This window comes from Triticum urartu, chromosome 6, assembly GCF_003073215.2.
Source record: "Triticum urartu cultivar G1812 chromosome 6, Tu2.1, whole genome shotgun sequence".
NCBI lineage: Eukaryota > Viridiplantae > Streptophyta > Magnoliopsida > Poales > Poaceae > Triticum > Triticum urartu.
The window spans coordinates 240,044,935-240,117,023 of NC_053027.1; the positions used below are offsets into that span (position 1 = coordinate 240,044,935).

At 45.9% G+C, this 72,089-nt stretch overlaps 1 protein-coding gene across 1 annotated transcript; it reads right to left on the reverse strand.

Moving 5' to 3' along the window:
• Positions 1-23,186: 23,186 nt before the first annotated feature.
• LOC125512406 (dynein light chain LC6, flagellar outer arm-like) lies at positions 23,187-23,654 on the reverse strand. The gene is made up of 2 exons (XM_048677502.1): positions 23,517-23,654; positions 23,187-23,345 (listed from the first exon to the last, which is right to left on the reverse strand). Exons 1-2 carry the CDS (start codon positions 23,652-23,654, stop codon positions 23,187-23,189), a joined length of 297 nt encoding a protein of 98 aa, XP_048533459.1.
• Positions 23,655-72,089: the final 48,435 nt, after the last annotated feature.

Below are 72,089 nucleotides of genomic sequence, written 5' to 3' on the forward strand. Positions count from 1 at the left end.
TCCACAAGCATGTTTTGGTGGCGGCATCTCATATGGAACTTTCACTTGGTTCAACATAAGACCAGTGAACGGAACAGTCACTAGAAGATGCCTCTGAGGATCTCCTCTTCGAAGACCTCCTTCTAAAGAGGTTCATCATATTCGTGTGTAATTTTCTGAAAAATTTTGGGTGACAAAAATTTGTCAACAAAACTTTACAAGATTGATAGAAACTAGTCATAGGGATACATAGAGGCCATATCAAGCATTCAAACTACTTAGAACTCTAAGAATTGAACATGCAAGCTCATCTACAGCAGCACCAAGAGTAGCTAATTATTCAAAATATAAACCACCTAAACAAAAACTAATTGGACAAACGGAGGAGTCACATACCAAGCAACAATCCCCCGAAATAGTTTCGGGAATGGAGCTTCGAGAGAAGAGATCGAAATCTGCGGGTTTGAGAGCAACAACACGAGAGAGAGGGAGAGAGAGAGCAAAGATGAATTTTTCTGGAGGTAGGTGATGATGTGGTGTGAATAGATAAGTGAGGGGGCCCACGTGGGGAACACAACCAACTAGGGCACGCCTGGGGTCCTGGCGCGCCCAGGTGGATTGTGCCCACCTGGTGCACCTCCCTCTGATGTTATTTGCACCAAAAATTCTTAAATATTTCGAAAAAATCGTATTAAATTTTCAGAGCATTCTGAGAACTTTTATTTTTGGGTCATTTTTTATTGCATGGGAAATTCAGAAAATAGATAAAACATTGCATTTTATTTTATTTAAGTAATAAAAACAGAAAATAAAAGCTAGGGATAGAAGGTAGTGCTTACTAATTTCATCAACTTCATACCTCTCAAAAATGATCCATTAATAAGGTTGATCAAGTCTTATTAACAACCACTTCTGATTAGCATGAAACCGAAGAACTTTCGTAAATCACTAAGTTACCCTAATGGGGATATGAATGTCCCCAACAATAAGCATTTCATATTTCTTTTGAACAACACGTAGAGGTTGTTGAAAAGTGCACCATATGCTCATTACCATTGATGTGAAAAGTGACCTTGCTTGTCGGAGATATCTCAGTAACATTAATACCATTCACTTAGAATTGTTTCTTCAGAAAGTGCACTGTATGCTCATTACCATTGATATGAAAAGTGACCTTGCTTTTATTGCAATCAATAACAGCCCCTGCAGTATTCAAGAAGGGTCTACCAAGGATAATCAACATGTTCTCGTCCTTGGGCATCTCAAGTATAACAAAGTCAGTCAAAATAGTAACATTACCAACAACAATGGGCACATCCTCACAAATACCGATAGGTATGGCAGTCGACTTGTCGGCCATTTGGAAAGATACTTTAGTAGGTGTGAGTTTATTCAAATCAAGTCTTTTATATAAAGAGAAATGTATAACACTAACACTAGCTCCCATATCACATAAAGCAGTTTTTACATAATTTCTTTTGATTGAGCAAGGTACAGTTGGTATTCCCGGATCTCCAACTTTTTTAGGTACTCCATCTTTAAAAGTATAATTAGCAAGCATGGTGGAGATTTTAGCTTCTGGGATTTTTCTCTTATTGGTGATGATGTCTTTCATATATTTTGCATAAGGAGGCATTTTTAAGATATCAGTCAAGTGAGTAGGCAAAAAGACTGCCTCAGCATTCCAGAAAAGTGTTCAAATTCTTCATCATCTTTATTTTTAGTTGACTTGGGTGGAAAGGGCATTGGTTTTTTAACCTACGGTTCTCTTTCTTTACCGTGTTTTCTAGCAACAAAGTCATTTTTATCAGACCTTTTATTCTTAGATTGTGGGTTATCAAGATCAAAAGGTGGTTCTATCTCAGCATCATTGTCTTGTTCTTTTTCATTATTAGGTTGAGAGTCTTCATGAACATCAACATTATCTTTTTCATTATCACTAGGTTAATGTTCATTACCAGTCTGAGTTTCAACACCAGAGATAGAAGTTTCATTATCATTATCAGGAGGTTTTTCTATTTAGCATGCAAAGTCCTATGAATTTGCTTATTCTTTTTAGAAGAACTAGGTGTATTGGCGTTGTTCCTTTGTGAATCATGTTCAATTCTTTTTGGGTGTCCCTCAGGATAAAGTGGTTCCTGAGTCATTTTACCTCGTGTAGTTGCTAATCTATAGCAAAGTCATGTATGTTGCTATTTATTTCATCAAGCAATTCTCTTTGTGATTTAGCAACTTATTTGAACTGGGTTTGAACCATAGAAGCATGTTTTCCAACACCTCTAACATCATTTGAGATTCTAAATAACAAGTCACTCAAGCAAGCAAATCATATCAGAATTGTATTTCAATTGTTTCATAACATTTGCATTGAAGTGATCTTGTTTTGTAATGTAGTTTTCAAACTCATAAATGCATTGGCTAGGGTGTATATTGTGAGGATTATCATTATCATTAAATTCCTTTAGAGAATTTACCTCTACCACATTAGGTGGTGGTGGTGTACCAAGCCCATGTATTTCTTCAATAGGAGGTAAATTTTTGACATCCTCAGCTTTAATACCCTTTTCCTTCATAGATTTCTTTGCCTCTTGCATATCTTTAGGACTAGGATATAATATACACCTCTTGTTCGGAGTGGGTTTAGGCAGTGTTTCAGTAAGAGACCAATCATCATAATTTTTTAATATGTTATTCAATAATTCTTCAGCTTTCCCTATAGTTCGTTCCCTGAAAATACAACCAACACGACTATCTAGGAAATCCCTAGAAACATCAGTTAGTCCATTATAGAAGATATCAAGTATTTCATTTTTCTTAAGAGGATGATCACAAGTAACTTGCAAAGCCTTCCCCAAGCTTGTGGGAGACTCTCTTCTTCAATTTGCACAAAGTTAAATATTTCTTGTAAGGCAGCTTGTTTCTTATGAGAAGGAAAATATTTTTCAGAGAAGTAATAAATCATATCCTGGGGACTAGGCACACAACCAGGAGCAAGAATATTGTACCAAGCTTTAGCATCACCCTTTAATGAGAACAGAAATAATTTGAGAATATAGTAATAGCGAGTCTTCTCATCATGAGTAAAAAGGGTGGCTATGTCATTCAACTTAGTAAGATCTGCCACATCAGTTTCAGTTTCATAACCATGAAAAGGATCGGATTCAACCAAAGTAATTAACACTGGTTTGGCTAAGAATTCATAATCCTTATCATCAATAAGGATAGGTGAAGTAGCAAACTTAGCATCATATTGCATTCTAGCATTCAAGGATTTTTCTTTATACTTGAATAATAATTTCTCTGGATCATCTCTATCCGTACAAGCAAGAATGTCTCTAGTTGTTTTCTCATTCATAACATAGCCTTCCGGTACCTTAGGAAATTCATATCTAGGAGGGCTAGTTCTACTATGTGTTTCAAGGTTTTTAGTTTCAAGCTCAGCATCAGTTTCAACAACATCATGTTGTCTTGCTCTAGCAATTTGTTCATCAAGAAAATCACCAAGTAGCACATCATCATCATCAAGCAAGGTACTAGCATCATCATAAGTATCATTCATACAAGAAGTAGCATCATCAATAACTTGCGACATATCAGGATTAATAGCATGTGGTGGTGTTGCAAGTTTACTTATAACAAAAGGTGAATCTAAAGCAGAGCTAGATGGAAGTTCCTTACCTCTCCTCGTCTTAAAGGGATAAATCTTAGTCCTAGAATCCTTCAGATTCTTCATAGTGATAAATTGATAATAATCCCAAATTACTCAACAAATATAGCTATGCTCCCCGGCAACGACACCAGAAAAAGGTCTTGATAACACACAACTATAGGGGATCGCAATAGTTTTCGAGGGTAGAGTATTCAACCCAAATTTATAGATTCGACACAAGGGGAGCCCAAGAATATTTGCACGTATTAGCAGTTGAGTTGTCAATTCAACCACACCTGGAGATTAATTATCTGCAGCAAAGTGATCAGTAGGAAAGTAGTTCGACAGTTTTGATAATAGTAGCAACAGTAGTAGTAATGGTAACAGTGATAGCAGTGATTTTGTAGCAAGTGCAACAGTAACAGAAGTAGTAGTAACTTAGCAAGAACAATATAAGATAAATTCTTAGGCATTTGATCGGTAATTTGTTGGATGATATTCATCATGTGATATTCATAACCTAGGGTGATACAGAACTAGCTCCAGTTCACCAATATAATGTAGACATGTATTCCGTAAATAGTCATACATGCTTATGGAAAGAACTTGCATGACATCTTTTGTCCTGCCCTTGAGGGATGTGCCCACCTAGGTGCCCCCCTCATGTGTCTCTTGGCTCCAGAAATTCACTTTTATTGTATAAAAAACCTCGCAAAGTTTCGTTCCATTCCGAGAACTTTTATTTCTGCACAAAAACAACACCATGGTAGTTGTGCTGAAAACAGCGTCAGTCCGCGGTTAGTTTCATTCAAATCATGCAAATTAGAGTCGAAAATAAGAGGAAAAGCATTAGGACAGGTAGATACGTTGGAGATGTGTCACTCCTATCGGAATTTGTCGACACATCGGGCAGTCTTGCTAGTTTACTTTTTACCTTTCTTTGAGAGGCAGGTCCACTGGAATTCCTTATCGTAAGCATCGTGTTCTTCATGGTGTGATGATATTCCATCGGATGTGTGTGGAATTTATAATGGACCACTTGGAGCACCCGTGAGGGTTTTAATCTTTTCGGAAGCCGTGCCCGTGGTTATGTGGCAGATTGGAAATTTATAATATCTGGTTGTAGAGAACTTGATACTAAACCTGAAATAAAATACACCAACCACGTGCATAACCGTGACCGTCTCTTTTCAAGGGAGTTCGGGATGAGAACATGATGGGGTTATGATTGATTCGTAAGTAGTTCAGGATCACTTATTGATCATTACTAGTCGCGACCGTTATGCGTAGTTACTCTTCTTACTCTTGTATTCATAAGTTAGCCAACATACAATGCTTAGTGCCGCCACAATCTCACCACTTATCCATTCCATACACATTAAGCTTTGTTAGTCTTGATACCCATGGTAATGGGATTGCTGAGTCCTTGTGGCTCACAGATTACTACAACAACAGATGCAGGTACTGGTAAGGCGATTATATAACGTGAGATCGATGCTTGCTTGTTTTGGAGTTCTTCTTCTCCTTCTTCTTCTTTAATCAAGGGATAGGTTCCTGGTCGGCAGCCTGGGCTAGCAGGGTCGATGTTGTTTGAGTTTTCGTTTGTGTTTGATACGTAGTCGGATGTTTCTCTTCTGTATGATGATTGATGTATTAATGTGGTGTTTGTATGCCTTTGTATGTATCCCCAGTTGTGTTGCATATGGTACGATGTAATGATATCCACCTTGCAAAGCGTCTTTAATATGCGGTTCTATCCTTGGTGGGATCTGCGAGTTCCTCTCAGATAGGATCGCATATTGGGCATGACAAGTTGGTATCAGAGCCTCGACCGACCATAGGATCCCCCTTGATTGATCTTAGTTTGGCCGCTGTCGAGTCTAGTATGAAAACCTATTTTCGGAGTCTTGTTACATCAAAGAGTAGGAATTCTTTTTTACTCCTTATCCCCTTCGTCGCTCTGGTGAGGAATCGTGAGGTAGGTGTTTGATGCTACTCCTCTTCCCCTTCAAATTTTCTTTAGGATCTGATAACCCACAAGTATATATAGGAGATCGCAACAGTTTTTGAGGGTCGAGTATTCAACCCAAATTTATTGATTCGACACAAGGGGAGCCAAAGAATATTCTCAAGTATTAGCAGCTGAGTTGTGAATTCAACCACACGTGAAAGACTTAATATCTGCAGCAACGTCTTTAGTAGCAAAGTAATATAGAAGTAACAATAACGGTGGCAAAAGTAATAATAGCAGTTTTAGAGTTATTGTAACAGCACTAGCAACGAAAGTAACTTAGCAAAGATCAATATGTGAAATGCTCGTATGCAATAGATCGGTAATGATAATTGTGTATCATGTAGCAGTTATAACCTAGAGTGACATAGAACTAGCTCCAATTCATGAATATAATATAGGCATGTATTCCGTATATAGTCATATGTGCTTATGGAAAAGAACTTGCATGACATCTTTTGCCCTACCCTCCCATGGAAGCGGGGACCTAATGGAAACTAAGGGATATTAAGGCCTCCTCTTAATAGAGAACCGGACCAAAGCATTAGCGCTTAGTGAATACATGAACTCGTCAAACTATGGTAATCACCGGAAAGAATCCCAATTATTGTCACATTGGGGTATTCGGATCATAACTCGTAATAGGTGTCTACAACTTGCAAAGTAGGATCAAGAACACAAATATATTCATGAAAACATAATAGGTTCGGATCTGAAATCATGGCGCTCGGGCCCTAGTGACAAGCATTAAGCATAGCAAAGTCATAGCAACATCAATCTTAGTACACAGTGCACACTAGGGATCAAACCCTAACAAAACTAACTCGATTACATGATAAATCTCATCCAACCCGTCACCATCCAGCATGCCTACAATGGAATTACTCACGCACGACGGTGAACATCATGAAATTGGTGATGGAGGAAGGTTGGTGATGATGATGGCGACGAATCCCCCTTTGCGGAGCCCCGAACAAACTCCAGGTCAGTCCTCCTGATGAAGAATGGGAGGCGGCGACTCCGTATCATAAAACATGATGAATCCTTCTCTCCGATTTTTTCTCCGTGAATAGGTACTTATGGAGTTGGAATTAGGGTCGAAGGGCTCCAGGGAGCCCACAAGCCTGCAGGGCACCTCCCCGGGGCTTATGGCCTCGGAGATCGGCCTCGCCGCCCCGCTCAGCTCCAGCCTTCCCCGAGCCCGCTTCGACGCCCGCCACAACCGCCGTGAGCTGCTGCTCCTTCTCCCCTCTCCGTTTTCTCATTTGCATACCGTAGCCGCTACCCCGCAGATGACCGTAACCGCCGCCGCCTGAGCTCGTCGCCGACGCAGCTCCGGTGACCAAATGGTCGCCCCGGCAAGTTCAAACCTCTCCCCGCACCCCATAGCACCTCGCTAGCGCATCCGCTCGCCCGCTAGCATGCTGCAGCAGCAACACCACCGACGCCCGAGCTCCGGTCACCGCCCAACTTGTCGTCGCCACCGCTGCACGCCGTCCCAGCACACACCGCGGCCACTATTAGATGTGCTGCATCGCAGGTTTTCGAACGCGCCCAGCCGCGCATCCAGCCGACGCCGGAGTTGGCCGGACGGGCATCGCCACCGCGCTTCGGTTATCGCCGGAGTTAATCCGGTGACATGGCGGACTAGACTAGTCTAATTACTATGTTTAGGCTAAGCTTAGATGCTGATAGCCGGGCCCCACCGCCTAACTAAACGGCTAACTAAAATAGATTAAGGTTAATCTAATTGCAGTGGCCCCACATGCAGTTTTGAATATGGTGACGTGTCCGTTGACCGGGCCCCACCTGTCTATGACCCTAGGGAGCACTAGGTCACTGACTAGTGGGTCCCACTGGTCAGGTTTGACCTGGACTGCGTTTGTTGACCAAATGACGTCAGCATCATGCAAGGCTAACGCAGTAAATGCTTTTCTATATTTTTAAATAAATCTAAATGATTTATTTATTTTCAGAAAATCCCCTAAACTTCCAAAAATCATGGAAATTCAACCGTAACTCCAAATGAAATAATTTATATATGAAAAATTATCAGAAAAATATGAAGAATCTGTTTATGGCATTCTCATGCATGTTTCAAAAACTTACAACCACTGTATATGACAATTTGAATCAATGGTATTTGAAATGCCTCATGTGGAGTTCAAATTTGAATCTAGTGTTCAAACCAACTCCATTTAAATCGTTGCTAGCTGCATTAGCTCAAATCACAACATATTGCCATGTCACATTCATGCATCATATTGTTACATTGCATTGATTGTGTTTCCTCTCTGTTGCCGGTAATTGTCCCCTCTTAGTGGACGTTGCTTCAATGATGTGCTCGATGACACCGATGGAGAACTATACTATCTTTGGAAGTGTCAGGCAAGCAAAACCCCCTTGTTCATTCCGCTACAATCCCACTCTCTCGCTCATGCTCTCTTTTACTGCATTAGGACAACAATGATTCATCTGTTACTTGCTGCGATAGTTGAACCCCTTATCCTCTGCATGACCTGTCATTGCCATAGTAAATAGATGAAACCCACTAGCATGAGTAGGAGTTGTTTGAGCCCTGATGTGCCTACTCATTCATGCTTGTTTGTCATGCCTGCTATTGCTTAGAGTTGTGTCAGGTCTGATTCATCGGGGATGAATTGGAAAGTTGTGAACATGTCCTACTGTGTGTGAGCTAAGTGTGTGAACACGATTTGGTAAAGGTGGCGGTAAGAGGCCATGTTGGAGTACATGGTGGGTTGTCTCATTGAAACCATCCTCAGGAACTGAGTTATGTGTTTGTGATCCATGAATAGCTACTACCACTCATTGGGATCCTTAATTGACCCTCTCGACTTATTAACTGCCCTAGTCCTCTGTCCAGGAGTTGCAACTAGTTTCTGGTGTTTATAGGATATGTGTTTGCGGCCGTGCGTAGCGCTGACCCTAGGGGTGGGCTATGATGTGGTAGATACACCGTGTCACGGTGTACCGGGCGCCCGTTTGGTGTCTCGAGAACCCTGCGCACATCGTTTGGGGCTGCGAGCGAAACTCCGGCCGGATCTCCTCGTGGATGGAACCCGAATAGGCGATAAACCTGGACTAGAGACTTGTGTCGTTAGTCGTGTCATGGCCGACACCCTCGCCAGGCTTCCGCTTGAAGGTTGCCAAGATACATGACGTGTATATGATGATAAGTGGTGGGAGCGTGTGTGAAGAAGTACACCCCTGCGGGGTTATCATTATCTATTCGAATAGCCGGATTCCTCGGATATGGAAACTTGGACCCCTTGCATAGTTCATAGACAAGTGAAAGTGGATACTCTAAAATGTGCATGATAAGCGTGAGTGCTATGGATGGCCTTCTCGTAGGGTGACGGGAGCAGATCCATAGTGGTGTATTGATATGGTGAATATGTGGACTCGTGTGCGCCACCTCAAAGAGTTGCTTGTTGTCGTAGTTCAGGTTAGCCACTGAGTCAAAGCTGGCTTGCTGCAGTTAAACTCCACTACCCCTTTGTTGATACCGATGCATATGTAGATAGTTCTGATGTAAGTCTTGCTGGGTACATTTGTACTCACGTTTGCTTAATTTATGTTTTGCAGAGAGACGTCAGTCTCGCTAGTAGTTTCGTGTGGGCTTCGACGTTTAGCTTGCTACCTCAGCTACGATCTTGTGCCCTCGGCAGGATCTGGTAGATAGTCAGGCTTCTCAGCCTTTTTCATTTGTAGATGTATGTACTCAGACATGTTAAGCTTCCGCATGTGCTTTGATTTATATGCTATGATTGTTGGGTCATGAGACCCATGTTTGTAATATCTCGCTCCTCGGAGCCTAATGAATAAATACTTTGAGTCATAGAGTCTTGTTGTGATGCCATGTTGTATTTACACATATCAAGCATATTGTGTGTATGATTGAAATGCTTGGTATGTGTGGGATCCGACAACCTAGTTGTTTATCCTTGGTAGCCTCTCTTATGGGGAAATGTAGTCTAGTGCTTCCATGAGCCATAGTAGTCCGCTACAGCCCGGTTCAAGGGAGTCCTGCTAGCCAGCACTACTGCTCAGGACACTTGACTGGTCGGCATGTGTTTCACTTCGTTCTTGTGTCTGTCCCTCCGGGGAAATGTCATGCGGTGACATCCGGAGTCCTACCTAGCCTGCTACACCCCGGGTTCCCGAAGTCCTGTTAGCCCAGTGCTACAGCCCGGATTCACACACTGCTGACCGACATGCTCGATGTTGATTCATGTATGTCTGCCTCGTAAGTTATTGCCACTTTGGGTTCACGACTAGTCATGTCGGCCCGGGTTCTCTGTCATATGGATGCTAGCGACACTATCATATACATGAGCCAAAAGGCGCAAACGGTCCCGGGCCATGGTAAGGCGACACCATGGGAATACCGTGCGTGAGGCCGCAAAGTGATATGAGGTGTTCCTGACAGCTTTGGTATCAGAGCCAGACTGCATGTAGGATTACCAAGCCAAACTGGTCGAAGTTGTGTCTAGAAATGCTTTAGTTATGTAAGGGAATTGATTGGGAAGGGAATGTAAGGCCCTTCTGATCTGAGCCATCCTCTTCTTTTCTATCAGGATGACGTGTTACTAATCCATAGACTTATAGAGTTGTTAGTTTCAAGACTCAGTTCAGTTTCTACTACTTCCGTGTGTTCATAGTTGGCCTCAGAACCTTGATATTGTGATGATTGAGTGGTCATGCCACTATTCTGCAGGATGTCTCAAATATTTTTGAGCATTTACAGCCGTTATGATGTCCGATTCGTCCCAGGTTTCTAAACAATTTGATGCATTTGCAAAATCTTTTCCCTCTGATTTCGATGTTCCTTTAGGCCAGGTTAATCACACTAATTGCTGACTTGAGGTACTCTATTGCCTCATCATATATGTTGGAGTTATTTTTATGACCCTAGGTGTTTTAGGGAGTCACCTAGTAATCTAGCCATGTTTTGTGTTCCCGGTGTGATGATTCTGGCCACCATTCTCGAAAGCATCTCGTGATGCCATTTAGTAGTAGGTATTCTACTTCTGTGTTCTTGACCCAAGAATCACTCTATTCACTTCCTGTTTATAGTGTTGCTAGTTCCTTTAGGATATTAGTAACCCTTGCGATAGTCCTCGAGGTCCGTGGTATTTCCTTCTTCCAAATACCATGAACCATTCTTGGCAGAAGTTCTTTTAACCAAAAGATCATAGCCAGAGTGCTCTTGATGAGTTCCCCATTCATAATTGTGATTCTACCAGTTCTATCTTTCTGCATGGGCTATCCGGAAGAAACCTGTTGAACTTAGTTCGACATACTAATCTATGCATCCACAACTCAAAATGTTATATGTTCCTTGAGTTGACCCTCTTCAGTTATATTTCCGACCTTCATCTATCAATTAGTAGTCAAGAATAGTTGTGCATTCCCGTTCATCGATGCCTATTATTCTTGTGGTCCGTCAAGCCATTCTATTCCAGAATGACTAGGAGAAACAAACTCCAGTACCTCATCCATATCCAGGATTGGGTCAAAATAGTTGTGCTCTACAGATCAAAATGCCAATACAGCTTTTGATTCTGTTCTACCCTAAAGTATTACCGTCTTATGTCAAGAATGTCATGAGAATTGCACAACCTCTCATGAATTCTTGATATAGTGATACTCTTCACCATCGTTGTTCATTCCTCAGTTCCTGTGTTATCGTAACCGGAATGCCGACAAGTGAATTGTGATGCGTGAAATCAATACTCCTAGCAACTTCGTTGCTTGGTAGTTAAAGGACAATATTCTCATCCTTAGCGTGTTGGTTACTGAACCATCGTTCTGAGATTGATCGTGCTACCTAGTCCTTATTTCCGGTGCACTTTTCGATCAATGAGTTAGGATAGTGTCAATCCTTTCTTATTTGATCATATCGTCTTGCCGTGAAAAGCAAGATTGTTCTCGAGCTTAGCGACATATCGGTTGTTTGTGATTTTCCGTATATCTTCTCGGAAGTATAACCAGGTTGTCACCTGACTGCTATGTTGAGTTCGTGATCAAGTTGGTTTCTTATAAACCACCCCTTTCTCCAAGAATCTGTGTTGGATACCCGTGAGCTCGTTGGTTAAGCTAAACAACAACTTGGAGAGTTGGAAGATAAAAGCTTGTCCGACTTAGTTCATTTTAAGGGATATCTTGTATGTGTGTTAAAGAAAGATGGTATTTTCATCGATTGACCATCGTGATCAGTTAATGGCCCTATCATCTTATCCAATCTTTGATTCGAGTATGGGCTATCCTCAAATCAAATCAGAACCAACGATATTTGTAATGTTGTCTTACTCGTGGTTGTTTCTTCGAGCATACACCATTATATATTTTGGGTCAGACCAATGCTATCACCTTGTTCACATAATTGTGGAATTCCACTTATATGGAAACCTGGATGAATTGTTGTTGAGCCCATCAGCAACATTTTTATCTCCTCCATGATTCGTGTTGAAGATCCCGCTAGTGTTGGAAACTTCTAAAAGCATTATCTTCATGTCCCATTCATTGAGCATATAGATGAAAGAAGCGGCTTTCTCTGATTCATGTGCATTTGGTTCAAGTTGCCGCCGTGATTTCGAGAAAGATTGTTTTTGTTTCCTCTGGTACCATCCCAAGTTAGTCATGCATGTGCGAAGTATGCTATGGTTTGACAGGCTCGCTACCTCCATTCTATATGTGTTCCCTAGCACACCAAGCCACTGAATGACTTGTTCAAGGAGAAGAAGTTCCTTCTTAAGAGCATGCCTTATGCAAGGACTTTGATATCCTCGATGATGGCTCCCCACCTAAACTCGGTAGTGTTTTATTATAAGACTACTACGTGGTCATGCTTGTCTGGGACAGCGTGTTTACATGTGTGTAGTAGAACCCGCTCATGTTTTGGAGCTTTCTATCGTAGGTCATTTCCTGAGAATCTTGCAACGTCATCTCGTCAAATTGTGTTGCAACTCTTCTTTTCAGACACGTGAGTCTAAAGTATCCTGTTTCTAACCAGATCTAAATCTCAGGCAGATATGATGGTTGGAACACTCCCAACCTTTGCATTTTGTTCCCAGCTTGCACTGCCATTGTGCCAATTCCCATGAGCTGCCCTCTCAGTAATTGTTGTTTAGGATCATTTTCAAAAGTGTTCCTATCATGGGTCCCATCCATTTCCGATAATAAGCAAAAATCATCCATTGCGTTGTCTTCAACAAGGTAGTCCACATCATCCATTCTAGTCAGGGTCCTTCAAACAATTGCTCGAGATTTTCCCTAGGCTGACGTAGAGAATTTTATTGATGTCTGGATCAAAAGTAATTCTTTTTGCCACTTAAGGGATAATTCTGCGAGTCATCCTTCTCTAGGGTGTCTTGTTATGGTATCTTGGCAACTCAAATCCTTGCTACGTTGACAACCGCTCACCACCCTCTTAGGTGTGGAATTCTTGTCTACCTAGTAAACCCTCATCATCTGTTCCACTCCACCCCTCTAGATGTGTACTTCGTGTCTCAGCTCAAGAGATGTTTCAATGTCTCACTCCGTGAGTTGATCCTGAGCTGTTTGATCTTCGATATGATCGATCCTTCTAGAGTTTTCTCTTTCCTCTCATTATCATGTTAGTTGGAGTTCTCGGGGCAAGACATCGAGACAATGATGGTGATCGAATCAATGTTCTTATGAAGTGCCACCTGGATCATGAAGATCGTGTTAGTTTGCGTTCCCCCTTCTTTTTTCCCTATGCTTGAATCTCGGGACGAGATTCATGTTCAGTGGTGGTGAGTTGTCACAGCCCTAGAATTGTTTGCAGATAGTTGGATCAGTGAGCATCATGCATCCTGTTATTTTCAAGAAACTTGAAATGAGGAAATTGAAATCCTCAGAAATCATTTTAAAAGAAGGGCAAGAACCCTTTAAATTGCATTCATTGTTTCCAAAATGACTTCATAAATGTTTGATAATTTTGGCAAGGCTTTGAGACCATACCAAAAATAGTGAACATTTTTGAAGGAATTATTTTGGGACTTTGAAATTAAATCAATAAGTATTTGAGTTTTGTATTATATTCATTTTTATAGAATATAATTCAAAACGCCATGGAATTATTTATGTGCCTCTGGAAAAGTCCATAATGGCAACATAAAAATATTGAGAAGGTTTTGCCTTGTTTTGAATTTATTCGAATTTTGAATCAGTGGCAAAATGAATAAATAAAAATGAAACATAACAGAAATAAAACATAACAGAAACGTACCTGGCGGCCTGCTACTATAGTCGGCCCAGCTTCTGAGCAGCCCACCTGAGCCCACCTTCCAGTCATCTTCCTCGGCGCGCCAGAAGGACGAGCGCATGCTCGCCGTGCGCTGGCCACGCGCCTCGCCAGCTCCTGCTTGCCGCTGAGGGCCTGGACGCCTTTGGGAGACGCCACGCACCCCTGGACCTCCCTCACTCTCCCCCGTTTCCCTCCTCTGTCTCGTTCTCCTCCCCACAGCCGAGCGCTGCCGTCGCCACCGACGCCGTTTTCCACGGCCACCATGCTCCCCTCGCCTCGCCGACGCGCCCAGAAGCTCCGCCACTTCTTCCTCGACCCCCTCACCGAGCCATGTGACTGGAAGAGCCCCGAAGCGCCGCCCCTGACATTTTCCCCCTCCTCGGCCTCACCACCCCGCTCAGCTCCGGCCTTCCCCGAGCCCGCTTCGACGCCCTCCACAACCGCCATGAGCAGCTGCTCCTTCTCCCCCACTCCGTTTTCTTATTTGCATGCCGTAGCCGCTGCCCCACCGATGACCGTAATCGCCGCCGCCTGAGCTCGTCACCGACGCAGCTCTGGTGACCAAATGGTCGCCCCAGCAAGTCCAAACCTCTCCCCGCACCCCATAGCACCTCGCTAGTGCATCCGCTCGCCCACTAGCACGCTGCAGCAGCAACACCACCGACGCCCGAGCTCCGGTCACCGCCCAGCTCGTCGTCGACGCGCTGCACGCCATCCCAGCACACATCGCGGCCACCATTAGATGCGCTACATCGCAGGCTTTCGAACGTGCCCAGCCGCGCGTCCAGCCGACGCCGGAGTTGGCCGGATGGGCATCGCCGCCTCGCTTCGGTTATCGCCGGAGTTAATCCGGTGACATGGGCGGATTAGACTAGTCTAATTACTATGTTTAGGCCAAGCTTAGATGCTGACAGCTAGGCCCCACCGCCTAACTAAACGGCTAACTAAAATAGATTAAGGTTAATCTAATTGCAGTGGCCCCATGTGCAGTTTTGACTATGCTGACGTGTCCGTTGACCGGGACCCACCTGTCTGTGACCCTAGGCACCACTGGGTCACTAACCAGTGGGTCCCACTGGTCAGGTTTGACCTGGACTGCATCTGTTGACCAGATGACGTCAGCATGATGCAAGGATGACGCAGTAAATGCTTTTCTGTATTTTTAAATAAATCTAAATGATTTATTTATTTTCAAAAAGTCCCCTAAACTTCCAAAAATCATAGAAATTCAACCATAACTCCAAATGAAATAATTTATATATGAAAAATTATCATAAAAATATGAAGAATCTGTTTATGGCATTCTCATGCATGTTTGAACAACTTACAGCCACTGTATATGACAATTTGAATCAATGCTATTTGAAATTCCTCATGTGGAGTTCAAATTTGAATCTAGTTTTCCAACCAACTCCATTTAAATCGTTGCTAGCTGCATTAGCTCAAATCACAGCATATTGCCATGTCACATTCGCGCATCATATTGTTACATTGCATTGATTGTGTTTCCTCTCTGTTGTCGGTAATTCTCCCCTCTCAGTAGACGTTGCTTCGATGATGTGATCGATGACACCGATGGTGAACTACACTATCTTCGGAAGTGTCAGGCAAGCAAAACCCCCTTGTTCATTCCGATACAATCCCACTCTCTCGCTCCTGCTCTCTTTTACTGCATTAGGACAACAACGATTCATCTGTTACTTGCTGCGGTAGTTGAACCCCTTATCCTCTGCATGACCTGTCATTGCCACAGTAAATAGATGAAACCCACTAGCATGAGTAGGAGTTGTTTGAGCCCTGATGTGCCTACTCATTCATGCTTGTTTGTCATGCCTGCTATTGCTTAGAGTTGTGTCAGGTCTGATTCATCGGGGATGAATTGGAAAGTTGTGAACATGTCCTACTGTGTGTCAGCTAAGTGTGTGAACATGATTTGGTAAAGGTAGCGGTGAGAGGCCATGTAGGAGTACATGGTGGGTTGTCTCATTGAAACCGTTCTCAAGAACTGAGTTCTGTGTTTGTGATCCATGAACAGCTACTACCACTCATTGGGATTCTTAATTGACCCTCTCGACTTATTAACTGCCCTAGTCCTTTGTCCAAGAGTTGCAACTAGTTTCTGGTGTTTATAGGATATGTGTTGGCGGCTGTGCGTAGCGCTGACCCTAGGGGTGGGCTATGATGCGGTAGATACAACGTGTCACGGTGTACCGGGCGCCCGTTTGGTGTCTCGGGAACCCTGCACACATCGTTTGGGGATGTGAGCGAATCTCCAGCCGGATCTCCTCATGGATGGAACCCTAATAGGCGATAAACCTGGACTAGAGACTTGTGTGGTTAGTCAGGTCGTGGCCGACACCCTCGCCAGGCGTACGCTAGAAGGTTGCCGAGATACATGACATGTATATGGTGATAAGTAGTGGGAGCATGTGTGAAGAACTACACCGCTGCAGGGTTATCATTATCTATTCGAATAGCCGGATTCCTCAGATATGGAAACTTGGACCCCTTGCATAGTTCATAGACAAGTGAAAGTGGATACTCTAAAATGCGCAAGATAAGCGTGAGTGCTATGGATGGCCTTCTCGTAGGGTGACGTGAGCAGATCCATAGTGGTGTATTGATATGGTGAATATGTGGACTCGTGTGCGCCACCTCAAAGAGTTGCTTGCTGTCGTAGTTCAGGTTAGCCACTGAGTCAAAGCTGGCTTGCTGCAGTTAAAATCCACTACCCCTTTGTTGATACCAAAACATATGTAGATAGTTCTGATGTAAGTCTTGCTGGGTACATTTGTACTCAAGTTTGCTTAATTTATGTTTTGTAGAGAGATGTCAGTCTCGCTAGTAGTTCCGTGTGGGCTTCGACGTTTAGCTTGCTACCTCAGCTACGATCTTGTGCCCTCGGCAGGATCTGGTTGATAGTCAGGCTTCTCAGGCTTTTTCATTTGTAGATGTCTGTACTCAGACATGTTAAGCTTCCGCATGTGCTTTGATTTGTATGCTATGATTATTGGGTCATGAGACCCATGTTTGTAATATCTCGCTCCTCGGAGCCTAATGAATAAATACTTTGAGTCATAGAGTCTTGTTGTGATGCCATGTTGTATTTACACATATCGAGCATATTGTGTGTATGATTGAAATGCTTGGTATGTGTGGGATCCGACAACCTAGTTGTTTATCCTTGGTAGCCTCTCTTATGGGGAAATGTAGTCTAGTGCTTCCATGAGCCATAGTAGTCCGCTACAGCCCGGTTCACCGGAGTCCTGCTAGCCCAGCACTACTGCTCAGGACACTTGACTGGCCGGCATATGTTTCACTTCGTTCCTGTGTTTGTCCATTCCGGGAAATATCACGGGGTGACATCCGGAGTCCTGCCTAGCCTACTACAGCCCAGGTTCCCGGAGTCCTGTTAGCCCAGTGCTACAGCCCGGATTCACATGCTGCTGACCGACATGCTCGATGTTGATTCATGTATGCCTGTCCCCATAAGTTAGTGCCACTTTGGGTTCACGACTAGTCATGTCGGCCTGGGTTCTCTGTCATGGATGCTAGTGACACTATCATATACGTGATCCAAAAGGCGCAAATGGTCCCAGACCATGGTAAGGAGACACCGTGGGAATACCGTGCGTGAGGTCGCAAAGTGATATGAGGTGTTACCGGCTAGATCGATGTGACTTGGAATCGGGGTCCTGACAGACGTTGTTAGATTGTTGGGCCTTGCGCGCTCCGCAACGACATGAGCCTGCTATGCATGCATGTAGCTAGCCTGCCTGCATGCACTGATGCCCGCCACCACAATGCGCTGACCTTGCCTCTTTCTGCACGTGAGTCGCCATGGACGCTGACCGGCCTCTTTCTACACGCGAGCCGCCACGGACGCAGGGATGGTCATTGCTGCTGGTTCATCTCATCTCACACGCTTGTCTCCTTGATGTAGAACATCATTTCAAACTTTTCGATCCACTCGCATCTATTCAACATGGAAATTAAAGTGGCATATGGATCGACACCGCTTGTTTGAACGTAGCAAATCTAAAGCTCGGCCGGTGCCACTCCCCTTCCCTTCCCCTTTCTTTATTTAAACAACCCACGCCTCCATCTATTCTCCACACGTTCATTAGTGCAGCCCCCTTCTCTTCATCACCCAAATCTAGACCACTCTCAATGCTAAGCGAGGACGCAATACAACGGCCCCACCTTCCAGCTCCTACCGATCGTGCCGGAGAGGTGGTATCCCGCCGGTATCGTCATGGAGATGACACTCCGCGTGTGGGTGTTCTCACGCTGGAGGGGTGGAAAGGAGTTTGCCCAGTGGTTCCTCGTTGTGAGCTTTGTGCACCTCCCAGCCGGTTCTCCGGTGATGTTCCGACTGGAGGAAGTGTGTCCAAACTCCACTACTCCGACGATAGGGCTCATCACCAAGTTCACCAACAGATTCGATGCATAATACTTCCTCGACAAGGTATTTTGGTGTGGGTGCAAGTTCATCGCATTCACCACCTACAACATCTTCACGGACTTCAATAGCATCTTCCCCACCCGCAACAGTATGCACAACCTCCCCTGCTACATCGGCGAGGACGACATGGAGGAGGAGCAGTGAAGAGGAGAGGTGAAGAGGAGGCGCAGTGAAGATGGTGGTGAAGGCCCGGTCACGTGAAGCTTGTCTTGCCCTAGGGTGTTAGGGCTTTTTATCATTTACATATTTATATCTTAAGTATATCATTGGTTGTACCATGAACTTTTTATCTTTGTCATGTTATCCCCTAAGAACTATGTTATGCTTGCTACCCTTATTTGATATGTCGTTGGTTATCTATGTTTTGATTGTTATTTCTATATTATTTGACATCAAATATCGTTAGATGGATATGGTGCCATAGACGAGCCCTTCTGCTAAAACAATAAACAAAAGGGTATCCCTCAATGAAAACCAGCAAGTTTTGGGGTTAGCCTTGTAAAAATGGTTGGAGGGTAGCCCATTCATCTTGTTATATTCATGTTGTGTACTTTTGTAGGTCAAGTTTAAATGACCCATTTAGAGTAGGGTCAAGTTTTCGCACATGCAGATAATTGACTAGTTGAAATGTCAAAAAGGAAGCTAAAGCTAGAAAAATGAGCCATGTTGATGTTGAAAGAAGAAGAAAAGCTAATTTTTTGAATTGTTGGTGGCCCTATTCCATATATTGTACGAACAAAAACAAGATAATTTTTGAATAGTTTGTGGCCACTTGGCAAGATGAAATTAATGGTGGCCCTTATATTATAGGTTTTATTGGTTCCAAGTTTTAGCACTGGCGACTAATGGACTAGTTGAGGTGTCAAAAAGGAAATTAAAGCTGGAAATATGAGCCATGTTGATGTTGAAAAGAAGAAAACAAAGTTATTTTTTTTGAATTGTTGGTGCCCGTATGTATTGTAGGATACCTAAAAGAAGCTATTTTTTTGAATAGTTTGTGGCTATTTGGCAGGATGAAAATAATTTTTGAAGGGTAGCCCATTGTTTACTTGTTGGTGGATCTTGGTGGTAATATCAATTGTTGTGTAATTTCAAACAATATAACCTATTCTTGCAATGTAACCAACGTGCAAAAAAAGAGGAAAAACAGAGCCATCGTATGCACTATTTTTCTAGGCCTATTTAATATTTATGGGCCTTCGACAGTCAACACAATGCAGTGGCCCAACCAGAGCTTGGTTTCATTTTGGGCCCAATAACTACATTTTTTTCTCTTGCCCTCAGTGTTGTCTGACAAAACTGAAAGTGTCAAAAACTAACACGTATAGAGATTTAGAGATGGAGATAGAGACATAGTTTAAGCAACACATAGAGCACACGATCCACAAATTAAGCAACACAGAGAGCACATTATCTTCAAACCCTTATGCAAATCATAGAGCACATTACACGACACAAATAACATCTGTAATGAGTGATGTCCAGCAAGTAAGCAAATCCTAGAGCAACTATACAAAAATAAAATCCTAAGATTCATCTGCCTCAAGATCTTGTTCATGTTCTTTTATTCCCCCTTCAGATCCTCATCGCCAACTGTCCGAGTAGCACTTTCAGAGACCAAATTATGAGTGGTTGATCGCAGATTTGCCTCCCAGGTTGCGGCCCCATTGAATTGAAGCAAGACCTCCCCTTGAAGCCTCTGAATGTAGTCATCCATCCATTCAAAATGTGTGCATTTCTTGACGATCTGAAAAGAAATCATGAACCCTAAATCTCAGATCCAACAAAAAAGAATTAGAAGCAAAGAGAAAAAGAAAGGGTCAAAGAAAACTCATGAGATCCAACCTGCCCCTCTGGCTTGCTCTCGCATTTCATGAACTCGCGCCCAAAGTTGACATTCTTCTCCTCCTTCGGAGTAAATCTTTTCAGTGGCGCGGTGTGTGGCCAGTCAGGGCATCGCTCCATGGGGACTGGACCATACTGGGGCCACAAGGGGCGGGAGGCTGAAGTGGAGCTCGACATATATAGTCACCGGAGAAGAAGAAGCAGACGAGTGGTATCGCGGGGTATCCACGCCACCTATGGGACTAGGTGGCCCCTTGCTGGTTCAGCAGGGGGACGTCACATTGCGCAAAGAGCAGACCAGTGCACGGCAGCATGGAAGAGAGAACCACTACAAGAAATATGTCAACTTGTGACCAGCACTATTGGTCACTGAATGGTCACTGTTTTCAATTTATGACATTTTTGTGACCAAAAACATATGGTCAAAAGCTGGTGGTCGTAAACTGACTATAGCGACCTTTCTTCTAGAATGGTCGTAGACGTTTATGACCAAAATACGTCTAATGTGGCGTTTTGGTCACTAGCAACCTCCCCAGGCCACATAGGCATCCAGCAAGGCAATCTGATGTGGCACAAGATTCAGCCCGGTCTAATTAGGTGTCTATATGGGCCGAGCCCATTAATTCATCCCACTTATTTTTTCCCGATAATTTTTAAGAGCTACATGGGCCTAGCAAGCAATTCGGCCTTTTTATTTTCTGGGTCGTGGCCTTTTTGGCTCAACAATTACTTTTTTTAAGATGGATCCAATAGTCAAATGGGTCCTAATTGACTGGGTCCCAATGGTTAGGGTCCTATTCTTCAGATTTCAATTTTCTAGTAAATAAAAACAAATATTTAAATCAGAACAGATTGAAAAGAGAAGTAATAGTTCAAACAGATCAAACAACCAAATTTGGTACATTACAATCAAACATAGTTCACACCACGTTTATAATCGAACATACTTCACATCGGGTTTACAGCCACCAAGAACACAACTAAATTGAGTGTTTCAACTAAATATCTATAAAAGTATAACTAGCTCCAATGAGCTAGAACTAAATGCTTCTTCACTTCTTCATCCTAGAGCTTGCGAGAAACATGAACAAACGCCAACATCTACATGTTATAGAACAAAAAAATGGTTAGGGACAAAATAAAAGCAATCAATGAAACAAAACAGGACTGCACCATATCACAGGAAGTTCCATGTGAGCTAGAATATGGCCAACTGCACTATGCACTGCTCATACATGGATATATGCCTACTAATATTAACATACTGATCTAATACAGAGCATAGGCATCATGCATACCCTAAGCATATAAAAACAGATGGTATTCAAGATGATGTGCTGCATATGCAAAATAAATCAAGAAACTACAACAGGGAACAGGAAACAGAGCCTCAAAGTGTTCACTTGTCATGTTTTGTCCGCCATTTTGAGATCGACATGCACCAAGCAAACAAACATGATTGCTTTATTCCTTTTGGATTAAAACAGGAATATGGTGTTCCACCTTATACTACAACATCATCAGAATTAAAACAACAAATTTATAGTCAGAGTGCTGGGTGAGACAAATATCAATTGAAACCAACTAGAACAAGTGAGCCAGGGATAAGTAGCAGCAGGAAAATAATGGTACATTCACAACTTAAGTTCAGGAAAATATCACCACATGTATCAGTATACATGCAGCAATAGTATCATTGAGTACAGCAAAACAACAACTTGACCCATATAAGTCACAGCTCTAAAGAAAGAAAGAAAGAAAGAAAGAACAAGTTTAGCTAGCTATGTATTCATAGTTGAGAGCTAAGCAATTTGTTTGTTTATGCTGTAACTGACAGACCTAGTACAAGAAACAAGCAAAGTGAAACAGTATTGACCAATTCGATGGCAATACAAGCTAAGAAACTTAGCTAGTAGGTGACCATCCAATCCATGATGCAGCAACAGGTGCAAATATGATATGATGTGAAGAAGAAGCTAGCTGGAGAGGTTGGGGATGAAATCCAAATTACAAACCATTGTCAGACCTCACATCACCACTGTTTTATCATTTTATAAGAAACCGGAAACTATGCAGAGAGCAGACTGGACAGTAAAAGAATTATCAAGCAGAGCAAAACAGCAGTGTGGCCATCAACTCATAGCCCTGAAGAAAGAAAGAACCAATAGGGTCAGCTACTTATTTATTCAGAATTGAGAGTTGAGCAATCATCAGAAAACTAAAGATACTTCTTAGCTAACTAAATAACACATCATTCAGACACAAGGTATAATTCTGACTATAATATAAGCAAAGAACTAAAGACACTACGTACATAGAACTCAATTAAAAGTGAGAATGATTTATGCAAACAATCTGATTTTATTTGTTTACATTAGTAAAAACAAGTCTATCAGGTAAGATCATGAACACTAATACTAACACAGACATATCTTCCTTTATGTGAACAAGTGTGCTTCCTTCATTAATTAGTAGTAATTGTAACATGCTAATACAAGCACACGCCCTTGCCTATCGAAGTCTAAATCTAATTAAATCGCACCATGGACGTGTCATATCACCAAGGCAAGTACTAGTAAATCTTTGCACCATTTTTAGATAGATAAAAATGTAGTTGTACTCATCCTAACTAGCATTGTGTAGCAGCGCTAGAAGAAAGGCGGTTTTCAGTACACTACATGGTGTGTCCAAAAAATTCCGAATTTCTGTTCTGTTATTTCCAAGTACCAAACGCAAGCTACAGAACGAATCACATAACTGCTATAGTGATTCTATCCAGATTCTGAAACCAGGTGGAAGTATAAATGGATCTTCAATAGCCATTATTTAAACTGATCAGAATTGCAAAATGCCACCATCAGATCAGAACTCACGTAAACATATAGACCAGGAAAATGCATCACAAGTTGTATGCTCACCTTGTCACTTAAACCTACAGACCAGATCAGCACGGCAGCGGTTGCTCATCCGCCATGCCTTCGAAGATGAGGAACCTGAGCAACTCAAACTTGAAGTATATGAAGCTCCCCTTGCTGTGCGTGAAGTAGCAGCCGAAGCTGCAGCCCACCACGCACTGCCACCCCGGGCCATGGATCGTGTCGAACTCTTGCATTGCAGCCGTCCAAATCAGATCCAATCATTCGGCAGCACTTGCGCGGCTAACTGCTGATTTATGTTCAAGTACATCGTTCTTTCTCTTGCAAGACTGTCTCTAGCTTGTTACTTGCAGATTCAGAGGCTATATATTTGGGGGCGGTATTGGCAAGTTTCTCACCTTCTTGATGTGCGCCGTGATGCTCCGGCAGTCGAGGATGTCGAAGCGGTCGAGCGCCCTCGACGCCGCCGACGTGGCCTGCAACTGCATCTTGTCCGGCATGTCGGTGTCCTCCACCGTCGCCTTCCCTTCCAGCATCCTGCTCGCTCGAGTGGACGAACAGCCGCGCGCATGGACCGGAGGTTGGGGGAACAGCCGCTACAAGAACAGAGAGTGAGAGGGGGGGGATAGAGGCGAACCACCACCGTACCAAATCAAGAAAAAAACTGAAATCTGAGAGGGGAGATGGGTCGGACCTTAAGGAGCAGAGGGAGATTTGGGAGACCGTGATGGATTTGGGAGGGGGAGACCATCCTGGTCGCCATGGGAGGGCTCGCCGGAGAAGAGATCGCTGCTGCCGGCGTGCAACCTTGCAGGTTGACGAAGAACCGGTCATCCTTGAGAAGATCAAGGCCATCCCAGAGATGGATCGGCGCTTGAGGGCTCGGGATTCACCGGAGCAGCGCGGGATCGAGTTGGAGGCGACCGAAACCCTAGCCACCACGGGCTAGGGATTCGGGCTCCCCCTGCCATGGCCATGGTCGCGGGGTAGGAGTTGGGCTTGAGCTGCGTTGGATCTGGAGGCCACCGGCGGGGCTGGTTGAGAGGAGGTCGCCGCCGGCAAGTGGGATCGGGGGAGAGGATTGGATCGAATCGTGGGAGGTGCGGCGTCGCGACAGAGAAGACTTGGAAGGGGAGAGGAGGAGAAGGGAGCTAGGAAAGAAAGGAGGCGGGGGGTGGATGGAAAATGACTTAGGGTTTGGGAGTTAGTGTGGAAGGGTTGAGGACGGCCGTTGGATCCGCGAGCATCCGACGGTGTATGATGCACGATCGGCATGAGAGGTCCACGGACCAATCAGAATGCAGTATGATGTTGTGACCATCCAAATAGGTCACAGTTGCCTAAAAATAATGCATTAAAATCATGTCAGCTATTTTATGACATGAGAAATTCAAAAAGAAAATTGAAAACCTTCTCATTATGTCACCAAAACGTGAACAAGTTTTCATAAAAAAATAACAAACATGAAAAAAGATAAATATATTTAAAAAGGTGTCGTGAGACATGAGTTTTTTTTGGCAAAAAAGACATTTTCCATTTTTCGAATCCTTGAAATTAGTTTATTGTGAAGGACCTATAATATATTTGTTGACAAATTGGATCAAATCAATTTTTTAAAATATTAGGCCATATTTAATGCACAATTGATCAAATGGTTGGGTGTAAAAAGTTTTGATCCACCTCTCGTGAAAAAGACAAATTTCCGCCGATTCAGGTGGAAGCGGGTCAAATTTGAACTATAGCTACCTTGTAGTTTGCTCTTTATTTTTTCCAAAAATCTTTTCTAGGTACATAAGTATCTATTTAATTAGAGAAACACCAAAAAAATCCAAGATTCAACCACTAGCTAGGAACGATCATTCCCGCCGTTTTGACCGCATTTTGAAACGGGCATAAAAAATTCAAAAAAACAAAAAATTGGGAAACCTTCGCATTGTGTCATTATATGTGGCCAATTTCCCAGGAAAAATAATAAACTTGTAATACGGAAATTATTTTAAAAAAGTGTTCTCAGAAACGAGCTGTCATGTGTGGAGATCAATGGCTTTCAAGCCAAATGATTAATCTTATGGCCACATTCATGGCATAGTTTGTTCAAATGATCTCATATTGTGCACAAGGGTGCATATTGGAATGGCAAACAATGTTGCCTAAGGAAGTTTTCATTTTCTTTGGACGAAAAAACCATTTTCCATTTTTCGAGTGCCCAAAAGGAGGTTTTTCTATGAAGGACCTCCCAAATAATTGTTGCATAATTGGACCAAATCATTTTTCTAAAATACTAGGCCATATTTAATGCACAATTAACCAAATGGTTGCGTGTAAAAAGTTTTGATCCACCTCTCCTGAAAAAGACAAATTTCCGCCGATTAAGCTGGAAGCGGGTCAAATTTGAACTATAGCTACCTTGTAGTTTGATCTTTATTTTTTCCAAAAATCATTTCTAGGTACATAAGTATCTATTTAATCAGAGAAACACCAAAAAAATTTCAAGATTCAACCACTAGCTAGGAACGATCATTCCCATTGTTTTGACCGCATTTTGAAACGGGCATAAAAAATTCAAAAAAACAAAAAATTGGGAAACCTTCGCATTGTGTCATTATATGTGGCCAAGTTCCCAAGAAAAATAATAAACTTGTAATATGGCAATTATTTTGAAAAAGTGTTCTCAGAAATGAGCTGTCATGTGTGGACATCAATGGCTTTCAAGCCAAATGATTAATCTTATGGCCACATTCATGGCATAGTTTGTTTAAATGATCCTATATTGTGCACAAGGGTGCATATTGGAATGGCAAACAATGTTGTCGAAGGAAGTTTTCATTTTCTTTGGACAAAAAAAACCATTTTCCATTTTTCGAGTGCCCAAAAGGAGGTTTTTTTGTGGAGGACCTCCCAAATAATTGTTGCATAATTGGACCAAATCATTTTTCTAAAATACTAGGGCATATTTAATGCACAATTTACCAAATGGTTGGGTGTAAAAAGTTTTGATCCACCTCTCGCGAAAAAGACAAATTTCCGCTGATTCAGTTGGAAGCGGGTCAAATTTGAACTATAGCTACCTTGTAGTTTGCTCTTTATTTTTTCCAAAAATCATTTCTAGGTACATAAGTATCTATTTAATCAGAGAAACACCAAAAAAATTCCAAGATTCAACCACTAGCTAGGAACGATCATTCCCGCCGTTTTGACCACATTTTGAAACGGGAAAAAATTCAAAAAAAACAAAAAATTGGGAAACCTTCGCATTGTGTCATTATATGTGGCCAAGTTCCCAGGAAAAATAATAAACTTGTAATACGGTAATTATTTTCAAAAAGTGTTCTCAGAAACGAGCTGTCATGTGTGGAGATCAATGGCTTTCAAGCCAATTGATTAATCTTATGGCCAAATTCATGGCATAGTTTGTTCAAATGATCTCATATTGTGCACAAGGGTGCTAATTGGAATGGCAAACAATGTTGCCTAAGGAAGTTTTCATTTTCTTTGGACGAAAAAACCATTTTGCATTTTTCGAGTGCCCAAAAGGAGGTTTTTTGTGAAGGACCTCCCAAATAATTGTTGCATAATTGGACCAAATCATATTTATAAAATACTAGGCCATATTTAATGCACAATTTACCAAATGGTTGGGTGTAAAAAGTTTTGATCCACCTCTCGTGAAAAAGACAAATTTCCGCCGATTCAGTTGGAAGCGGGTCAAATTTGAACTGTAGCTACCTTGTAGTTTTCTCTTTATTTTTTCCAAAAATCATTTCTAGGTACATAAGTATCTATTTAATCAGAGAAACACCAAAAAAATTCCAAGATTCAACCACTAGCTAGGAACGATCATTCCCGCCGTTTTGACCGCATTTCGGAACGGGCATAAAAAATTCAAAAAAAAAATTGGGAAACCTTCGCATTGTGTTATTGTATGTGGCCATGTTCCCAGGAAAAATAATAAACTTGTAATACAACAATTATTTTTAAAAAAGTGTTCTCAGAAACGAGCTGTCATGTGTGGAGATCAATGGCTTTCAAGCCAATTTATTAATATTATGGCCACATTCATGGCATAGTTTGTTCAAATGATCTCATATTGTGCACAATGGTGCATATTGGAATGGCAAACAATGTTGCCTAAGGAAGTTTTCATTTTCTTTGGACGAAAAAACCATTTTCCATTTTTCGAGTGCCCAAAAGGTGGTTTTTTTGTGAAGGACCTCCCAAATAATTGTTGCATAATTGGACCAAATCATTTTTCTAAAATACTAGGCCATATTTAATGCACAATTAACCAAATGGTTGGGTGTAAAAAGTTTTGATCCACCTCTCGTGAAAAAGACAAATTTCCGCCGATTCAGGTGGCAGCGGGTCAAATTTGAACTGTAGCTACCTTGTAGTTTGCTCTTTATTTTTTCCAAAAATCATTTCTAGGTACATAAGTATCTATTTAATCAGAGAAACACCAAAAAATTTCAAGATTCAACCACTAGCTAGGAACGATCATTCCCGCCGTTTTGACCGCATTTTGAAACGGGCATAAAAAATTCAAAAAAAAAAAATTTCGAAACCTTCTCATAGTGTCATTATATGTGGCAAAGTTCCCAGGAAAAATAATTAACTTGTAATACGGCAATTATTTTAAAAAAGTGTTCTCAGAAACGAGCTGTCATGTGTGGAGATCAATGGCTTTCAAGCCAAATGATTAATCTTATGGCCACATTCATGGCATAGTTTGTTCAAATGATCTCATATTGTGCACAAGGGTGCATATTGGAATGGCAAACAATGTTGCCTAAGGAAGTTTTCATTTTCTTTGGACGAAAAAACCATTTTCCATTTTTCGAGTGCCCAAAAGGAGGTTTTTTTGTGAAGGACCTCCCAAATAATTGTTGCATAATTGGACCAAATCATTTTTCTAAAATACTAGGCCATATTTAATGCACAATTGACCAAATAGTTGGGTGTAAAAAGTTTTGGTCCACCTCTCATGAAAAAGACAAATTTCCGCCGATTCAGTTGGAAGCGGGTCAAATTTGAACTGTAGCTACCTTGTAGTTTTCTCTTTATTTTTTCCAAAAATCATTTCTAGGTACATAAGTATCTATTTAATCAGAGAAACACCAAAAAAATTCCAAGATTCAACCACTAGCTAGGAACGAGCATTCCCGCCGTTTTGACCGCATTTTGGAACGGGCATAAAAAATTCAAAAAAAAAATTGGGAAACCTTCGCATTGTGCCATTATATGTGGCCACGTTCCCAGGGAAAATAATAAACTTGTAATACAACAATTTTTTTAAAAAAAGTGTTCTCAGAAACGAGCTGTCATGTGTGGAGATCAATGGCTTTCAAGCCAATTGATTAATATTATGGCCACATTCATGGCATAGTTTGTTCAAATGATCTCATATTGTGCCCAATGGTGCATATTGGAATGGCAAACAATGTTGCCTAAGGAAGTTTTCATTTTCTTTGGACGAAAAAACCATTTTCCATTTTTCAAGTGCCCCAAAGGAGGTTTTTCTGTGAAGGACCTCCCAAATAATTGTTGCATAATTGGACCAAATAATTTTTCTAAAATACTAGGCCATATTTAATGCACAATTAACCAAATGGTTGGGTGTAAAAAGTTTTGATCCACCTCTCGTGAAAAAGACAAATTTCCGCCGATTCAGCTGGAAGCGGGTCAAATTTGAACTGTAGCTACCTTGTAGTTTGCTCTTTATTTTTTCCAAAAATTATTTATAGGTACATAAGTATCTATTTAATCAGAGAAACACCAAAAAAATTTCAAGATTCAACCACTAGCTAGGAACGATCATTCCCGCCGTTTTAACCGCATTGTGAAACGGGAATAAAAAATTCAAAAAAAATGGGAAACCTTCGCATTGTGTCATTATATATGGCCAAGTTCCCAGGAAAAATAATAAACTTGTAATACGGCAATTATTTTAAAAAAGTGTTCTCAGAAACGAGCTGTCATGTGTGGAGATCAATGGCTTTCAAGCCAAATGATTAATCTTATGGCCACATTCATGGCATAGTTTGTTCAAATGATCTCATCTTGTGCACAAGGGTGCATATTGGAATGGCAAATAATGTTGCCTAAGGAAGTTTTCATTTTCTTTGGACGAAAAAACCATTTTCCATTTTTCGAGTGCCCAAAAGGATGTTTTTTTGTGAAGGACCTCCCAAATAATTGTTGCATAATTGGACCAAATCATTTTTCTAAAATACTAGGCCATATTTAATGCACAATTGACCAAATGGTTGGGTGTAAAATGTTTTGATCCACCTCTCGTGAAAAAGACAAATTTTCGCCGATTCAGTTGGAAGCAGGTCAAATTTGAACTGTAGCTACCTTGTAGTTTGCTCTTTATTTTTTCCAAAAATCATTTCTAGGTACATATTGTGTTTCTCTAGATCAATGACAATTGTCAATGGAGAGCTGCATCACCGCAATGTTACAAGGGCCTTTCAATGTTGTGTTTCTCTAGAAGAAGGCCGTGAGATCCTATGTGAGACTCATGAAGGAGACTATGGTCATCATGCCGGTTCAAAGTCTCTTGCGGCTAAAGCTTTTCCTCATGGGTTTTATTGGTTAACAGCTCATGCTGATGCTGAAGACCTGGTCAGTAGGTGTGATGGATGTCAGAAATTTTCACGACGAGCCCATGTGCCGGCTCAAGAATTGAGGATGATTCCAATTACTTGGACGTTCGCAGTTTGGGGGCTTGATATGGTTGGACCTTTCAAAAGATCCAAGGATAAGAAGACCCAGCTTTTGGTGGCGGTTGATAAGTTCACTAAGTGGGTAGAGGCAGAGCCAGTCAGTAAGTGTGATGCAGCAACAGCGGTTCAATTCATTAAGAAGGTGATCTTCCGTTTTGGCTTTCCACACAGCATTATAATAGACAATGCCACTAATCTCTCCAAGGGTGCTATGGAAGAATTTTGTCAACATGAGCATATCAGGCTTGATGTATCGTTAGTGGCTCACCCTTAATCTAATGGTCAAGCTAAGAGAGCCAATCAAGAGATCCTGAGAGGCATCAAGCCTTAGCTTATGGTTCCCCTGCAGAGGACGCTGGGTTGTTGGGTGGAGGAGTTACCTTCCATGTTATGGAGCATTAATACACCCCCTAACAGATCTACGGGGTACACGCCTTTCTTCATGGTTTATGGAGTAGAGGCGGTTCTCCCTAGTGACATCCGTCATGACTCACCTCGTGTGCCGACTTATGTTGAAGCGGACAATGAAAAAGCACGTCAGGAAGCACTTGGCCTATTGGATGAGGAGCGTAACATCGCAGCTGATCGTTCGGCGATTTACCAGCAAGATCTACGCTGTTACCACAGCCGCCATGTTAAAACCAAAACTTTCCAAGAAGGCGATCTGGTGCTTCGGCTTATTCAGGATCAGACTGATATGCACAAGTTATCCCCACCTTTGAAAGGACACTTTGTGGTCAGCAAGAATCTGAACAATGGGTCATATTACCTTATCGATGTTCGAGACCACAAGGACTCACGCACGTCGGATGAAGAGACCCGCCGGCCATGGTATATTGCTCATCTTCGGCCTTACTACACTTGAGCCACTGGCTCTTCTGATGTACATATTTGTGACAATGTATATATTATGATCAATATAATAAACTGGCATCCCTACTAAAGCAGGGCCTTTGTCGGTTTTCCTGTTAAATAACGAGTTTTTGGTCACTTAGGGCCTTTTGCTTTATAGAGCGAAGTTATGATTACCCTTTGATCCAGCTTATTGGCCACACAAAAAAAGCTTGGGGGCTTCTACCATGGTTAACATGGACCAAAGAGAGTCTTTTGCAAAAGCACAACTTAAACATAGGCGCCCATTGAGCACAACTAAAAAATATTTCTTTGGGGCTCCTTGTTCTAAAGAACAAAGAGTTTTTATAACCCTTATAATAGGCTTAAAAGCTAGTCTTGGAAGCCAGGTGTATTCACCTAAAACCCCGGGTTATCCTGCCTTTTTAAGTCTGCCACTCCACCCAGGTAATGCTGGAATGACCCGCCATACTTTTGACAAGTCAATCTTATATAGACCTTGAACTTGTCAAAGTTAAAACAACGATTGGTTGTGTGAGGTCCGGCTTATAAGGTATAAAGGTTTAACTCAGTGGCTGTGCGGCCCGTGAAAGCACTTGAGTTTTAGGCCTAGCCACCTATGAAAGCCTTGATTTTTTTTGTTGTTGTTTGAGTTGAACATTTTATGGGATTTTTCGTCATGTGGCATAGTAATATATGGTTACAAAGCCGATGAGGGTTGTGTTGTCTTATGGTTTATACATGAAACTACCCGGTGTTTATTAACCCGGCCTGGCTTTTGGCAATAAGTCGCCAGTATGAGATACAATAATATCTGATGTTTATTAACCCGGTCTGGCTTTGTTCATAAGCCGGGAATAAATAATTCCAGTGCTCCAATTTTGGGTTATCACCCTTATTACACTAGCTTGGTAAACCAACAGTGTGATCCAACATCACATGTATGTTGTTTTCTTAACGGTTATCAGACCGGCCATGGTTATGGACTATTTGTCCCTAGCGGCTTTTATTGGGTATCATGACCCGCCCGGTGGTAAACCGCTAGGGCCCTTGTGTTTTTTCATTGTGTGCAGGAGTATAATAAACATCTACATAAATCAAAGATTATCGTATAAAGAGTGGTTCTTTAAACCGGTGGATCATCAGTGTTACAGAAAACATGCACGATGGCACGACCGATTCAAAGTTTTAACTACTCTATTACATAACTCCATGAGCCAACATAAGATCAAGTGTTTTATTAAAACTATAAGTCTTTCAGCCTCCTGGCGGTTCAGTCTTCTTGACCATACTGACGGGAGGCCTCCGGTTCATCCCTTGCCGGTTCTTCCTCCTCCTCCACCGTATGGAAGTTCGGTTTGGGCCCGTCAAAGCCACGCAAGGCAAAGAATTCAGCTCCATCGACAATCAGATTGCACGGGTCAATATCATGGGCAAAAGTGTGCTTATGAATCGGTGGAATTAAGTCCATCACTTTATATGCAGGCGTCTGCATCTTCTGATTATCCTCATCGTAAGTTGGCTGATATTTGGAAAGATTGGTTTCTTCAGCGATGATTGTTGCATGAGGACGAATCTCTTTGACTCAGGCGGCAAAGTCTTGCTGATCAAATGAGGTTCCATCTTCCTTTAAGCTAGGATAACCACTTGCTACATCTGCTGGGTCTAATTCTGGTACCCATGCTTTGGCACGGGTCAAGGTCGTTACAGCTCCAGCTCTAGCACAAGACCGTTTGATTTCTTGAAGTCTGGCGGGCAAGATGGACAACTTCTTCAAAACATCACTTAACAGGTTTGGTCCTTGATTCGATGGGGCGATAGTAGCGAGGGTCCGCTGAGCTCAAGTGTATAATTGCTCAACAAGGGTATAAACCGCCTTGAGCTTCATCAGGGTGTCTTAGCTAAGGTTGCTGCTCCTGGGACCTGAGTATGTTACAGATTTGTTTAATGGCGGTTTACTTTATGACGACAAATACTCACTTGGGATAAGTAACAAGGCAACGCACCGAAGATAGCAGAAACCATCTAAGACACACGGCGTTTTAAATTGGAGAGCTCCGTGGTCACCTCCTGAAGACCAGCCTCTGCCTTCTCAGCACGCTGTACTAAGCCAGGTTTTTCTTGAGCCCAAACCTTTTTATCCTCAGCAAAACTTGTCTTCAATTTCTCTGACTCAGACACACTAAACTGGAACTTTGATTCAGCTTTCCAGATCTCATTTTCTTGAGCCACCAGCCGAGACTTGGCATTGTTCAGTTGAGACTCTAGTTTAGCAGTAGCAGCCTGCATATAGCACAAAGTTTGTCAGACATATTTCATGGCGGAATACAACAATGTAAGTCCCAAGTGCTTTGCAAGCAACAACACTTGGCACTTGGGGGCTAATGCATATTGCTTGTTTCTTCCTAAGGATGAGCCAGGGATGCTGTCAATAGTCTCAGCCGACTTATGGGGCTATGCAGTTAAGTTCTGTTCTTTTAAACAATTATCAATAGGACCGGCTCATTCATACTGATTAAACCGGCCCTTGGGGACTACAAATGCAAAGTTATGCTATTATCAGCATCCGGTTTAGATTTAAACCGGACTTGGAGGGAGTCTAGGATAGAAGCTTGTGAGTATTTAAACTCTACAGATTATTCAATCTTATCATAATCAGAAGACTTGGGGGTGGCAGGATATATACAACTTATATAAGTCGGATGACGTAGCTCATACTTCTCGTGCATCTATTTAACCATCTCAATATCCAAGTCACGGGTGCAGTGTACTTGACTGAGATAACCAGATAATACTTCACTATTACTCAATTGAAAATAGCGTGAGACATCAAACCTCACTTTCCGTCTTTCCATGACATCTTGTTTGGCAGAATGTCTCGCTAGTACAGTTGGATTCCTCGGTTCAGTAAACCCAGTGCCAGTGATTAAAACATCATCACCATGAGTCTCTGGCGGGTTAAGAGAGCTTGATGGTTCAGTAGTTGGCGGGTCAATATTGGTTTCATTAACAAACAACTCAGGTATCTTAGGTTGAGTGTTGGGAGCGGGATCTTCTGGTTGTTCAGAGTTTTCTGGTGCAAAGATTGGTTGGTCCGGTTCAGCGGCTTTAGGATCTTCGGCAGTTTTGTCATCTTCGCTTTCTTGTTGGGCTTTGCTTGACCGCTAAAAAGAATTTGGACAAGTCAGCATAATGATGAAGATATAAAGGTCCAGAAGAAAGATAATTATTCTTACCCAGGGGCAGTCTTGAAAGCTGGCAGTTGAGTCCGCGATGAATCGCCAGAGGAAGAACAGGAAATCTCCTGCAAAAATGGAATCAAAGGAGTTGAGTGGTTAATGAAAGAAACCCGCCAGTAAATAAAGAGTTAAGGTTAAAAAGAACCTCATTTTGGCATTTTCGAGGAGTGTTTGGTAAACTGGAGGATAAATCTTCACCTCAACTAGTCCGGGTCTGGCGGCGGCTCTCATGTTGCTGTCGTTTCAAAAGAAAATGAGGATCTAAATAAGCAAAGCGATGTGAAAACCTCACTTTCCGGGTTACCCACCGAAGTTTCTGTCTTAGTAAAGGTTCTGAGTCAGAGGAAATAATAGTTACCTCTTCTTCGACTTCTTGGCTGGCTCCCGTGTCATCCTGGCAAAAGTCATTGTCAATAAGGTGGTTGAAAAACAAGCCAAGAGAGTCAAGGGCTACCTCCGACTCAGAGGTTTCATCCAACTTAAGCAGATCAGAGGCGCTTGGTTTCTTCCTAGATATCCTAATGGTCTTTTGGCGGCTTTCGCAGCAGCCCTAGCCTTTTTGGCATCCTTGTGGTCATATTTTGCCTTCCAGAAATCAGATTTAGCCTACGGAAGGATAACATATTTGAGTTCACGCAATGTTTGGGTGATGAAGTAAGGTAAAAGAAGTCAAGAGACTTACATATGGCGGCGGGTTGAGCTTGCAGAAAGATTCAAGCCTACTTTGCTGCAGTCTTCAAATTTGCTATTTACAAGCGTTGTTGCCATTTCAATGATGCCCTCTTCAGTCAGACATAGAGATCTATGGCGTAAGGGATCGTCTGTTCCTCCGGTACAAGTACACATCAAGCCGGATCGGCGGCTTAAGGGTATGATCCGCCATGTGACCCAGCAGCGGACTAAATCGACTCCGATTAAACCGTTTCCTAGCAAGGTTTGGACTTTTTCTGATTGTAGGGACAAGTTTCTTGAGTTCGGCGGCCGTAAGTTTATCAGGGAGTTGATAACTTGAGTCGAGATGTTCAGCACGATAACCCGACAATGGATTTTCACCAGATGGCGAGATATCTTTGCAGTAGAACCTTGTTTGATTCTAGTCCTTGGGGTGACTCAGCAGAGGTGCTTGAGGGAAGATGGCATCTCTTCTACGTTGAATTGAAATTCCACCAAGTTCCAAGCTGGGCCCATTTGTGAACTCATTTTGCCGGTTCATGTAGAATTATTCCCTGAAAAGTTCAACACTAGGATCTTCTTGAAGGTATACCTCACAGAAAACATGAAAGTTACAGATGTTTGATATGGAGTTGCGTCCAATGTCTTGTGGATGGAGTTTGAAGAAGTGCAGAACATCCCTAAAGAACTTAGAGCCGGACGGCGAGAAGCCCCGGTTCATATGATAAGTGAATAAAATAACTTCACCGCCCTTTAGCTGAGGTCTCTCTTTGCCCGGGTCAGGGACACGATAATGCATGACACTTTTCTCTAGCAAGTATCCAACGGTGACAAAGTCCTTTAAAGTGCTCTAAGTGACGATGGAGGGAACCCAGTTACATGTACTAATTGTCTATGGCGGCATGGTGAAAGGACAACCTAAAGGAAGGAGATAATTTGCCAGCTCAAGTTAGTTGGTGAGATTACAAGTTAACAATTGCAGTGCATGATCAGAATGGCAGCATAAGCGAGGGCTAATGATATATGAAGTAACGATAAGCCGGCAGAATAAGCCGCCACGACTAAGATATTCATGATCTACCAAGAGTAATAATTTGCTAATTGTTAGGACAAACAGGTTCCATGGGTTGAAGCTATAAATTCGGATCTACCACTGTTCAGAAAAGGGAAATAAATTCTAAAACCTACAGAGGCAGCAGCAGAAAAGTGGAGATGCCCTAGAAGAGATCTATCGCAAAGAAGATATGTTCTAATATCAAAAGCGGGTGCTAAACTACTACTGCACAAGATCTACATTGTTTTCAGATCAAAGCTACGCAATCTAACAAGAAGAAGGATGAGCAGTAATGAACACCGACGAACACCAAAACCCTAAAGAACAGATCCAGGAAAAGGAAAGGGGGAGACTTACTAATGCTAGTTGACAGCTGAGGAGTGTCGCGGTGTTTCTGGATCGTTCAAGGCGATGCAGCGGCCGGAGTGGATGAAGAAGACGGAGGTCGATGGTGGCGGAGCTCGTGAGGACTGGTGCGTCACGAGGAAAGAGAAAATGAGAAGGCGAAGAGAAGAGAATGAAAAGGGGGTGGTTTGACCCTATTTATAAGGAGAGGGGAAACAAGCAGGTGCGAAAGACAAGGAGGCCAAATGATGATTATCCAGCTAATTGGACACCTTGATTTTCGGAAAGACATTAAAGATAAAGATCTTTTAAATTGACGCCGTGGCGGGTTTTTGAAATTCCTGGAGATGACGTCATGGCGGGTTACAAGGTTTTGACAGTAGATGTAGAAGGATTTTTTCTAAGTGTTGAAGATTGACATGAACAAGTTCAAATCAACCTGGGGCCTAATGTTGGGGATATGACTACTAGATATGACCCGCCCAGGAGGGGCCGGGTCAACCACAATGGTGGTTCACCTGTATGAAGCCCAAGAGTATACTAGATGGCGGTTCACTGTTAGGCTTGTAAGAGGCCCAAGCCCAGAGGCGGCTTAAGGCCCGTAAGTATAAACCGCCATGTATACTTGTAATATAAGGCATGTAAGATACGTCACCGAGCCGGACACATTGTATGAGCTGGTCGGGACTCTGTAGGCTGTAGGGCGTCAACCCGTGTATATATGGGGATGACCCGGCAGTGTCTTAGGGCAAGAAACAACAAATCGAGAGCCAGGTTAAGCGTATTCGCTCCCTGGCCATCAAAACCCTAGCAATACCACCTCCAACTAGATTATGCTTCTACCTTCACCACAAGGGGCCAAACCAGTATAAACTCTCCGTGTCCTTTGTACTGATTAACCCCTTTAAGCTAATCCCATTGCGATTGCTCCACGACTATTTCTTCACACTAGGACATCTGCCATGACAATTCCACGACACCTTGTGTGCTATCAAATGTCACAAGTAACTTGGTGATTATAAAGATGCTCTACAGGTGTCTCTGATGGTGTTTGTCGATTTGGCATAGATCAAGATTAGGATTTGTCACTCCATGTATCGGAGAGGTATCTCTAGCCCTCTCGATAATTCTCATCACTATAAGACTTGCAAGAAATGTTACTAATGAGTTACTTGCGGGATGATGCGTTACGGAACGAGTAAAGAGACTTGACAGTAATGAGATTGAACTAGGTATGATGATACTGACGATCGAATCTCGGGCAAGTAACATACCGATGACAAAGGGAACAACGTATGTTGTTATGCGGTTTGACCGATAAAAGTCTTCGTAGAATATGTAGGCACCAATATGATCATCCAAGTTCTGCAATTGGTTATTAACTGGAGATGTGTATCGATCATGTCTACATAGTTCTCGAACTCGTAGGGTCTGCACGCTTAAAGTTTGATGACGATATGTATTATGAGTTATGTGATTTGTTGTACCGAAGGTTGTTCAGAGTCTCGGATGTGATCACAGACATGATGAGGAGTCTCAAAATGGTCGAGACATAATGATTCATATATTGGAAGGCTACATTCGGACACCCGAATGGTTCGGCTCGTTTCAGATAAGTTTCGGAGTACCGGGGGTTACCAGACCCCCCGGGATGTTATTGGGCCTCATGGGCCTAGTAGTGGAAGAGAGGAGGCATTCCAAGAGGTGGCGCACGCCCCCCATGCCCAAACCGAACTGGACTAGGGCTAGGGGGCCGGTCCCCCCTTTCCTTCTCATCTTCCTCTCCTTCCTTCTTCTCCTACTTGGACTAGGAAAGGGGGAAACCTACTCCTACTAGGAGTAGGAATGCCCCCTTTGGGCACGCCCCTTGAGGCCGGCCCTCCTCCTCCTCCCCTCCTTTATATACGGGGGAGGGGGAACTCCATAGACACACAAGTTGATCTTTAGCCGAGTGTGGTACCCCCCCTCCACAGTTTTCCACCTTGGTCATATTGTCGTAGTGCTTAGGCGAAGCCCTGCATCGGTAACTTCACCATCACCATCAACACGCCGTCGTGCTGACGGAACTCACCCTCGGCCTTAGCTAGATCAAGAGTACGTGGGACATCACCAAGCTGAACGTGTGCAGATCGCGGAGGTGCCGTGCATTCGGTACTTGATCGGTTGGATCGTGAAGACGTTCGACTACATCAACTGCGTTACTAAATGCTTCCGCTTTTGGTCTATGAGGGTACGCAGACACACCCTCCCCTCTCGTTGCTATGCATCTCCTAGATAGATCTTACGTGATTGTAGGAATTTTTTTGAAATACTGCATTCCCCAACCGCTTCCCCGCCCGGCCTATTAAAGGGTGGGGCGGAGGAGGGCGGAGTCATCCATCTTTGCATTCCCCATCTTCTTCCCTTGTTCTCTGCTTCCGCCGGTGATGCCGTAGAGAAGAGCCTGGGACTCGCCCCCAGGCTCCTTATTGGGGTTATTGTTGCCTCATGCTGGTGCGGACGCTCGGGGAGTGAGCCTGGTCCTTGACGTGGTGAATCTCTTGGTCTCTTCGAGGCTCAGCCAGGAGATGGGGCTAGAGATCATTGGTAATCCCGGCATTGCCCCACCCGGAGGTCTTGGGGCTATTGTCGATGAGAGGCGCGCCTTTCTCTGCTAGAGGCGTCGAACCGGAGTCTTGGGGCTTCCCAGGAGCAGTGGTGGTGAGGAGAACGTGAGGGAAAACGGAGAAGGCGGATGGAAGGGGGCCAGGTCGGAGTACGATGGTGCGGATGCCATCGCCTCCGATCGTCGACCTGCCGCCTTGTCTTTCCGCTCTTCCCCTCCCTCCCCGGCACCGTCATCACCAGCCTCTTCGGGTGATAGACGGGGAGGGATGTTCTCTTGGTGCCTTCTCCTCGCCTCCAGCAGTCTTCCGGCTGAGCTTTGGTGGCTGACTCCACTGGCGCTCAAGCCAGGGCTTCTTGCTGGCTCTGGAGGCGGCGACCAGAAGGCGCCGCCCCATCCCCCGCACTCCTCCTTCGCAGCCTCACCACTCCCGGTCTTGTCGGGCCGCGCCCGACAGGCCCTGAAGGGACCAGGGTGGGCTCCTGCTTGGGTGCTCCTTTTCTCGTCTTTTCCTCCTTCCGCTGCAGTGCATGAAGGAGGGAAAACGGAAAGAGAGGATCATGGGGCACTTATCTTTTTTCAATCTTAAATTTGTAGGAAATCTCCAAATTTTAATTCAAATAATGTAATCTCCCAAGGCCATCTTTGTGTTCTGTAATGCTTGTACTTGTATTAGCATATAAATGAAAAAGATGAACCTTGCCGGGAACCCATGTATGTGTATGTCCATGCAGAGGTGGAGTGCCTCTTTAATGAAAATACACGAGATTTCCCAAGCAGGATATCCTGCCAGCACCCTCTTTGTCTACCGGGGGACAGACAGAGGGGCTAGCCCCCGCCAGCTCCTTTTTACCAAAGGCCACTGCGACCATCCTGACTAAAGCAACGTTCGAGTCATGGATGGGAGCACCTAAGTTTCAAAAGAGGGGCGAGGTTTTCTCATGCAAAGTTATAGCTTTACAGAACACTAATGGACAAGAGGTAAAACTTATCTGTTTGGCTTGCCGGGGATCGCTGTGCCGTGCAATCTTCTCATCCCTTGTCGAAGCTAAGTTCACGGCAGGAACCTGCAACTTCATGTAGATGAGAAAGAATGCATGATGCAATCCAATCTATATGCATATGCATAGGGATGGCAATTTTATCCATGGATCTGGATACCCATGGATACCCGACCCGGTTGGGCAAGGGTGTGGAGCTCATTTCTGCCCATGGGTCCATGGATATGGATACCCACGAACAGCTGGGGTGGGCACGGTTATAGTTTGTGCTCCATGGATATCCAATGGATACCCGTACGTCATGTGAGGCCATATGCCAGTGATAGTAGAAAGAGCGAATCAATGGGAAATGGCAGGAAATATGCAACTGGTGCCATAAGCTATATGCTACAGAATCAACCTCTAGTATGTCAGACTTAAGGACTCATCATATTACTTGTTGCCTACTTATGCATGTAGCTTATGTTATCATTTTGAGTGAATGACAATGAGCTAATTTGATCTTTGGGAAGCTTCATGCTGACTTTTCTATGCCCATGGAGCTCCATGGGTATGTGGGTATCCAGCGGGTTTGGGCATGGGCACAAGTTGTGCCCATGGATAATTCGATGGATGGGCAGAGGGTAGGAAGATGGTTCACGGGTTGGATTTGGACCAGCTCCACCCGCCCCAAACCCGACCCATTGCCATCCCTACATATGCAAATGCAAATGCTCATGAAATGCTTATGCAGTGATCTTGGTGTGCTCATGCATGCATGCAATCTTAGTTGGGGCCCCCCTACAACGCTTCCTTATTTTATCTTGCATGGGGTCATCGCCCTGGCTTTGTACAAGGGGTTACATGCAGCTGAGGCAAGGCCTGTAGAAAAGGGTGCCTGGCGGGCAGTGCCCGGCAGCCTAGCGCCTTACGGCTAGTACTTGCGTAGATGCTCAATATTCCATGAGTTTGGCAGCTAAGTGCCATCTCTAGTATCTAGATGGACTGCGCCGGGTCTGGTGACTTGTACCACTAGGTAAGGGCCTTCCCACTTCTGCGACACCTTGTTTGTACCCTTGGCGGACTGAACGCGCTAAAGGACAAGGTCACCTTCCTCAAAGCACCGAGCATGAAACCTGTGGCTTTGATGGCGGCGCAGGGCTTCCTGGTAGAATGTAGCACGTGTAGCAGCCTGGAGAAGGTTCTCCTCGAGTAGCACAACGTCATCACGCCGGTGCTGATCTTGCGCTACTTCATCATGGGCAAGCACTCGAGGGGACCCGTAAATGTGTTCCGTGGGGATAACTGTTCTCACGCCCAATATGCGATCCTACCCAAGAGGAACTCGAAGGTCCCACCAAGGATAGAGCCGCATATTGAAACGCTTTTGCCAGGTGGATATCATCACATCGTACCATTACATAATAGTTGGGGATACATACAAAGGGCATACAATGCCACAAGAATACAACAAACATCATACATGAGAACAACATCCGACTATAGATGAAACACAAACAGAAACTCAGACGACATCCAACCTACTAGCCCAGGCTGCCGACCAGGAACCTAACCCTCAATCAGAGAAGAAGCAGAAGAAGAACTCCAAAACAAGTAAACATCGCTCTCACATCATGATCGTCGCATTACCTGTACCTACAACTGTTGTTGTAGTAAAATGTGAGCCACGAGGACCCAACAATCCCATTACCATGGGTATCAAGACTAGCAAAGCTTAATGCGTATGGAAAGGATAAGTGGTGAGGTTGCAGCAAGCGGCTAAGCATTGTATGGTAGCTAACTTACGAGTACAAGATTAAGATGAGAAACTATGCAACGGTCGCAAACTAGTAATGATCAAGAAGTGATCCTGAACTACTTACGTTCAAACATAACCCAACCGTGTTCTCCTCTCGAACTTCCATGAAAATAGACAGTCACGGTTACGCATGCGGTTGGTGTATTTTAATTGAGTTTACTTCAAGTTGACTACAACCGGATATTAACAAATTCCCATATGCCACATAACCACGGTCACGACTCTCAAAAGTTTAAACCCTGCACGGGTGTCCCAACTTAGCCCATGACAAGCTCACGATCCGCGGAGACAATCCGCCATCGCCGGACCCTCCCATCAGACTTGGAATCCCGGTGCACAAGACATTCCAACAATGGTAAAACAAAACCAGTAAGACCTCCCGATGCACCAACCTAGCCTGATAGGAGTCGCACGTATCTCGTTCTCAGGGTACACCAGACGGGCCAGACATTAGGTTGGCTGAGACCTTGGTTGCCCAGGGTGTGCCGGACATCGCGCGGTTTGGACCAAACTAATGAGGACCATTGGCCGAGGGTTGATTAAGAGTCCTCGGTTGCTAGCCCATCCCTAAGAAAGTTTTAGTTTTTATTAGGCAAATGGTAAAACCAATGTTGGGCCTTGATAGAAGAGTTTTATTCAAAGCGAACTGTCAAGAGGGTAGTATAAACCCTCATCATGTTAGGGACACAAAATCAAGGAACATAACACCGGTATGACGGAAGCTAGGGCGACAAGAGTGGAAGAAAACACCTGGCAAAAGGCCGAGCCTTCCACCCTTTACCAAGTATATAGATGCATTAAGTAAATAAGAGATATTGTGATATCCCATGATATCCATGATATCCATGTCCCAACATGGAACAACCTACAAGTGCACCTGCAACTAGCAACTCTATAAGAGGGGCAGAGCAAAGTGGTAACATAGCCAAACAACGGTTTGCTGGCATGGTGGAAAAGGTTAGAGGCTATCATGGCAATTTGCGAGGCTTGACAAATAGGTGGTAGGTAGCGCGACATAGCGATAGCATCGAGACAACTAGCATAGTAAAGATAGTATTGAGATCCAAGGTGACGTTCATCTTGCCTGAAATCCAGAAGAAGACGAATCCACGTAGTCGAACGAATCCTCACGATCACAACGAGACAAGAATTATCGAGAAGAAGCACAACCGGAAAGAAGCAAACAACATGGTAAACACACAACACAAAAAATGACAAGATGCTCAACCAAGTATGATGCATGACAATGCTATATGATGCTACTCATGGCAAGAGATGATGCATACAAGAACATCACATCAGAGCATGTTTAAGTGAGGCCGGAAACAACATATAACAACTCCGGTAAGTCCTCATATGCAAATTTAGAAATTGGACCAGATATGAATAACATGTTATGTTGATGTTGTTAAATAGCAAGTTAAAGTGCACAATGATGATCTACGCATCTTTCTAGTCAAGTTACATATAAAGTTCATTCAATTCGGAGTTACGTCCTAGAAGATATGACTAAAACAAGTTAAACATGGCATTGATGCAAAATGCTTACAAACACAATCACAAACACTCCAAAACATGGATGCGACATGGCATGATGAAACTAAATGCAAAACCAAGCATGTTTCATCTAGAGCATGTTGCAAACGGAGCCACGGTTCAACACATACACTCAATACATGTTTCAAACACAATCTGCTCTAAAGAGCAACTAAGCACTTTGCAATCAAGGAAACAACATGCTACAGAAAACATATGGACATAAACTTAACATGCACTCAAAGTACAGATTACATGCTTCAAATAACAACAATGTTCAGGTTCATGGTCATCAGGATTAATCCAACATGATCAAAGCAAAAGACAACTTTATAACACAGATTATGACTTAGTGAAAAACGGGGCATACATGTGAGCAAGGATAACATGGTGACATGTTGGAGGCATGAAAAAAACATGCTACAATGAAAGATCATGGCAAACAAAAGAGTGGCATTAAATTATAGGTTAAGCATAGAGAAACATGATTACTAAGCATCTCCATATAACCACTAAATCAATGGCAATCATTAAGACAAGATTGCAAGTTATCACTGATTCTCGGACTTAGTGAAAAACAAAGTATGGCAGAAAACAGACTCATGATGCATACTTTGAGACAACAGAAGTATATGTTACAGGAACATTTCATGGCATCAAAGGGCACTGAAATTATATACATATTAATCCCTACAAAACATGAACACTGAGCTACTGCTATAAAACAATAGAACATTCTCAAAACATCATGGGAAGAATGCAAATGATAACAGATTCACAGACTTAGTGAAATAAAATGAACATGGCAGGAACAACGACAAGTAGGCATGTTTCCAAGCTTGTGCAACTCATATCAAAGCATATCATGGCATGTGAATATAACCAACAGCAAAAAGACATGTTTGTGCAACTACTCATGTCAAGGACATGGTAATAAGATGCATAGATCACTAGCTATTCATATGGTAAAAATGAACTCACTGATAACAGGCTGATAGAAACATATTTAGCAAATTTAGAGCATGGTAATGACAAGATACAGAAGGCCATAATTGAAAACAAGGAGATGGATGGATAGAGCATAAAAAGATCTACAAAACAACCTTACTGAGCATCTCCAGATTATGCATGGATTCACTAGTAGCATTAAGTTAACATGGCAACATAATTTAGCAGGTTCAGACTTGGCAGAAAACATAGTCACTGAAATCAGCAATAGCAAGTACCCTACTTTGCATGCTTGTACTAGTCACCACATGGCACATAAAAATACATGGATTGCACCACTGTAAAGATGGCATGGATATGATCCTAAAATATGTTGACATGATGCTCAAAAGATAAACACACTAAATGCTATGAAAAAGACAAATCAGCAAGTTCTGACAATTTCCAGCAGATTATAACATTTAGCACTTCTGCAATGAGGATTAAGGCATCAAGACAAGCAGTAACATGCATGCAAACTACACCATCATCGAGAGCACTTAGAGATGAACATTTTGACATATCATACACGCAAACCGGAGCGACATGCACAAAGTTATGATGGTTCAAACATACACAGTTAACAACACAGATCCAGGGACTTGGACAAAAATTCAACCTCAACGGAGCAGATCGGCCGCGGAGCGGGCCGGGTCGCGGAGCGGGTCCCGAGGTGGTAGGGGAAGCCAGTGACGACGAAGACAGCGGCTCCGACATGGATCAGGGTGGTGGCAAGAGTCGGGGTGGCCGGATACGGGGCGACGGTGACCGGATCTCGCCGGAGGAGGCGCCGACGATGAGCGGGAGGCGCGACGGAGGATGTCGACGACGGCGAGGGAGCGAAGGTGGCGGAGCGGTCGAGGGGGCGCGGGACGGAGGCGGCGCGTGGCGAGGTCGGCGGGGCGGTGCTCTCCAGCGACCAGAGGCGGCAGAGTCAGGCCGCGTCACCGGGCCGCGAGGTCACACGGTGGCGGAGTCGGTGGCTCGGGCGCGCGGGCACCCGCGGGCGGCGGTGGCGCAGATCCTGGCCCGGGCGGGCCCGCGATGGGCTTTGGCGGGCGGGGGCGGCGCGCGAGACGGGCAGCGGCGAAGGCGACACAGGGTAGAGGCTAGTTGTAGGATGGGCGGCGGCGGCTGGATTGACGATGGGCGGCGGACGCGTCCAGCCGCCGGGCAGATGTGTTCGGCCATGAGAGGAGGAGGAAGGCTATGGTTTGATCCGGGATTTCGGAGGGCGAGGTGTTTATATAGATTCTGGGAGCTAGGAGAGGGCTATTGAGGTGCCGTTTTCGCCCACACGACCGTGATCCAACAACGGAGATCATGGAAGGGGTTTAGATGGGCTAGTGGGCTGTTGTGAAGGGGTGCTGGGCTGCAAAGAGAAAGGGGTCCGGTGGTCAACGTGGTTAACCATTGGGGCATCAAACGACCTCCAAATGGAACGAAATTTGATAGGCAGTCTACCGGTGATGTAGCAAGACCACTCGTCAACTCGCGGCCCATTCATAGAATGTTTTTCTCCCGCTCACAAAACAAGATCTGGGAGGTGCGACGGGTGTGTGCAAGTGTGGTTGGGATCAGAACAGACACGGAGAGAACTGGGAGACCCGGACGGATACAAGTTTGGAAAACATGCAGGTGAAATTCACATGATGACATGGAAAAGTGCAACCCGCAAGCAAATGACAATGATGGCGAATAACTAGAACACACCTAGCGCATCGGGCTCGGGGCGTCACTACTGCTTCTACTTCGTAGACCAGGGAGAAGGGAGTCTGCCTGGTAGCTCGGTTAGGTGTCGTTCTGAGGGACCATAGAACTACCAGCAGCTTCTTCATCCACCACCTGTCGTGCTTCTGCAGCATATCGAAAGTTCTTGTCTTGAGTCCACGTAGCATGTCAGCGTTCGCCCTCTCAGCTTTTCCATTGGTCTGGGGGTGTGCCACATACGCGAATGAGATCTTGCATCCAAGGGTACGAACATATTGCATGAAGGCGTGGCTCTTGAATTGGGTGCCGTTGTCGGTGATGATCCTTGCTGGAACTCCAATAGAACACACAAATTCTTTCAAGAACTTAATAGCTGACTAAGCAGTCACCTTTCTCACGGCAGTCATTGTCGGCCACCTTGTAAACTTGTTGATGGTGACGAACAAGAATTCAAAGCCCCCAATTTCTCGGCGGAAGGGGCCAAGGATATTGAGCCCCCAGACCGAAAATGGCCATGATAAAGGATTGTCTGAAGGGCTTGGGCAGGCAGGTGTGTTCTCTTGGAATGGAACTGGAAGGCTTCACATGTCGTGACGAGCTTGACCGCATCTTGGAGGGCTCTGGGCCAATAGAATCCTTACTGGAATGCTTTCCCAACTAATGCCCTTGATCCAATGTGTGAGCTACACATTCCTCTGTGAGTCTTAGCCAGCAGTTCCTTTCCATTCTCCTGGCAGACACACTTCAATTTCACACCATTGGGCATCCTTTTGTATAGAGTGTCATCGACAAACTGATACATACTGGCCCTCTAGGCTACTTTCTCAGCTTCATCTTGGTCACTGGGAAGTTCTCCGGTTTGGAGGAAGCAGACGATGTGCCTTGCCCAAGTTGGAGCCTACGGTTCTACAACAAGGACTAGTGGCACCTTGTCTGCTAGGGAGCACCAGCCTCATTCGCGGGGTCCATGGGCCCGGCTGGAGGGGGTGGTCCGGCAGGCTGTGAGGAGTTTTTTTCGGCAGGGTCTCTGCCGCGAGCGGACGACTCGACCGAGAGAGGCTTATCGTAGTCCAACTTTCTCCTTTTCCGAGCCATTGTGGCTGGTGATATGGAGGGCTGAGAGAGATGGAGAACAAAAGTTCCTGGTTCCACACGAAGCTTCTGCGCAGCACACTTTGGCAGGTGATCAGCTATGCTATTTTCCACACGGGGTACATGCTCTGTTTGCAACCCATCAAAGTGCTCCTCCAATCTGCTCACTTCCTCGACGTATGCTTCCATCAATGGGCATTGATAATCCTTGTTGACTTGTCTCACAACAAGTTGTGTATCTCCTCGTATGATCAACTTCTTGATTACCAATTCTATTGCAATTCTGAGCCCGGCAAGGAGCCCTTCATACGCAGCTGTATTGTTGGTGGCTTCTTCCCGGGCAAAGTGCATTTGGACGACATACTTAAAGTGCTCCCCGGAGGGGGAAACGAGAAGGATGCCAGCCCCTGCACCTTGTAGGGAAAAAGCACCATCAAAACACATAATCCATTTGGGGTGATTCTTGCAATCTCTGTCACTTCCTCATCAGGGGTTGGCGTCCATTCTGTAATAACCTTTGCCAGCGCCCTGCTCTGAATAGTTGACGTGCTCTCAAGCTTCAAACAAAAGCTGGATGACTCCAAAGCCCACTCCACTATTCTGCCGATAGCCTCCGGGTTTCGGAGTATCCTTTGCAGCAGAAAATGAGTGACAACCGTGATCTCATGGACTTGGAAGTAGTGTCACGATTTCCTTGAGGCCATAATGATACCAAAGATCAACTTTTGCATGCCAGAGTACCTCAATCTAGCCCCTTGTAACAAGGAGTTGACGAAGTACACTGGGTGCTGCACCACTTTCTTCCTTGCTGTGTCCTTGGGGTTGCTCTCGTTGTCGTGCTCATTGTTGTTTTGATCCTTTTCTGACGCTGTTGTTATCTGCCCGCCTTCTGCCTCATCCACTTCTCGTTGTGCTACCATGGACGCACTGACCACTTGGTTGGTTGCTACCAAGTATAGCAACAACAGCTCTTAGGGTTGGGTGCAACCAAGGTAGGCACTTATGATAGGTAGGCCTTCAATTCCTGCATAGCAGCGTCTGCTTATGGGTCCACTTCATAGGCCCTGCCTTCTTCAAAATTTTAAAGAACGACATGGCACGCTTGGTAGACTTGGAAATGAATGTACTTAGCGCGGCAACGCATCCCGTCAGGAGCCTCACATCCTTAACTGTCCTTGGTACTTGGATCTGCTCGATGGCTTTGATCTTTTCGGGGTTAGCTTCGATCCCCCGATGGGACATGAAGAAACCAAGCAGCTTGTCGGAGGGGACTCCAAACACACACTTCTCTAGATTAAGATTCAAATGGATCTTGCGCAAATTAGCAAATGTCTCCTACAAATCCTCGATAAGAGTGGTCTTATCCTTGGTTTTGACCACGATATCATCCATATAAGATTCTATGTTTTTGTGTAAATGTGGCTCAAAAGCAATCTGAACTGCCATTGCAAAAGTGGACCCGGTACTCTTTAGTCTGAATGGCATGCAAACAAAGCAGTATGTACCACATGGAGTGATGAACGATGTCTTCTCTTCATATTATTTGGACATGAAGATCTGGTAATATCTGGAATTCGCGTCTAGAAAGGAGAGAAAATCACACCCCGAACTAGAATCCACAATCTGGTCGATGCGTAGCAAGGGAAATGGGTCCTTCGCGCAAGCCTTGTTGAGATCTGTGAAATTAATGCAAAGCCTCCATTTCTCATTAGCCTTCCAGACTACCACTGGATTTGCTAACCATGTAGGATGCAGTACTCCTCTGACCAAACTAGCTGCCTCCAGTTTCTTGATTTCCTTAGCAATGAAATGCTGCCTTTCCAAGGCATGCTTCCGGACTTTCTGCTTGACAGGTCGGGCGTGTGGGAAGACAGCAACGTTGTGCTTGATTACCTCCCTGGGAACACTGGAGATATCAGATGGTTGCCAGGAAAACACATCGATATTCACCCGCATGAAGGCAACGAGCGCACTTTGCTATTTTTCATCAAGGGTGGCACTGATGGTGAAAGTACCATCAACTCCAGCCAGCCCTACCGGGACCTTCTTCACTTGGGGTGTAGCAACCTTGGATCTCTTGCTGTTGGAACACTCCGGCACGTCGTCAATGGGTGCCTTGCACTCGGGGGGGGGGGGGGGGGGGCACGCTTCCTGGACTCCTTGCCAGAGGTCCTACAATCCCTCTTCTTTCCTTTTCTTTCCTCAGCGAGAGTTGTTGATGCCGTAGCCTCTGCTTCAACTGCATCCCAGTACATGTTGTCCATGCAGACAATTGCATCCTTCTCATTCGATGGGATAGTGATGACTCCAAGAGGCCCAGGCATCTTCAAAGTGTTATAAGCATAGTGGGATGCTGCCATGAACTTGTCCACGGCCGGGCGTCCAAGAATCCCATTTTACGGCAGGGGGAGATCAACCACATCAAACACAACCTTATTTGTCTAGTAGTTCAGTTCTCCCCCAAACATCACCAACAACATAATCTTCCCTTTAGGATGGCTCCTGCCGGGGTTAACTCCTTGAAACGTGCCAGTAACCTCTAGCTCTTCTTCTCCTATTTAAAGCTTGCTGATGACTACTAGAGAAATTAGATTCAACCCGGCCCGCCATCTACTAACATCTTTGTGACCTTGATGTTGCGAATTGTTGGGGAGACCAACAATGGCAAGCATCCTACTGCGGTGATGCAGCCAGGGTGATCTTCCTCATCAAAGATGATTGGCGTGCGGGACCATTTGAGCGGTTTCTGAGCCTCTGGCGCTAGCTCCACAACATTGGTCTCTCGTGGCCATCGCTTGAGCTGGCAGTGGGAGGCGTGCAAAGATGCACCCCCATCAATGCATAAGGCATCAGTGGCCTTCTGAAATTCTTGCTCATTGGTTTCGTCTTCACTCCCTTTCTCAGTCACATCATCACAAACTTCCTTCTCTTGACCCCTAGTGGGTTTTCCTTGGTTCCAAAAGGGTTTGTTGGGGCGATTTGCTTCACCACCTCGGCCCTTTCCGCCAGCAGCATTCTGACCTTTTTCCTTGTCACGCTTATCATATTCCTCTCTCTGTTTCTTGACAAGCTGCTCAACCTGGTAACACTCCTGGAGGCCATGTCCCTCCGTCCGGTGGATCTTGCAGTACGGGCCATCGCCTTTCCCAGCTTTTTCGGCGGTAGCAGCTTCCCGGCAAGCTATGCAAGCAGCGACTTCCTTGCTGGGGGCCTCAGCCTTGGCCTTCTTGCCAGTACTAGGTGTGCCCGAACCTTCTACAGTCATCACTGCCTTATCTCTTGGTGTCTTACTGCACTTCTTTCCCTTTCTCTAACTCGTTGATTCATCTTCATCCTCTGAATCAACATTGATGCAATCCTCCTCTCCGGGCAACTCCTTCCATCCTCCATCTGAGCACACTTATCCACCAGTGTGTACAACTTGTTCACAGTCTTGGGCAACCGCACATTCATCTTAGAACGAATGCGACGGTTGCGCACATTGGACTGGAAGGCTGCTATAACGGATGCCAGATGGATATTTGGAATACTGCTATGAACTTTACCGAATATCTGAAAATACTTACGGAGAGTTTCTCCTTCCTTCTGCTATAGAAGTTGCAGGATGCTGGGCCTGTCGGGCTCTTGGTGGCCACCAGTGAAGGCACTGATGAACTCGTGGCACAGATCTGCCCATGACAAAATGGAGTTCTCCAGAAGGTGCATCATCCAAGACCTCACGTTGGACTTGAGGTTAAAAGGGAAGTATTTGGCGAACACCTTCGCATCTCTTCCCCCGACATCCTAAACAATGATGGTGTAGATGCTCAGGAACTCTGCCAGGTCCAGCCTCCCGTCGTACTTCTCAGGTATCTCTGGATTGAACACGCGAACGGACGGCCAACGGACTTGCCGCAGCTCTCGTGTAAAGGCAGAGCAGCCGACCTCGAAAGGTAGGCACCCGCCAACACCGAGTGCAGGCTCGTCGACGTTGAGGCCGCCGCACCCGTCGGTCTGGCGGAGGTCGTCGTGGCGCCGATCTATGACGACGCACGCATCTCCCCGCCGCCTATCCTCCAGGGCTCGATGTTGTCCTGGACGTGCTCGCGGGTCAAAAGAGGCCACTGAGATATCATCGGGGTCATGATTCAGCTGCGCCCGCGTCGGCTGCCGTGGTGGGGACTGCACCGTGGAGACGACCCCCTCCGTAATGCCAGCAGTACGGGCGGTTGCTGTCGCTTGGGGAGGTCATGGCGGGCTAGCTCGTCGTGAGCCCCTAGCTTCGGCGAAACCGAGCAAGCTCTTGATGGTGACATGCCATTCATCCATCTCCTCAGCCGCTGGCGAAAACTTCAGTAGCAACTGAGCTCACGCCATAGCCTCCGTGGTTGTGCTCGGCATAGATGTTGATGACGGCGACCGAACCGTCGCCTGGCTCCTGATGGTACCAGCGGCGGCAACGACAGTGGTGCCGCATCCACGCGATGGTGGGACGACCATCTAGGCAGCGGGGTCACGCGGCGGTGGTGCTTGAGGGTGAGCGGCTCCTTCGAGCGCAGCGATCTGTTCAGCTCGTCCGGGAGGAGGCACTTGGGCCGCGGTCGCTCCCGCGGTGGGAGCGGCTGGAGGAGATGGTTGCTAGTTAGTGGGAGGAGATGGTGGGAGGAGATGGTTGTGCCCGTTAGTGGGAGGAGATGGTGCAGATGGAGTGACCCCTTGCCCGCACCTTGTGGAGCGTGACCACCAAGGCATTGCTGATGTTGTTCTCCTTCAACATCTCCAGCCCCCGTGTCGGTCACGGGGGGAGTGGCAATGGCACCACCTGCTCCAATCACACCCCCAGCAGCGTTCACGTCCTTGCTCGCCCCGCATCCTCCGAGGCACTAGAGGCCGTGGGCGGCGGAGCCTTCGAGGTGGACGGATCGGCTGAAGGGCCCGAATTCTTCTTCTTAGGCGCCATGGTCGATGGCATCGTCGAAGACGAAGATGGTGATGAAGATGATGCGTTGTGCATGCTTTCAAGTTCGCGCAAGCAAGTTCCCCTACCTAACGCGCCAAAGATGTCACGGGATATCCATGGCCACCTATGGGACCAGGAGGCCCCTTGCTAGTTCGGCAAGGGGACGTCGCGTTGCGCAAAGAGCAGACAGTGCACGGTAGCACGACAGAGAGCACACAAGCAATTTACCCAGGTTTGGGCCACCGCGAGGCATAAGACCCTACTCCTGCTTTAGTGGATTGATGGTAGAATGGGGATGGTGGAGCGCAATACACTTGCCCGGCAGGGGTTACCATAGGGCAGTGATTGCTCCCTGACTATAGCGCCAGAAAGCTCCTGTCTGCCAGGACTACATCGGTATTTCCCCAAAGAGGAAGGGATGATGTAGCACAGCGAAGGTAGGTATTTCCCTCAGTGATGAAACCAAGGTTATCGAAGCATTAGGAGAACCAAGCAACACAACATAAACAGCATCTGCACACAAATAACAACACCTCGCAACCCGACATGTTAAAGGGGTTGTCAATCCCTTTCGGGTAACGATGCTATAAATTTGTAGTAGATTGAAATAATAGATCATAAATAAAATAAAGTGCAGCTAAGTATTTTTGTATTTTTGGTTTAATAGATCTGAATAAAAATGCAAAGGAAAAGTAGAACATAAGCAAATATATGAGTAAGAAGACTCGGGGGCCGTAGGTTTCACCAGTGGTTTCTCTCGAGAAAGATAGCAAACGGTGGGTAAAAAAATTACTGTTGGGAAATTGATAGAACCTCAAATAATTATGACGATATCCAGGCAATGATCATTACATAGGCATCACGCCCAAGATTAGTAGACCGACTCCTGCCTGCATCTACTTCTATTACTCCACACATCAACCGCTATCCAGCATGCCTCTAGTGTATTAAGTTCATGGAAAAACGGAGTAATGCAATAAGAACGATGACATGATGTAGAAAAAATCCATTTATCTATTGCGTAGATATAGATCCCATATTTTTATCCTTAGGAGCAATGATACATACGTTCTGTTTCCCTTTCTGTCACTGGGATCAAGCACTGTTAGATCGAACCCACTACCGGGAACCTCTTCCCATTGCAAGATAAATATATCAAGGTGGCCAAACAAAAACCAAATATCGGAGAAGAAATAGGAGGCTATAAGAGATCATGCATATAAGAGATCAAAGAAACTCAAATAACTTCCATGGATATAAAAAGATATGACTGATCATAAACTCAAAGTTCATCAGATCCCAACAAACACACCGCAAAAAAGAGTTACATCATATGGATCTCCGAGAGACCATTGTATTGAGAATTCAGCGAGAGACAGAAAGCCATCTAGCTACTAACTAAAGACCTAAAGGTCTACAAAGAACTACTCATGCATCATGCGAGAGGCACCAATGGAGGTGGTGAACCCATCCTAGATGGTGTCTAGACAGGATCTGGTGGTTCTAGACTCTGCGGCGACTGGATGAAAATTTCGTCAACCCTTCTAGGGTTCTTGTATTTTTGGGGTATTTATTGAGCAAAGAGGCGGTCTGGGGGGCACCCGAGGTGGGCACAACCCATCAGGGCACGCCGGGGTATCCCGGCGCGCCCTGGTGGGCTGTCCCCTCCTCGGGACTCCCCCCAGGTGCAACTAGGGCCCAACATGTTACTTCTGGTCCATAAAAAATCTCCGTAAAGTTTCATCGCATTTGGACTCCGTCTAATATTTATTTTCTATGATGTAAAAAACACGGAAAAAAATAAGAACTAGCACTTGGCACTATGTCAATACCGTAGTACCAAAAATGATATAAAATGACTATACAATGATTATCAAACATCCAAGATTGATAATAAAACAACATGGAACAATCAAAAATTATAGATACGTTGGAGACTTATCAGGCAGCAGCGACTACACGCGTATGGGGGTGTGGGTTTGTCAACTTCCCAACCCTTCCTATGGGTGCCATGGGCCTCCTTTTATAGATCAAGGGGTCACCACAATGGCTGTTTATTCATTATCCACTGATATGATAGCGACCAGTGCTATCATACCTAACTCTGCGGGTTGACAGGGTGCATTAAATGCACCGCTTAGTGTCACATCACTGGTTACCCGGCAAGGCTTGCCGGGCTATCTTGCCAGCTCCGTGCCTGTTCCCTTGACATGTCACAGGAAGGGTGTCATCTGCGGGTTTCTTCTGTAGGAAATTGTTGCCATGTGGCGAATGGCTTCCACTTAATCACCCTACAGCTTCACACCGCACTAATTACCAATGTGGGTCATGCTTGAGTGGTTGGTGCGGTGGTTCTGCCCCCGCGAGCCCTGGCAGACCTTGCCGGGGTGTCTGGGCTGCCTGCTTCTGGTGGTGGTATCGCCCCTTGCCGGGCTCGCTTGCCCGGCAAGGGAGGCAATTCTCTTGCCGATATATTGCTCCTCTGGCTTGATCTTGGTCCCTCTGAGATGTATGTTGGTTCTTCAAATATCTTGGTCCCTCAATCTCTGACTTAAGTTGGTGCTTCAGTCTTGTCCTTGTGCCTTTGCACAGTCTCGGCAACGGATCCAGGGTTTCTTGCACCAACAAGTGGATCATCTGGTCGCCGTAGAAGAAGAAGAAGACATGGGATGCAATGGTGGGAGAGCACAACGAACGTCTCGCGGATTGCCAAAGTATCCAACGATGCAGAGCTGTCCTGGTGATCCAATAAAGCGGAGCCTGCACGCACCCTGGCCGTAGAATTCCTTATAGAGGACCATATCTGAGGGTTGTCGCTTGGCGCTAGGGTGTGATTAGACTGCTGATGTTTGGAGATAGGGTTAGGCAAAACCCCTAGGGGTTTAGAGGGTTTTGAGTTGGTTAATGTGGTTATCTAGTGCTGGACTGAGCATAACTAATATAAAAAATCCAAACAATATGAAACCTTCATGAGCCGTGGTTTTATAAGAAGCACTAACGAGGAAAAATAGTAAAGTTGGTCTACGGTCATTTAAAAAAAACTAGCTGGCACAATCATGGTTAAATGAGCACCATTATTTAAAAAAATTGAAAAATATAAAACCTCCGCAAAATTTTGTCTTATGTGACATGTTACCAACAAAAAATCATAAACTTGTTCTATGGACATTTTCATGAAAAAACCTTCACACATATGACCTATCACATACAACGTTACAGAGAGTTCAAGGAAAGGAGGTAGGTTTTTTGAAAAATTAAAAAAATCACCAAAGCATCATTTCAAAGTGAATAAGAAGGATCTAAACTTAGTTTTCTTTTTCATATTTGAAACATGTTTTAATGGTTTTCTATAAATTCACATTAATTTCAAAAAAATGTAAAAAAATGAAGATCAATTCAATAAATAGTGAGACTTCGAATCTACACTATATAGATTGAATAGGTGTTAATAAAAAATATTTGTCTCATTTAGAGTAGGTCCAAAAAATACTTGATTACAAATGGGGCGGTTTACCCTAGCTTCGGAGCACATTTGGAGCACATTTCCCATAACTACAAGTTTTACCACACAAAAGAGATTGGATTGATCACCTAATGTTTATAATAGATAAGCAAACATTGCTACATCACACCACATATCGGACTTCAAGTGTTGGTTCAAATTCAAATTTTGCCTAATATTTAAATTTATTCTACCTCAAATTCAAATTTTGCCTCAATTTTCACATCGAAGTACGAATAGCATTATTAAACCTTACAAGTTTTCACAACCTTGGTACAAATCCTTAAAGTTCAAAGTTTACAACTTGCATCCCACATATTTGCCTTGCGCCTTTTGTACCAAGACGTCTTAATAGCCTTGCTCCTGGTTTCCCTAGGTGGGATATCCACCTTTCTCTTCTTCCTTTTGATCTTCACTTCGGGTGGTGGCTGTCGAGGTGCTGACGGAGAAGTTGCACAGGCCAATTGACGGGGTTCGAAACCTTCATAAGCCATGGCTTCATATTCTTCAAATCCTTTCTCTCTTGTCCTTTTCTCTCCTTTTCCTCTAATTTTCCTAGATCTAGGCCAAACACAAAAAATATTATAAGCCATCGATAAAAAGAGAAGAAATGCAATAAAAAAGGGAAGGTTGTTGCATGATACGTCCATTTTGCATCATTTTTTCTTACTATTATTTATGATGTTTTTATCCATAATAAAGCTTTTTGGAGTAATTCTAATGCCTTCTCTCTCATAATATGCAAGGTATACACAAAGAGGGAGAATTTCGGCAGCTGGCAATCTGGACCTGGAAAAGCTACGTCAGGCCACCTATTATGCACAACTCCAAACAAGCTGAAACTTCACGGAGATTTTTTATAGAATATATGAACAACATTGGAGAAAATAACTACCAAAGGCGGCCCACCAGGTGGGCACAACCCACCTGGGCGCGCAAGAGAGTCCAGGCGTGCCCTGGTGGGTTGTGCTCACCCAGGCCCACCTCTGGTGCCCATCTTCCGGTATATAAGTCATTTTTACCTAGAAAAAATGAGGAGAGGACTTGGGCAGGAGCATTCTTGCTCTCCGGAGGAGCGATTCCGCCAGGCAAACTTCCCTCCCGGAGGTGGAAATCATCGTCATCATCATCACCAACAACTCTCCCATCTTAGGGAGGGTAATCTCCATCAACATCTTCAACAGCACCATCTCCTCTCAAACCCTAGTTCATCTCTTGTGTTCATTCTTGTTACCGAAATGATGGATTGGTGGTTGTGGGTGACTAGTAGTGTTGATTACATCTTGTAGTTGATTACTGTATGGTTTATTTGTTGGAAGATTATATGTTCAGATACAATATGCTATTAATACCCCTCTGATCTTGAGCATGATTATCATTTGTGAGTAGTTACTTTTGTTCTTCAGGTCACGGGAGAAATCATGTTGCAAGTAATAATGTGAACTTGATATGTGTTCGATATTTTGATAGTATGTATGTTGTGATTCCCTTAGTGGTGTCATGTGAACGTCGACTACATGAAACTTCACCATATTTGGGCCTAACGGAATGCATTGTGGAGTAGCAATTAGATGATGGGTTGCAAGAGTGACAGAAGCTTAAACCCAGTTTATGCGCTATTCCATAAGGGACCTATTGGATCCAAAAGTTTAATGCTATGGTTAGAATTTATTCTTAATACTTTTCTCATAGTTTCCGATGCTTGCGGGAGGGTTAATCATAAGTAGGAGGTTTGTTCAAGTAACAACAGCACCTAAGCACCGCTCCACCCACATATCAAATTATCAAAGTACCAAACACAAATCAAACCAATATGATGAAAGTGACTAGATGAAAATCCCGTGTACCCTCAAGAACACTTTGCTTATCATAAGAGACCGTTTTGGCCTGTCCTTTGCCTCAAAATTATTGGGCTACCTTCCTGCACTTTTATTGCTACAAACGTTACTTGTCCGTTACAAATTATCTTGCTACCAAACTACGTGTTACCGACTATTTTACTGCTTGTAGAAATTACCTTGCTGAAAACCACTTGTCATTTCCCTCTTCTCCTCATTTGGTTCGACACTCTTACTTATCGAAAAGAGCTACAATTGATCCCCTTTACTTGTTGGTCATCAAGGCTTTTTTTTGGCACCGTTGCCGGGGAGTGAAGCGCCTTTGGTAAGTGGAATTTGGTAAGGAAACATTTATATAGTGTGTTGAAATTTATTGTCACTTATTACTATGGAAAACAATCCTTTGAGGGGTTTGTTCGGGGTATCTTCACCTCGGCCGGAACCACAATTAGCTACCCCTCAACCTTCTGCACCTACTCAAAATATTGAATATGAAATTACTTCGGGTATGATAGAACAACAGCTAGCTAATCCTTATGTAGGAGATGGAACTGAACATCCTAATATGCACTTGATATATGTAGAAGAAATTTCTTGATTGTTCAAGCTTGCTGGTTTACCCGGGGATGAAGTTATGAAAAAAATTCCCTTTATCTTTGAAGGGAAAAGCATTGGCATGGTATAGGCTATGCGATGATATTAGCTCTTGGAATTGGAATCGTTTGAAATTGGAGTTCCATCAAAAAATTTATCCTATGCATCTAGTTCATCGTGGTCGGAATTATATATATAATTTTTGGCCTTGTGTAGGAGAAAGTATCGCTCTAGCTTGGGGGAGGCTTAAGTCAATGTTACATTCATGCCCCAATCACGAGCTCTCAAAATAAATCATTATCCAGAAATTTTATGCTCGGCTTTCTCGTAATGATCAAACAATGCTCGATACCTCTTGTGTTGGTTCTTTGATGAAGAAGACTATTGAATTCCGGTGGGATCTTTTGGAAAGAATTAAACGCAACTATGAAGATTGTGAACTCGGCGAAGGTAAAGAGTAAGGTATTAAACTTAAGTATTATTGTATTAAATCTTTTATGGATATCGATGCTTTTCAAAAGTTTAGCACTAAATATGGACTTGACTCTGAGATATTAGCCTCCTTTTGTGAATCATTTTCTACTCATGTTGATCTCCTTAAAGACAAGTGGTTTAAGTATCACCCACCCATTAAAGAAGAAATCAAAGAACCGGTACCAGTTAAAGAAGAAACTATACTCTACAATGTTGATCCAGTTGTTCCTTCTGCTTATATTGAGAAACCACGTTTCCTTGTTAGGATAAAGGAACATGCTAAAGTTTCAACTGTGGTTAGCAAAAGCTATATTAGAACACCTAAACCTGATGAACAAATTAAAGTGGAACCTAGTATTGCAATGGTTAAAGATATCTTGGAAGAAAGTGTAGATGTGCATGTTATTTACTTCTGTGAAGAAGCTGCTAGAATTGCCAAACCTGATAAAAAGATAGACATAGACCTGTTGTTGGCATGCCCGTTGTCTCAGTTAAAATAGGAGATCACTATTATCATGGTTTATGTGACATAGGTGCTAGTGTGAGTGCTATTCCTTACACCTTATATCAAGAAGTTATGAATGACATAGCACCCGCAGAGATAGAAGACATAGATGTTACTATTAAACTTGCTAATAGAGACACTGTATAACCAATTGGAATTGTTAGAGATGTTGAAGTCTTGTGTGGGAAAATAAAATACCTATTGATTTTCTTGTTCTTGATTCCCCACAAGATGACTTTTGTCCCATTATCTTTGGTAGACCTTTATTTAACACCGTTAATGCTAGAATAGATTGTAAGAAACAAACTGTCGGTGTTAGTTTTGGTGATGAGTCTCATCAGTTTAATTTTTCCAAGTTTAGTAGAAAGCTTCATGAAAAAGAATTGCCTAGTAAAGATGAATTATTTGGTCTTGCTTCTATTGTTGTGCCTCCTACTAATCCACTAGAACAATATTTGCTAGACTATGAAAATGATTTACATATGCATGAAAGAAATGAAATAGATAAGATTTTCTTTGGACAACGTCCTCTGCTTGAACACAATTTGCCTATTGAAACTCTAGCAGATCCTCCTCCATGTAAAGGTGATCATGTGTTTGAAGTAAAACAATTGCTAGACACTTTGAAATATTCTTATCTTGATGAAAGTAAGATATATCCTGTTATTATCAGTGTTAACCTTTCAGAACATGAAGAAGAAAGATTATTGGAAGTTCTAAGGAAGCACCGAGCTACTATTGGATATACTCTTGATGATTTAAAGGGAATTAGTCCCACCCTATGTCAGCACTAAATTAATATGGAACTTGATGCTAAACCCGTTGTTTATCACCAACGTCGGTTAAATCCGAAAATGAAGGAAGTGGTAAGAATGGAAATATTAAAACTTCTGGAAGCAGGTATAATCTATCCTATAGCTGATAGTAGATGGGTAAGTCCTGTTCATTGTGTCCCGAAGAACGGAGGTATAACTGTTGTTCCTAATGATAAGAATGATCTTATTCCTCAAAGAATTGGTACAGGCTATAGAATGGTAATTGATTTAAGAAAATTAAGAAAAGCAACTAGAAAAGATCATTACCCTCTGCCTTTTAATGATCAAATGCTTGAAAGATTGTCTAAGCACACACATTTTTGCTTCCGTGATTGATACTCTGGTTTTTCACAAATACATGTTTCTCAACCTGGTCAAGAAAGGACCAATTTTACTTGTCCCTTTGGAACTTATGCTTATAGATGTATGCCTTTCGGTTTATGTAATGCACCCGCTGCTTTTCAAAGATGTACGATTGCTATATTCTCTGACTTTTCTGGAAAGACTATTGAGGTTTTCATGGATGACTTCTCTGTTTATGGGAAGTCTTTTGATGATTGTTTAAGCAATCTTGATCGAGTTTTGCAGAGATGTGAACAAACAAATCTTGTCTTGAATTGCGAGAGGTGCCACTTTATGGTTAATGAAGGCATTGTCTTGGGTCATAAAATTTCTGAAAGAGGTATTGAAGTGGACAAAGCTAAGGTTGATGCAATTGAGAAAATTCCATCTCCTAATAATAAAAAAGGTATTCGTAGTTTCTTAGGTCCTATTGGTTTCTATAGGAGATTTATCAAAGACTTTTCTAAAATTTCTAGGCCTCTTACGAATCTTTTGCAAAAGGATATTCCTTTTGTTTTTGATGATGATTGTTTAGAAGCCTTTGAAACACTCAAGAAAGCCTTAATTTCTGCACCTATTGTTCAACCACCTGATCGGAGCTTGCCTTTTGAAATTATGTGTGATGCTAGTGATTATGTTGATGGTGTTGTTCTAGGACAAAGAGTTGATAAGAAATTGAATGTTACTCATTCTTCTAGTAAAACTCTAGACAGTGCTCAACGAAATTATGCTACTACTAAAAAGGAATTCTTAGCAGTGGTATTTGCTTGTGATAAATTTAGATCTTATAGTGTTGATTCCAAAGTAATTGTTCACACCGATCATGCTGCTATTAAATATCTTATGGAAAAGAAAGATGCTAAAGCTAGACTTATTCAATGGGTTCTCTTGTTACAAGAATTTGATTTACATATCATTGATAGAAAAGGAGTTGAGAACCCCTTAGCTGATAATCTATCTATGCTTCAAAAAGTGCCTGATGACCCAGTACCTATTGATGATAGTTTTCCTGATGAGCAGTTAGCTGCAATAAATGTTGCTCATAATACTCCTTGGTATGCTGATTATGCTAATTACATTGTTGGTAAATATTTACCACCTAGCTTTACTTATCAACAAAAGAAAAAATTCTTCCATGATTTAAGGCACTAGTTTTGGGATGATCCACATCTTTATAAAGAAAGAGTAGATGGTATTATTATACGTTGTGTACTTGAGCATGAACAGGGACGAATCCTATAGAAATGTCACTCTGAAGCTTATGGAGGACATCATGCCGGAGATAGAACTGCTCACAAGGTATTGCAATTTGGATTTTATAGGCCTACTCTCTTCAAGGATGCCCATAAATTCATCTTATCTTTTGATGAATGTCAAAGAATAGGTAATTTTGGTAAGCGTCAAGAAATGCCTATGAACTATTCACTTGCTGTTGAACCATTTGATGTTTGGGGATTGGATTACATGGGACCTTTTCCTTCCTCTAATGGGTATACACATATTTTGGTTGCTATTGATTATGTTACTAAATGAGTAGAAGCTATTCCAACCAATAGTGTTGATCACAACTGTGACACCCCCGATTTGACCATACACTAATCATACACACAAATGTGTACGATCAAGATCAAGGACTCACGGGAAGATATCACAACACAACTCTAGACACAAATTGAAAATAATACAAGCTTTATATTACAAGCCAGGGGCCTCGAGGGCTCGAATACATAAGCTCGAATACACAAGAGTCAGCGGAAGCAACAATATCTGAGTACAGACATGAGTTAAACAAGTCTGCCTTAAGAAGGCCAGCACAAAAACAACATCGACCAAAAAGGCAAGGCCTCCTGCCTGGGGAAAGACTAGCCTATCAAAGACTAGCATCTTCTGGAAACCACCATCTTGCAGCAACAGGAGGGACTAGAGTAGCATAAAGTAAAGTAGTAGAAGTGTTATCAACCTCGGGCAGAGATCCTTTCTCGACTCCCTGCGAGAAAGCAATCCCAGAGCCATACTATCCATTTCTCATATCCATTTCTCGTCACACACTGTTTCTCCTAACCACTTCTCATCTCAAGTATCCAGTTCTAGTTGTATCGATCGGGATACAACTCCAAGTGTCCGTTACCGTAGGACAGGCTATCGATAGATGTTTTCTTCCCTGCAAGGGTGCACCAACTTACCCACCACGCTCGATTAACTCCGGCCAGACACACTTTCCTGGGTCATGCCCAGCCTCGGCGAAACAATACACCGCAACCCGACCTAGGCTTAATAGAGAGGTCTGCACGCCGGACCAAACCTATGCCCCCAGGGGTCATGGGCCATCTCCCCGGAAACTCCTGCACGTTGCGAACGCGGCCGGTGAGCAGACCTAGCTACCTCCTTCCAAAAAGGCAGGTGCTTACGCAGTCCAACCCGGCGTGCGCCGCTTAGTCACTGACGTCTATTAAGCTTCGGCTGATGTATACGACGTAGGACGCCCATACAATGCCCACGTGATGGTTAGTGCTATCAGGCCAGAGGCCCATCGGATCAAATATCCAAATCGTAGTGGATTAGGAACGCGTGGTAACAAGCAGAGACTCACGAAAGATGTGACCCCGTCGCCCCGTCTCGAGTACTTGCGACAAGGGCTAAGAATGCCCGGCCATGCCTCATAAGTATATCGCGGGCACCTTCCATGTCAACCCGACTCCACATCACTCGCTAATAAGCTCGCGCGGGTACCCCTCAGGGATGACTCGTCTTTAGTAACATGGTTCACAGTAAAGTCATAGTAACCATAGTAACTGTGTGTCTAACACCAAGGGGAAAACCCCAGGAATCACCCCCGTTACATTCCACTCAATGTAATCATCAAGGTGAACGTAAGAGGATCCACCCTCGAGGTTCTCACTTGAGGGGTTGCACGACAGAACCGTATTGGAAGTGGTTAAGGAGGAAATCACCCTCGATGACCACTGTCGGATTTCGGGTTCCGACAGACCCTTGAGGTTCGAACACTGGGGTGCGCGCGGAGATCTCTCCCCTACCGATCTATGTCCAATCTCCTCGCGTGATCTAAGCTGGAAACAACAAACAACACAAGGGACACGAGCTTTATACTGGTTCAGGCCACCGTTGTGGTGTAATACCCTACTCCAGTGTGTGGTGTGGTGGATTGCCTCAGGGGCTGATGATGAACAGTACAAGGGAAGAACAGCCTCGCGAGAGGTGTTCTTGAGCTGGTGTGATGAACTTCTTGGGTGAGTTCAGTCGCCTCTCTCTCTCTCTCTCTGCTAGGGTTCTACCAGATCTCTAGATCTCTATCCCCTCTCTCCATCTCTATCCGACCCCCCTCTACTCTGTGGTGGCTAGCTCTATTTATATAGGCCCTGGGCCTCTCCCCAAATAATGAGCGGGAAGGGCGCCAACAATTGGCCATTTTGAAGGGGAACATCTAGTACAAGTTATCCTGACCAAAGGTGGTCTTTGGCTGCCAAAAGCACTGGTGATGACGCCGTTTGGGATCCACGGTGGCCTCCGTCCTGCCGCTCTGCTGGCCTTGGTCTCATTGCACCGGAATGGTAACCTTTGCCTGATATCTTGACCTATGTTTGTCCCCTTTGCACCAAAGGGGAAACAAGGACACTACGCAGGCCGGCGCCCGCCTGGTCTCGATTGTCATGGCTTGCCTCACGGGCTCCTCGCGAGGTACCCCTGCCTTGATCTCTCCGCCTCCTCGTGAGCCTGCCTAATGAGGCTGCCTCTGAGGAAGCTTTCTGTCGTCCGCCCCGCGAGGCTTGGCCCCTCGCGAGGGTCTTGAGCTTGAGCTGATGAAGATGGGCCGCGCTGGGCCCCCACTTGAGCCATGCCGCAGGCAGGCAAGTCTGGGGACCCCCGTTCCCAGAACACCGACAGTAGCCCCCGGGCATAAGGCGCGCCCGGGCTTGGCCTAGTAGGGAAGCGAAGGGGCAAGCGTGAAGCACCATGGGCCCAAAAAGCCAGCGGCCTTGGGTGCCGCGTGGCGATTGATTGGACCTGGGCGTCTACGCTTCCCCACGACGCCTTGTTGCACGCGCGGCTAAGCGGACCCGCAGTTGCACACAGTTCTTCCTCCTTTCCGCTGCTCGCTCGCCTCCTACCATTCCTTCCTCTTCGAGCTCCAGCCTCTACCACCAACCCGGCTCGAGTTCTTCCCTCTCTTCACCGCCATGGCGCTGACGAAGAAAGGAAGGGGAAAGAAGCACGCGCCTTCGCCCCACACACCTCCGGCGGTGGGCCCCGCCGTTGCTCGGTCGATCATACTCAATCCAGAAGCTTTGAACAAGGTCCGCTCCACCCTTGCCACGATCTTCAATGAGTGCGGCAGGCCCACAATCTGGCCTGCGTTCCATGCCTCCCTTGATAGGATCGTCACGGAGGTCCGATTCTTCGCCGATGCCCTATGGGCGGGTCTGGTTCCCCCCTTTTCCGCCTTCTTCAATGTGGTGCTTTCCCATTATCAGATCCGCATGATGCACCTCGGGCCGGATACCATTGCTCTTCTGGCTGTCTTTGCTTTTGTTTGCGAGGCGATGATAGGCATTCCTCCTTCCGTTGCCCTGCTGCGCCACTTCTTTTCCATGCGCCTGAGCGACCCCACTCAGTGCTCAGGGTGTATGAGCTTCTTTGCCGTGCCGGAGACGGCCGCTTCAGGGATCGACTTCGGCCTTCCTTCTCCTGAGGCCAGGTTCAGAGAGTGGTGGATGTATGTGGACGTCGGAGTGCCCAACCCTTTGCTCTCGCACCCGACCACGTCTGCTGTTCCCAACCCAGGCTGGGATCATGAGGTGCTCGCGAGCCCCCGGCTCGCCTTCGTCTGGCGCCGCTTTCAGAGTTTGAGGGCGCTCAATGTGTCAGCGACCAAGGTGGTGAAGGAGTTCCTTTAATGTCGCATTGCTCCTCTCCAACGCCACTCTCTCCGGATGTGGGACTTTGCGGGGCATAGAGACCGCATGCGGCTTCAGGAGGAGGACTTGACGCCTGAAGTGCTGCGGACGGTGCTCAGGGTCTTGACTGGCGATCCTTCCCCAGGTAGCCTTCGGAGCAATGGTGTCCTCTTGTATCTTTGCTCCGGCAGGGCTGATTTTGTGAGGCAGATGCCCAGCTTCGACAAGTGGGGACTGCGCCCGGCTGGCTTCACGGGGCCCCGTGAGAATCTAGCCGCCGTGGTTGCATCCCCTGCCGCCCACAGCGGTCCTTCCTCGGGCGACAGGGTGGGGAGACGAGAACCGGTGGGAGTTGAGGCGACCGATGTCGAGGTGCCGACGCCGTGAGAAGCCTCGAAGGCGACGTCTCCTGAGGCCCACCCTGGAGCGGTGGCAGGTGCGGAGTCACGGCCTATGGTTCCTGAGGCCGGGGCTCCCGAGGCCCTAGCCGTTCCTCGCGAGGTGATGCCTGACGGCGCCCCCAGGCTGACTCCTCCAGTGCTGATCATCTTGACGCTTCTTCCGCACCAGAGGCCGACCCCTACGCCAAGCGCTTAGGTCGGTTCTGTGTAGACTTCGAGGCCCTCCGCAAGAGGAAGGAGGCCTTGAGTGGCAACGACCGCCCTTGCCGCTTGTTGAAGCGCAGGAAGTACTTTGCCATGGATGAGTGAGTCTTCTTCTTTCCTTGCTCATTTACTTTGCTATCCCTGCGACTGATTGTGTCCCTTTCAGGCCCTTCCCTACGAAACTCGCCGAGTCAGCCAGGGAGCCATCCCCCAAGCTTCGCCTTCTCCGCTGGGCCTGGGCTCGCCTAGCTCGAGCAGCACCCCTACTGCCAGACCGGTTGGTGGAGTGGTCCATTCCATAGGGCACCTCGAGCCTGCGCGCCCTCTGACCTTTCTTCATGAGTCCTCCTGGGGCACATCCAGCTTGCCCTGCGTTCCTCCTCTGATCATAGATGGTGAATGGCTAAAGTCTGTCTTTGGCTCCTCCTCCGTGGGTGGACCGACACAAGGCCGGATTCCCAGAGAGGTCCATTCGGCGATGGCTAGGGCGCCAGCCCCCAGCCCCGCGCCGGGAGGGGGCATGCCGCCTTGGGGCCCTCCGCATGCTCCGGTGGAAGAGGGTGATGCGGAAGACGTGCTCAGGCGCACTCAGGAGCGACGCGCCCTTCGCGAAGAGTTCTTCCAGAGGGCGGCGGATGCGGTGAGCTGGATTGGGGCAGAGCTTGCTGATGAGGATGCGCGCCTCGAGGCCGAAGCTTTGCGCCTTGCTAAGGAGAGGCGTAGACTAAAGGTAGCCGTCGCCCTCGCGCATCACCAACGTGATCTCGACAATGCGAAGGCCGAAGCATCGCTGGTAGCTCCGCGGGAGGCCTGCTCCCAGGCTGTCGAGGAGGCTCGGGAAGCAGACCGACGGCGCAAGGATGCGGAGGAGCGCACATGGGAGCTCCAAGCCTGGAGCAACTCCCTGGAGCAGCAAGTGGAACTGCGCCAGGCGGCCCTTGAGTCGATGGAGGGGGCCTCTGTTGACCGGGCAGAGCTTCTAAAGTGCGAGGAGGCGCTGACGCTGGAGGCTACCGAGCGCAATCTTGACCTTGAGCGGTTGGAGACGAGGGAGTGCCTGGTGGCTCGGGTGGAGTATGACGTTGCCGCGCGCGAAGCCTGGGCCCAGGAAGAAGTTGATTGCTGCGTGGCGGAGGCTCGCTCGGCCTTCGAGCGTGAATACAAGACAAGGTTGGGGATGATCAGGGCCGAGTGCGAGGGCAGGACCACAGCCCTCAGGGCCAAACTGGCCGAAGTGGCACGGCGTGCGGACTCCTCCGCAGCCGCCCTCAGCGTAGCACATGCGGAGTTGTCCTCTTCCCGGGCCGAGCAGCTTCTTCTCCAACAGAGGGTTGATGATGCCGAGGCCATCGCGCAGCGGAATGAGGACGAGATCCGTCGGCGATGGGTTCTGGAGCATGAGCATGCCCCCATGCTTCAAATGCTCAGAGAGAGGGCCAACACAGCTTTGGGCAACATCTGCGAGGCTACCGCTAAGGAGCCGCACGAGGTCAGCTACGCCGGCAACCTCCAGTTTTTCACTGATGTGGTGACGCTCCTGGAGAACCGCTCCGAGAGGTCCAGTTGGCTTGTAGAAGAGAGGAGCCGAGCCTTGCTCGGGCGTGCCTTCTCCCGCGTCTTTAGCTATCTGCTGGGCAGGGACCCCCATTTCGACTTCAACGCTGCCATCGCACCCGTGCCCATAGCCGTCCGGGGTGACCTGGCGCGATGGGTGGAGGACAACGTGGACGTCGTCGTCAGGGCCTTTGCGTCTGATGATGACGGCGCGGTCATGGCTGCCAATGAAGGCGGCGTTGTGGACGATCCTGGCAATGACGAAGATGCTGGCGGCGGCGGCGACAATGTCAGCGATGCCAGCGATACTTCCGAGGATGCCCCAGAAGATGCGGTGAGTGATATGTCCGACTGACCGCATGTCCCTGCTGTTTATCCTGCACAAAGAAGGTTTGGGCTTGGCCCTGAAAAATGTAAGAGCATTTTTGGAGGGGAAGCCCCTCATGTAAAGGTTTGCAATTAGTACCCTAGTAAGCATAATGTTGCGCATGAACTTAGCCATTGGCCCGGTGATGGGTCAGCTGACTTGTGTACCTTCCGACCCCGACGAGTCCCGAGCAGGCCTGCGGGGGCCGCCGCACCTCGGGTGTCTTCTGATTAACTTGTAGATTCCGCGATGAAAACCTCCGGAAAGGGTGCGGTAAGAGCGGTCCTGGTTGTAAACGTGCCCGGCCCGGCCCGGCCCGGCTCGCGACGGGCTTGCGAGGGGGGCAGCCGATGCTAACTTTGGACGCAAAGCCGAAACCAGAACGCGAGAGATTGCTTGAACGAGACTAAACACCCCTTCGCCCAAACACACGCAAGCATCGAGCTCAAATCCAACTTAAATCCAAATCGAAGAACTTTGTCAACAAGGAAGGGAAAAAGCAAAAGGCCGCGTCCGTCACCTAGTCTAGTCTTCGACGTCTTCTCACCAGCGCGGAGCTAAGTGCTGCCACTAGGCATGGGCGGGAGCCCCCGAGGCCCGAGGGCGGCTCTCCGGAGACTCCGGGGCGTGTACAGCCCAACTCATTATTATGTGAGAGTGTCACGGGCGGCGAGCTTCACAGGAACTGGGCCTTCTTCACATGTACCGGCCTTGCTTCATATCGCCAGACGAGAGCCCCCCCTTGCGCCTCACTCTGCCGCCATCGACAGCGACCAAAAACCAAGGACGACGCAAATGGGGCAGAGCGGTCACCAGCGGTTCCCCCGACGACCATGGGTCCCCTGCCGGGGCCAGGCCCTGGGGTACCTCCCCGGCAGAGGGCCTACCTCCTGAGAACGCCTTGCTCCGACCGCCGCAGGGACGAACCCGAATCTTGGCCCCTCTCCTGCAGCCCCCTGCGCCCTCCTCCTGAGGGGTATGAGGCTGCAGAATTGCGGTAGCCACCTCCTGCGGCGACCTGTATCTCCTGCGACCCATGGTTAGCATAAGCTTGCTCTTGAGGGATGAGTGATACCCGATAGTTGCCACCGCCGGTGCGGTTGTCGAGGCTCTCCTGGTGTTCCTGAAAGAGCTCAGCTCCTGGCGTCTCCTAGCCCCAGCCTGGCCCGAGGAATGAGCCATGATCTTCTTCCAGTGCGCACCCCTGGTCCACCATGCGGGGCACGTAAGCTTTTGGGGCCTCCACCCCGTGCGCCTCGCCGTAGCACCCCGTATGCCACATAGCCTGGCTTGGAGCGCCGTCATGGGGGTGATGGCGCAGCGGTCCGCCGAGGCCGAAGGCCGCGGCGTGCACCCCTTCGCTGGCCTGAGAAGAGGCCAGCGTGACTTGTCGCCCGGTGCTGGCGGAGGTGTTGACGCTGAACGGGCCCTGGAGTCCGCTGGAAGTTGCGTGCGCGCACATGACGCTGCCATACGGCCCGCCTTGGGTCTAGGGTGGCAGCTAGACGCAGAAAGGAGGTGTTCCTGAGGCGGCGGCATCCAGGAGCTCGGCTACTCGCTCCAGCAACACGTCGCGGCCGCCCTCCAGCAGCCGACATAGTAGCAGCTCTCGGGCCACCATGAGCGCGGCCCTGGAGTTCGCTTGCTCCCGTCGGGTGTACGGCGCCATGGCCGCAGCGTGGTTTGAGGCCCTTGCTGCGGGCCGCACCTGCCGTGGTGTGAGGGCAGGCGGCGTCTGGCCGCGTCGCCCGCGCCCTGCCGCGCCCTGCGGAGCACGGGTTGCCTGAGGCGCAAGGTTGAGGTCGCCCTGGGCCAGTGACACGGCGTGGGCGGGCCACGCTGCCCAGCGGTCGGCGTTGGCAGCCAGGTCGCTTGACATCTGAACGGCGAGGCGACGGAACGCGATGCGGAGGAAGAAGGTTTCCGGCGCACCACTACCTGGTGCGCCAAATGTCGAATTTCGGATTCTGGCAGACCCTTGAGGTTCGAATACTGGGGTGCGCGCGGATATCTCTTCCCTACCGATCTACGTCCAATCTCCTCGCGTGATCTAAGCTGGAAACAATGAACAACACAAGGGACACGAGGTTTATACTGGTTCGGGCCACCGTTGTGGTGTAATACCCTACTCCAGTGTGTGGTGTGGTGGATTGCCTCAGGGGCTGATGATGAATAGTACAAAGGAATAACAGCCTTGCGAGAGGTGTTCTTCAGCTGGTGCGATGAACTGCTTGGGTGAGTTCAGTCGCCTCTCTCTCTCTCTGCTAGGGTTCTACCAGATCTCTAGATCTCTATCCCCTCTCTACATCTCTATCCGATCCCCCTCTACTCTGTGGTGGCTAGCTCTATTTATAGAGGCCCTGGGCCTCTCCCCAAATAATGAGCGGGTAGGGCGCCAACAATTGGCCATTTTGAAGGGGAACATCTAGTACAAGTTATCCTGACCAAAGGTGGTCTTCGGCTGCCAAAAGCACTGGTGATGACGCCGTCTTGGGCTCCACGGTGACCTCCGTCCTGCCGCTCTGCTGGTCTTGGTCTCGTTGCACCGGAATGGTAACCTTTGCCCGATGCCTTGACCTGTGCTTGCCCCCTTTGCACCAAAGGGGAAACAAGGACACTGCGCAGGTCGGCGCCCGCCTGGCACCCGCCTGGTCTCGATCGTCATGGCGTGCGTCACAGGCTCCTCGCGAGGTACCCCTGCCTTGATCTCTCTGCCTCCTCGGGAGCCTGCCTGATGAGGCTGCCTCTGAGGAAGCTTTCTGTCGTCCGCCCCGCGAGGCTTGGCCCCTCGCGAGGGTCTTGAGCTTGAGCTGATGAAGATGGGCCGCGCTGGGCCGCCACTTGAGCCACACCGTAGGCTGCAGGCAGGAAAGTCTGGGGACCCCCATTCCCAGAACGCCGACAACCACGACCGATTAGCTACACTACAGAGGTCTCATCAGGAGTGATGTATGAGGTTCCACCCTCGGCACTTGATGGTAACTCTACAAAGTCATACAACTAGGGGGGTGATGTGCGGTGTCGGGGCCTGGATGTCGATCACGATGATCGAGTCATCGAACATAAAGCGAGGCAACTGGGACAAGGTGGGGGCCACTAATGGATAACTAGCAACCTATACTAAGCAGTTTAGGATAAGCAAGTAAGGTATGAAAGCAGGTAACAAGAACAGGCTATGCATCAGAGTAGAATCATCCATAAAGTAGTAGCAGTTCTAATGCAAGCATGAGAGGGAAAGAAATGGGCGATATCGAAATGGTCAAGGGGGGGGGTTGCTTGCCTAGTTGCTCTGGCAAGGAGGGGTCGTCGGTGACGTAGTCGATCACAGCGGCATCATCGGTCTCAGGGTCTACCGGAGAGAAGAGGGGGAAGAAACAGTAAATACAGAGCAAACAAAGCATCACAAGGCACAACATGACGAGGGGCAGAGCTAGGGTTGCCCTAACGTGGTACTACACGTTGCAGACGGAGGGGATAAACATCCGAGGATGAATTCCCGGCGTTAGGCGGATTCTGGACAGATAAAAGACAGGGGACGGTTCCATGTTCAGCATGCTAGGGGCATGTGACAGGTGAATGGACCGCGCATTTGGATTTGTTGGATTTTTCTGAGCAACTTTCATATAGAAAGCATTTTCATCCGAGTTACGGTTTAATTTCTATGAATTTTCAAAGTTTAAACAATATCCTGGAATTATCCAAATTAACGGAAAAGAAATATGACGTCAGCAGAGTGTTAGCATGACATCAGCAGGTCAACAGACGGCTGACCAGGTCAAACCTGACCTATGGGTCCAGCGGGACCCACATGTCAGCCTCTGTTAGCTTAACAGTGGATTAAACTAATCTAACTAAGCAAATTAGGGGTGTGGGCCCCATATGTCAGTGAGTGTTTAGACTAGGATAATTACTTTTTTATAAAAACGTTTATTAAACTAATTATCACATTTAGGGCCCACATGTCTGTGAGAGAAGCCGGCCCAGTCAGCGTTGACCTTGGTCAACTGGTCAAAGTGGGGCCCCTGGGCCCACCAGTCAGTGGCCCAGGCGGTGCCATGCGGGTGCCACGTCGGTGACATCGCCGGAATCATGGCAGCGACCATTCCCGCGGCGGAAGTTCGCCGGAGTTGGCCGGAAAACGGCTACAAGGCATGGTTCGCCGCGTTTTCAATTGTGTTCGAGAGCTGGCGTTGGCGCGCATCGCGCTGTGCCACCTGTTGGTGTCGGGGAGGCTCGATACGACGATGGCAAGCACCTTAGCGGTCACTAGAGTTCGGCCATAGGTGGGATGAGCGGCAGAGGCCACGGGGAGGGGATCTAGCGGCATGAGCGGCCGCGATGAGGGGATCTGAGCACGTTCGAGTGCTCGGACGAGCAGGTCAACGACCACAACATCGACGGCGAGCCTCGCGGCGGAGCTGCGTTCTGGCGGTGACGGGAACGTCAGCTACGGCTACTAGGAGAGGCCTAGGAGAGGAGAGATCGAAGTTGCTACTCACTGCGGGTGTAGGGAAGCAGACGAGGGAGCCAGAGGGAGCTTGATGACGACGTACGGCAGCGGTGATCCCCGGCGAACGGAGGATGAAGACGACGGCGTGACGGCGCTCTAGCGCCTCCGAGCTCTTGGGGATGGCACCAGGGGGCTAAGCGGATGACGGTGAGGATCTACGTGATGGCGGTGACCCACGTGGTGGCCGATGGCCACGTCGGAGCAAGGTGGACGACGACGGGCGTGTTCGGGCGTGGATGGGGAACCGGGGGAGAGGAAGCGAGTGGGGGCACTGGTGGGGAGAGGGAGAGGCAGAGAGAGCAAGTGGGCGAGTGGGGAGGGAGCCCGAGGCGTCGAGGGGTCTTATCCCTCTCTCGCCGGTGACGGCGAGTGGGTTCGGTGGGGCTACGCTCCTGTT

Coding starts and splice junctions, on each gene's coding strand:
- LOC125512406 (XM_048677502.1), bottom strand. CDS start 23,654: ATGCTGGAAGGGAAGGCGACGGTGGAGGACACCGACATGCCGGACAAG. Junction 23,346..23,516: donor TCACGGCGCACATCAAGAAG/GTGAGAAACTTG, acceptor GCAATGCAAGAG/TTCGACACGATCCATGGCCC.